The 72,089-nt window shown below is 42.0% G+C and overlaps 1 protein-coding gene across 1 annotated transcript; it reads right to left on the bottom strand.

Annotated features, from left to right (window-relative positions):
• Window positions 1-14,026: 14,026 nt before the first annotated feature.
• Window positions 14,027-54,609, bottom strand: LOC139367861 (myosin heavy chain, fast skeletal muscle-like). The gene is made up of 41 exons (XM_071106200.1): window positions 54,585-54,609; window positions 53,997-54,042; window positions 53,635-53,862; window positions 51,487-51,633; window positions 51,114-51,270; window positions 45,481-45,508; window positions 45,170-45,281; window positions 44,934-45,026; window positions 44,716-44,776; window positions 44,013-44,111; window positions 42,444-42,547; window positions 41,915-42,053; window positions 41,077-41,195; window positions 40,715-40,864; window positions 40,454-40,624; window positions 39,924-40,227; window positions 37,436-37,500; window positions 37,254-37,341; window positions 37,019-37,136; window positions 36,293-36,416; window positions 35,756-35,892; window positions 35,214-35,469; window positions 34,006-34,248; window positions 33,483-33,659; window positions 33,241-33,386; window positions 32,959-33,049; window positions 30,933-31,322; window positions 30,709-30,835; window positions 30,396-30,514; window positions 28,119-28,315; window positions 24,885-25,068; window positions 24,585-24,750; window positions 24,156-24,280; window positions 23,676-23,984; window positions 23,244-23,447; window positions 22,980-23,105; window positions 16,179-16,349; window positions 15,792-15,896; window positions 15,603-15,698; window positions 14,378-14,509; window positions 14,027-14,144 (listed from the first exon to the last, which is right to left on the bottom strand). Exons 3-41 carry the CDS (start codon window positions 53,848-53,850, stop codon window positions 14,124-14,126), a joined length of 5,817 nt encoding a protein of 1,938 aa, XP_070962301.1. The 5' UTR covers window positions 53,851-53,862; window positions 53,997-54,042; window positions 54,585-54,609; the 3' UTR covers window positions 14,027-14,123.
• Window positions 54,610-72,089: the final 17,480 nt, after the last annotated feature.

The following is a 72,089-nucleotide window of genomic DNA, read 5'->3' as shown; positions in this document are numbered from 1 at the left end:
TATGGCTCCTCTTGACCCCTAGGCCTTCTAGTCTTACTTAAAATTCACCTGGTACCTCTCGGACACCCACAACCCAAACAGCACCCCAAAAGCAAAGTGTCTACTTATCCTATACAATTCCCCATTGGAATCAACGACGGAGGCCTTTCCATCACATAACAGACTACTAGACGCCTTTCCCCAAAATCCAAGCGATCTCATTGGACAAGCCACGGTCGTTTCTCTCACATGAACACCGCATGCACACCTCATGCACCAATCGGATTCTACACCTGGCAAAACCACACCCCCCTCATTTCCTATAAAACAGGAGCATCCCTCAGCCTCAGTACCATTCTGTCTGAACATCTTTTGAAGACACTTCACCTGGAGAAGACACAAGCTGGACCTCTACAAAAGAACTGCACCCAAGATGACTACTCCAACTGAAAGACCAGACCCCAGCTCCATGCTACACCATGGATACACCTCACCTGGACCAAGCCGCCAGCTGGTACTCCACACTCCCCACGAATATCCCTCTACTCCTTTTGAACAAAAGGCCCCTAAAATAGCTTCATGCTACACCCCGAATCTGGACCACTCCGAGCCGTTTTTAAATCCTTGCGATTTCTCCCCTAAAATCTAGGTACCCCTACATCAAGGAACCCATCCTCCAGAGAATCAACGCCCTTTTTGGCATTTTTACTTCAACAGACCTTCATAGACCTCCAGACCATCGAGCCTCAATTACATATACACCTACACACACACCCTATTTTCTCTGGTCCAAAATATGGCCTTTTCACCGTACTACGACCAAGTGCACCTATTTTTGCACCTTTCTTTTCTCCTCCCTGCCACCTGATGAAGCCGAGTAAGGCAGAAACGCGTCGTGGCTGGGCTGCCCCTAGATCCGTTGTGATGCTGTAAGGAAGGTAGATTCCACACGGACTTCGGGGGTATCTCCTTTTGGCTACCTATTTTCATTTGTACTTTTCTCTTACCCTTATTTTGAGTTTGACATAGGGACACACTACAACGGATGATCTACGAGACAACAAGGACCCCGGGCACTCTGATGGCAACTCAGACCCCCTACTCCACCTACAAACCGGGCCCAAAAATTTCGACGGGGCATAGATAATCACTTAGACCCTCTACACCTTTTAAGAAGAGACGCTCAAACGAATGGCACAACAGGCTCCCACCACTACAACCCCGACCACACAGGACAACCCGGCCTCACAAACCCAAGACCAACCGGAACCGAGAACAAAGAAACCCTTCTAAAAAAGCGGCCAAACCCCCACCATACCAGAGGACCCAGAGACCCGGTCATACCCTCATAAGGTTGACATAGGGAAGGGCTCCTTTTGGGCAACACAAACCCTCCTAACCTTCCCCCACATCATACCCTGACCAGTGTGATTGAGGGAACGTAACAGAGGCAGAGTGTTAAGGTGGCCTCTGATTTTTTATCTCCATCCCATACCCAGACCTGGGTGGTATGGAATGATAATCAGCAGGAACAGGTTATAACTCCACAACCATCTATCTCCACATCTTCCCAGTCAACACCATCATTCATGGGATTGCTGGACAGAACCATTGGATGACATCCCCAGCAGGCAACCAAACCCACAGCCAATCCAACATGATGGGAATCCAGGACCTTCTAGACACCTAGCCCCTCGAGAAGGACATGCCTCAAACCTACCAAACAGGTCACCTCTTCAAACAGAATACCACCACCGCTCACCACACCATAGGATGGAGAGATAGGACGTGGACACCCCAGAAGACGGTCCCCCACATAGGACCAGAGGGCACCAGTACCGGACCACCTTTATGAGCACTTAGACTCTGCAGGAAACTCAAAGAACACCAACTTCCTTCACCCCAACAGAAGTTATCCATTCTTGGACCCTGACTCCGTGCTTTGTCCCCATCCAGAAACTCCACGGACCGGATTAACCCACCCACTCCATCAAAACAGCAAACCCAGCCAAAAGGCGAAGCTCCCACCAATCCAGTGGAGAGATAGGACGTGGACACCCCAGAGGACGGTCCCCCACACAGGACCAGAGGGCCCCAAAACCAAACCACCTTTACAAACACTAAAGACGCTGCAGGAAATTCCAAAAACACCTTAAACTTCCTACAACCCAACAGAAGCTATCGATTTGTGGACCCTGACCCCATGCTCTGTCCCCCTCCAGAAACCCCACGGACTGGATCAACCCACCTGCTCCATCCAGCAGCAAAACCCAGCGAAAGGCGAAGCCCTCACCGATCCAGTACCGCAGGGTTAATACCCCCACAGGTGGTACAATACCACAGCAAAATATAAGAAACCGTTTGGAAAACCAGACCCCCACCACTACCACTCTGAAAAACACGGGACAACCTGGTCTCACCAACCCAAGATCCACAAAAACCAATGTTAAAAGAACTCTCCCAAGATAGAGGCCTAACCCCACCACACCCGATGGCCCACTTCCACCATACAACTCACCAAGCCACCGGATGGCGACCCACATCCAGAAGAGTCTACAGTCTAAACAACTACTCCCTCTTCACACACCGATCCTGGCCTCCCTAATGAATAAAAAACCTCAAGGATTCCTTGGTATACAACCACCTCTAAAGACCACAACAAAGGAACCAAAGAATCTCACCGGGACCCACGGACCAAGGATGGACCTCCCAAACCCCTCGAGGACCAACACCACTTCCCACGGGAACCAATGTCAAAAGAACTCTCCCTAGAAGCGGATCAACCCCACCATACCTGATGGCCTACCCCCACCATACAACTCACCCAGCTTCCGAGTGGCTACTCGCATCCGCCCCAAAAATGATGTCTCAAATCCCAAAATCTACTCTCTCTTCAAAGGGAACACAAAAAAAAAAAACTCAAGGATTCCTTGGTCAGCAGCCACCTCCAAAATAAAACCACAACGTAGACATCAAAGAATCCCACCGAGACTCATGGGCCAAGGACGGACCTCCCTAAAACCCCTCCAGGACCAACACCACTACCACGGGCTGGACCACCACTGAGGCTTCCAGTACAGCTGAGGAACATCTGGACATACACTGCACCCGCACCTTACACACCCCACCTCCCATATAAAAAAATAGGGGGTAATTTAGACCACAAAAATAGACCTCTAATAGCACTATAGAGTTACCGTGACCACGGACTCTCAAAAAAAATACTTACCTTTAGTTACTTTTACTTACACATTCTTAAAAAAAAAAAAAATTATATCTATAAGATTTTTTCTTTTTTCTTTTTTTTGTTTCTGGAAGTAAGTTACCATGACCATGGACCCTTGACGGAAAGAAACAATAAAATAGAACACAAATAGACCAAATTTAAACAAAAAAAACCTTCACCAACCTACCATCATTCTAAAATATTTTTTGGAAACACCCACCAGCACCCCCAACGGACGAGAACCTTTTTTCTCCAACTACTCTGGGGACCCCGACCTTGGCGACTCCCCCGCAGCGATTGGACCCTAAGTAAAAAGGCCCTTCCAAACACCAAGCAAGAAGACAGGAGGATATGGATAGACCGGACTCCTTCGGGACCTCTCGGGGTTCTGTTGGCAGACCAATCGGCTCAACCCTCCCAGCCCCATTACACACGGAGACTCACGTAACGCGCTGAACGACTATCTACCCCAGTTTAGAATTGGATTGGCAGTATGTTCAGTAGCGCGTGTTTTATCCGAGCGGGTTGGGGCAGTTAAGTCCTCGAAAAGTGGGTCTTTGGGTCGGGCGCTGCGGCTGGAGGACTCGCGTCGGCCGTGTAACCCCTGGGGTGCCCAGATAATGTCTGGCGGAGAATTGGATCCCACGGAATAATTCCCCTGGGGGGATCCCTTACCCCGCCGTACTTAGCCTGGACAACCAAACCATTTTTTTTTACCTGGACTACGAACAAATTCACTGTCTAGGGATAATATACCTCTGGAAACGTTACGATCCTGGAAGGGAGTAACTCCACTGGTCACTATTACCCAAAACCACTGAATCACCTACGACTGAGATGGTGGGGGTGGACACATGACAATGAACTTCTACTACTGCCGGACGTTTTATACGTAAGCCAGAGAAGGTTTGTCTGTTCCTAAACCCTCCATACACCCACTGAAACACAGGACGGAACTCCAAGGGTGGATGCATGACGGCAATAGAGAGGGCTCGCCTTCTGGGTTTTTGTCTGCTCAAACCACTGGTAGTTTAAAACCTGTTAAGGATATGGCAGACATACGCCCCCTTTGGAGAGATTGGGTACCCCTAGTAAACTGAAAAAAAAATCTGTCAAAAATTGCTAATATATGCAAATGGATAGAAAACACTCTAAAGATTCTAAAACCGTTGGAATTATGTCTGTAAGTATAGCAGAACTCACAGGGCAGGCATTCTTCCAAACTAGTTTTTGTGGCCATGAAAGTTGGAGCAACTTTGACGTCATGGCCCCCACCCTTCCCAACCAGTTATGATTCTGGGGACACTTTCTATCTCTTCCGCTAGATGTCCTCTTTCAGTAGAGCTTTGAATCGTTCAAATCCCGCGAGAATTGACCCTATGGGAGTGAAATTAGTGCGTGCCACGAGAGAATAGGCTGTGCGTATGGGCGCGAATTGGTCCCAGCCATTCCTTTGTTCCAGCACTCAAGAGAAGGGCAGACGATGGCCGATTGAATTGAAGTTTGTTTTGCGTGTCTAAAACATCATAAAGCTTGCTTCTGCACTTAGTTTGACCTGTTTAGTCGACATATAATATGTAATTTTGAAGTTTTGATGCGCAACTTTTCCGGACCAGAGGACGTTTTGGGTGCATTTCAGCTGATGTTATTAGCAGTAGCTAATACAAAGACGCAAGACTTGAAACCAAACGATGTATTGGGTAAGTATGAAGCTTTCCAGAACATTCTGAACGAAGACCATCGAAGGTAAGGGAATATTTATGCTTAAATCTGTGTTTCTGTTGACTCCAACATTACGTAGAAATGTAGCTTGGAACTGAGCGCCGTCTCAGCATATAGAATAGTGTGCGATTTCTGTAACGTTAAAAATAAATCTAACAAAGCGGTTGCATAAAGAAGAAGTGTATCTTTCTAATTATATGTAGAACATGTATATTTAGTCAAAGTTTATGATGTCTATTTACGTTATCTTGCCGCGCTACATAGATTTCCTGCGGGCATTTTTGAGTAATTTCTGAACGTGAACTCACTGTAAATGGACATTTATGGATATAAATGGCATATTATTGAAAAAAAAAATATGTACTGTGTAACATGTCATATTACTGTCATCTGATGAAGATTTTCAAAAGGTTAGTGAGCGATTTATTTTTTAATCCTGCGTTTGTTGATTGCATGTTTTGGCTATTCAAATGAGCTGTGTCTGGTGGTGGTTTTACATATATATGTGCTATGTTTTCGCCGTAAAACATTTTAGAAATCGGACTTGCTGGCTAGATGAACAAGGTGTTTATCTTTCATTTGAGCTATTGGACTTGTTAATGTGTGGAGGTTAAATATTTTTAAGAATATTTTTGCGTTCCATGCGCCACCGTTTCAGCTGAACGTGGGAGGGTTGATTCCCAATTGGGAACCAGTATCGTAGACAGGTTAAAGACTGACCACTTGACAGGGACACATGGCAACCGACTGAGGTCCGGACCTGAACAAGGTACGCAACTCGATGGTTTTGCCTGATCCTACGCCGAGTATACCCATACAGACCAGCTGGATTTGACTAGATGTCATGTATTGTCATGTTGTGTCTTTCTGTCCTTTCCTTTCACCCTGTCTCCCTCTGCTGGTCGTACTAGGTTACCGTTTCTGTCCCTCTTTCCCCCAGCTGTTCCTTGTCTTCTCTGACTACCTCATTCACCCCTTTTCCCACCTGTTCCCTTTTTCCCTCTGATTAGGTCCCTATATCTCTCTCTGTTTCTGCTCCTGTCTTTGTCGGATTCTTGTTTGTGTGTCTCATGCCTGAACCAGACTATCGTCGTGTTTGCTGCAACCTTGTCCTGTCCTGTCGGAATCTACCTGTCCATCTGAGCCCACGTGTGTTCATCATTAAAGAAACTCTGTTTGTTAATTCGCTTTTGGGTCCTCATTCACGCACCTGACAGAAGAATCCGACCAAGAATGGACCCAGCGACTTCGGATCCTCTCCACTCAGCCGTCGAGATCCAGGGAGCGATGCTAGGCAGACACGAGCAGGAATTGTCTGCTGCTCGACATGCCGTTGAGACCCTGGCCACCCAAGTCTCCAACCTCACAGAACAGGTTCACCATCTCCGCCTCGATCCACCGGCCACTTCCAGGGCTTTCGAATCTCCGGAGCCCAGAATCAATAACCCGCCGTGTTACTCTGGGGAGCCCACTGAATGCCGCTCGTTCCTCACCCAGTGTGATATTGTGTTTTCTCTCCAGCCCAACACTTACGCCAGGAGCACTGCTCGTGTCGCCTACGTCATATCTCTCCTTACTGGACGGGCTCGTGAGTGGGGCACGGCAATCTGGGAGGCAAGGGCTGAGTGTACTAACCAGTATCAGGACTTTAAGGAGGAGATGATACGGGTTTTTGATCGATCTGTTTTTGGGGAGGAGGCTTCCAGGGCCCTGTCTTCCCTATGTCAAGGCAATCGATCCATAACAGACTACTCTATTGAGTTTCGCACTCTTGCTGCCTCCAGTGGCTGGAACGAGCCGGCTTTGCTCGCTCGTCTTCTGGAGGGTCTCCGCGCAGAGGTAAAGGATGAGATTCTCTCCCGGGAGGTTCCTTCCAGCGTGGATTCCTTGATTGAACTCGCTATTCGCATTGAGCGACGGGTTGATCTTCGTCACCGAGCTCGTGGAAAGGAGCTCGCGTTCTCCGTTGCCCCCCTCTCCGCACCACTACCATCTTCCTCTGCCGGCTCGGGAGCTGAGCCTATGCAGCTGGGAGGAATCCGCATCTCGACTAAGGAGAGGGAACGGAGAATCACCAACCGCCTCTGTCTCTATTGCGGTTCTGCTGGTCATTTTGTCACTTCATGTCCAGTAAAAGCCAGAGCTCATCAGTAAGCGGAGGGCTACTGGTGAGCGCTACTACTCCTGTCTCTCCTTCAAGATCCTGCACTACCTTGTCGGTCCATCTACGCTGGACCGGTTCGTCAGCTTCCTGCAGTGCCTTAATAGACTCTGGGGCGGAGGGCTGTTTTATGGACGAGACCTGGGCTCGGGAACATGACATTCCTCTCAGACAGTTAAGGGAGTCCACGGCCTTGTTCGCCCTGGATGGTAGTCCTCTCCCCAGGATTCAGCGTGAGACGCTACCTTTAACCCTCACTGTTTCTGGTAATCATAGCGAAACCATTTCTTTTTTAATTTTTCGTTCACCTTTTACACCTGTTGTTTTGGGCCATCCCTGGCTAGTTTGTCATAATCCTTCCATTAATTGGTCTAGTAATTCTATCCTCTCCTGGAACGTCTCTTGTCATGTGAAATGTTTAATGTCTGCTATCCCTCCTGTTTCCTCTGTCTCTTCTTCACAGGAGGAGCCTGGTGATTTGACAGGGGTGCCGGAGGAATATCACGATCTGCGCACGGTGTTCAGTCGGTCCAGGGCCACCTCTCTTCCTCCACACCGGTCGTATGATTGTAGTATTGATCTCCTTCCGGGAACCACTCCCCCCCGGGGTAGACTATACTCTCTGTCGGCTCCCGAACGTAAGGCTCTCGAGGATTATTTGTCTGTAGCTCTTGACGCCGGTACCATAGTCCCCTCCTCCTCTCCCGCCGGAGCGGGGTTTTTTTTTGTCAAGAAGAAGGACAGGTCTCTGCGCCCCTGCATAGATTATCGAGGGCTGAATGACATAACAGTGAAGAATCGTTATCCGCTTCCTCTTATGTCTTCAGCCTTCGAGATCCTGCAGGGAGCCAGGTTTTTCACTAAGTTGGACCTTCGTAACGCTTACCATCTCGTGCGCATCAGGGAGGGGGACGAGTGGAAGACGGCGTTTAACACTCCGTTAGGGCACTTTGAATACCGGGTTCTTCCTTTCGGCCTCGCTAACGCTCCAGCTGTCTTTCAGGCATTAGTCAATGATGTCCTGAGAGACATGCTGAACATCTTTGTTTTCGTTTACCTTGACGATATCCTGATTTTTTCACCGTCACTCCAGATTCATGTTCAGCACGTTCGACGTGTCCTCCAGCGCCTTTTAGAGAATTGTCTTTTTGTGAAGGCTGAGAAGTGCACTTTTCATGCCTCCTCCGTCACATTTCTCGGTTCTGTTATTTCCGCTGAAGGCATTAAGATGGATCCCGCTAAGGTCCAAGCTGTCATTGATTGGCCCGCCCCTAAGTCACGCGTCGAGCTGCAGCGCTTTCTCGGCTTCGCGAACTTCTATCGTCGTTTCATCCGTAATTTCGGTCAGGTGGCAGCTCCTCTCACAGCCCTTACTTCTGTCAAGACGTGCTTTAAGTGGTCCGTTTCCGCCCAGGGAGCTTTTGATCTCCTCAAGAATCGTTTTACATCCGCTCCTATCCTTGTTACACCTGACGTCTCTAGACAGTTCGTTGTCGAGGTTGACGCGTCAGAGGTGGGCGTGGGAGCCATTCTTTCTCAGCGCTCCCTCTCTGACGACAAGGTCCACCCATGCGCGTATTTTTCTCATCGCCTGTCGCCGTCGGAACGTAACTATGATGTGGGAAACCGCGAACTGCTCGCCATCCGGTTAGCCCTAGGCGAATGGCGACAGTGGTTGGAGGGGGCGACCGTTCCTTTTGTCGTTTGGACTGACCATAGGAACCTTGAGTACATCCGTTCTGCCAAACGACTTAATGCGCGTCAGGCGCGTTGGGCGCTGTTTTTCGCTCGTTTCGAGTTCGTGATTTCTTATCGTCCGGGCTCTAAGAACACCAAGCCTGATGCTTTATCTTGTCTCTTCAGTTCTTCAGTAGCCTCCACTGACCCCGAGGGGATTCTCCCTGAGGGGCGTGTTGTCGGGTTGACTGTCTGGGGAATTGAGAGGCAGGTAAAGCAAGCGCTCACTCACACTCCGTCGCCGCGCGCTTGTCCTAGGAACCTTCTTTTCGTTCCCGTTCCTACTCGTCTGGCCGTTCTTCAGTGGGCTCACTCTGCCAAGTTAGCCGGCCACCCTGGCGTTCGGGGTACGCTTGCTTCCATTCGCCAGCGTTTTTGGTGGCCCACCCGGGAGCATGACACGCGTCGTTTCGTGGCTGCTTGTTCGGTCTGCGCGCAGACTAAGTCCGGTAACTCCCCTCCTGCCGGCCGTCTCAGGCCGCTTCCCATTCCCTCTCGACCGTGGTCACCAGTACCTCGTAGATTGGGAGGGGTACGGTCCTGAGGAGAGGAGTTGGGTTCCCTCTCGGGACGTGCTGGACCGTGCGCTGATCGAGGATTTCCTCCGTTGCCGCCAGGTTTCCTCCTCGAGTGCGCCAGGAGGCGCTCGGTGAGTGGGGGGGTACTGTCATGTATTGTCATGTTGTGTCTTTCTGTCCTTTCCTTTCACCCTGTCTCCCTCTGCTGGTCGTACTAGGTTACCGTTTCTGTCCCTCTTTCCCCCAGCTGTTCCTTGTCTTCTCTGACTACCTCATTCACCCCTTTTCCCACCTGTTCCCTTTTTCCCTCTGATTAGGTCCCTATATCTCTCTCTGTTTCTGCTCCTGTCTTTGTCGGATTCTTGTTTGTGTGTCTCATGCCTGAACCAGACTATCGTCGTGTTTGCTGCAACCTTGTCCTGTCCTGTCGGAATCTACCTGTCCATCTGAGCCCACGTGTGTTCATCATTAAAGAAACTCTGTTTGTTAATTCGCTTTTGGGTCCTCATTCACGCACCTGACACTAGACATGGGTTAATTTGGAATTAGGATCCTGGAAGGGAATAACTCCTAATTACACACATGATTGAAAACATCCAGGACCAAAGACTGACGAACACGGTAGTAAATACATAGACAACGTGGAGCTAAAAAAGAAGGATCCGACAGAGAGTAAACTCCTAGGTTGCACTATGCTTTCCACTTCCGTTGACATAGCGGACCTAGACATCATGACCATACCACTCGACATGGACACATGGCAACCAACCGAGGACCGGACCTGCATAAGGTACGCATCTCAAGGGTTTTGCCTGATCCTAAGTTGAGTTGACAGACCTACCTAACCTTAACCATTCTGAAAAACTATACCTAACCCTAAACCTAACCCTAACCTTAACCACTCTAAAAAACCCTTACCTAAACCTAACATTAACCTCTCTAAAAAAAAACTATTCCTTACCCTAACCTTAAACCTAACCTTAACCACTCTAAAAACTATACCTAAACCTAAAACCTACTGACAGACAGTCTTTTAACCCAACCAACGGGTTAATCTACAAGTGGGCAACCATGGGGCCTACTACTTTGGCCGGCCGCGCCTGGACCCCTCCGGACCACGCGTATATGATGTGGAGTGCACACCCCTCCTTCCCCCCCTTCGGCTTCCACGTGTCAGAGATGGAAGTGGATCAACCGACTCAAAACTAGACAAACTAACCCTAACCCCAACCCCAACCCTAACCCCTAACCCTAACCCCAACCCTAACCCTAACCCCTAACCCTAACCCCTAACCCCTAACCCTAACCCCTAACCCTAACCCTAACCCCTAACCCTAACCCCTAACCCTAAACCTTAACCCCTAACCCTAACCCCTAACCCTCACGCCTAACCTTAACCCCTCCCCAAACCTCACGCCTAACCTTAACCTTTCCCTTAACCCCACACCTAACCTTAACCTTTCCCCAAACCCCATGCCTAATCTTAACCTTTCCCCAAACCCCACGCCTAATCTTAACCTTTTCTCAAACCTCACGCCTAACCCTAATGTGTACCATTACCCTAACCAGGGTTCTCATCCTATCCTGACTCCCCTATGGAAAGTGATCTGTACCAATCACTAAACCGAAACACTTCCTCTGTCTCTTCTCCCTTGCCATCAATGCTCAATCAACAGACAATTATCATCCCCCTAGTAACCACATTTTCACATAGAATTAGACCCCTACATCGATCAATCAAACACAACTTCTCTACAGTTCAGCACACTTACATACCACTCAAACCATACAGAATCATTTCAGCATTTAGAAAGAACAAAAATTTAAAGGACCTCCTCACCAAAGCAAGATTCAGTAGTAAGCCACCACAAGACCTCAAACCTCATAATTTCCATTTTCGACAGATAAAGTTCATTACAAATATACACAGCCACACATCAGCACCAGTACAATAATCCTATTCATTGAACACACATAACACCATTTATATGATTACATGTACACTTTGCAATAAACAATACATTGGAGAAACCAAACACACCATAGAAACCAGACTCAAACAACACCTGTATAACATTAAAAGGGCACACCTACAAACGGAACTCATAACCCACTTCCAGGAGCACCCCATCACTCACCTTACCATATCAGGGTTACAGTCACATATAGGCTGGACCTGTGGGCAGCGAAAGAGGGTAGAACGGGAGTGGATCCAGCACCTACAGACAATAACGCCAAATGGCCTGAACGAGAGGTTTTAGAAAATGGGTTTTAACAGACAGGAAAATGGATGGAGAAGAACATGGTTTTATTCATAATTTATTTTTTCTCTTTATATTTATGGTTTGTTTGGTTTTAGTTTGGCACTTCCTCTTTTAGGTTTTTCCTTTCCTTTAACAAAACAATAAAACCATTTAAATGCACAATATGGCGTTTATGTTCATATTTAACAACTCTATGGTTGAATGAATCTCTCACCACATCGACTTCTGCACTGCCACCCAGAAAAAGAGGTAACTTGGAGCTTACCTCAGTTTAATTTATGATCCTAGGAGGACATCTACGGGCCTTTTTAAGTACTACACATAATATATCAGATCATCAGAAATGGGAGGGATAAACAGGAGATAGGCCTGTGCACCGTAAAACGAACTAGTTGAAACGAAACACAATTATATTCAAAACCTAACCCTAACCCCCGTAACCCTAACCCTAACCCTAACCCCCGTAACCCTAACCCTAACCCCCCCCTAACCCTAACCCTAACCCTAAACCTAACCCTAACCCTAACCCCCCCCCTAACCCTAACCCCCCCCCCCCCCAACCCTAACCCTAACCCTAAACCCTAACCCTAACCCTATACCTAACCCTAAACCTAACCTTAACCACTCTAAAAAACCCTAACCTAACCCTAACCCTAACCCTTTTCCCTAACTGATTTGAAGAATACTGCAGAGCAAGTCTCATTATTCTCTACAAACTCACAATGTGCACGCCGCAGGAAAGCACGGCCCTTCGCTCATGTACCTCAATAAGCTGAGCCTTGAGGATGGTAGCACACAATGTCCATTGAAGTAGCGAGGTTGCCAGCCTCGTACTCGAGATCGAGAAAATGTTGAAGCTGCAGAGATACCGTGATGAGATCCTGAGTCCCACTTTCCTGCCATTCATCCGCCGCCATACATCCGCCGCCATCACCTCATGTTTCAGCATGATAATGCACTGCCCTGTATCGCGAGGAGCTGTACACAATTCCTGGAAGCTGAACGTGTCCCAGTTCTTCCATTGCCTACGTACTCACCATACATGTCACACATTGAGCATGTTTGGGTTGCTCTGAATCGATGTGCGTGACAGCAGGTTCTAGTTCCCGCCAATACTCAGAAACTTTGCACATCCATTGCAGAGGAGTGGGACAACATTCCACAGGCCACAATCAACAGCCGGATTAACTCTATGCGAAGATGATGTGTCACTGCATGAGGCAAATGGTGGCCACACCAGATACGGGCTGGTTTTCTGATCCACGTCCCTACTCTTTATTTAAGGTATCTGTGACCAGCAGATGCATATCTATATTCTTAGTCATGTGAAATCCATAGATTAGGGCCTAATGAATTGTATTTCAATTGACTGATTTCCTTATGTGAACTGTAACTCAATAAAATGTTTGAAATTGTTGCATGTTGTGTTTATTTTTGTTCAGTATATTTTAATGTGCAAAGATCTTGCATGATATACGATCTGCGTTTTTGTATTTGAGGGACATGTTTCTCTAAACTCCAAACTTATTCTGGGGGGGATTGATATTCTGATAACTGCCAGATTGTCGTTAAGCAGTTGAGTAAACTGTTACTATAAAACCTTCATTGCACATTTTTGACGTATTTTGGCAGGGTCTTGGGAGGATTTGACAACAACACTTGATCCAATACATCTTATGGGTGCATCGGTTCATCCAGATCTTTTTTATCCAGGTCACATATCTTGCTTTTGCTCAATTACGCAGGCAAATGTTAGCAATGTGAAGACATCCTGGTTGACTAATAATGTCAAAATCGGTATCAGAAGAACCTGGGTTTCGGAAATACGCGGCGGTGCCAAATGCTAAAATAGAACTGGGTTCCATTTGAGATGATTGACACGCAGCAAGTCCCATCTCTTCCATCTCCTCATTGGGTTTTCATTAGCCTATAAACCCATGTGGATGCTTGAAAGATGAATGAGGAGAGATTAATCAAGGATGCATGTCAAGTAAAATAACAACCCAATGTCATTCTCCCAGGACAAACTGGCTAGAAACAGCTAGCTAGCTATGGGGTTGTTTTTGGTACCTGGTTTTTATTTTGGGTACCTGTTTGGTGTTGTTGGGGGTTGTTTGGGGTGATTAGTAGGACCCTTCTGACTGAAAGTTAATGCTCTGGCATTGACATGAGCAAAGGGCAGCTCCACTGACATTTCTCCAGCCTCATCCCTCAGCTGTTAACCCAAAAACATGGCTGCTGTAACGAGAGTGGATTCGGGAGATAACCACTTCCGTGGTGCCCCAGGTTATTAATGGTTGAATTGAGGCATGGTTTAATTCAATCACGTGATCAATTAAATGTTAGGTAATCAATTTGATAAAATAGCATGTCATATCATTTAATAATAGTAAGACACGACAACAGTCCAAAAAAAGTATATGTTGGCCAACATGTTTTTAATCAATGCTCACAATTTCACCATGAAAATCATATTTTATGCAACACAGTAAAATGTTAAGAGACTTTGATCTTGTTTATTCAGAAGCTTCTTTGCCCTGTAAGAAGGAAGAAAGAAAATAATGGATCAGTATGAAATAATGAACATGCAAAATTAATGAACATCAAAATAATATAATCAATCAAGCATTTAAGGCTCAGTAATAAGCTTGGATTTTTTATTTTGAATTTCAAAGTTACATTTTAGTTTGAATTATACTGAAGCATAGGTGGAGTTGATGTGGCCATATGTGAACATGAGTCGGGTGTAGGTTTAGCAGCAGCTCTTTACCTTTCCACCGTCACGGGTCTTGGCTCTGAGCTTGTTGACTTGAGTCTCAGCAATGTCAGCACGCTCCTCAGCCTCTTCCAGCTCATGCTGCACCTTCCTGAACTTAGACATGTGCTGGTTGGCTGCTTCCTCCTGAGAGGGAGAGCATAACATTAGTATATTGTTTGAAGATTCAGGAAGCAAATTCATATTTTTTAAAAATACGTTTTTTAAATGTGTTTTTTATCTTCAGATAGCAATGTGCTGTAAATAGGGAGCTAGATGATACAGCAGAGAAAGTGTGAACGGGGATCAAACCACTGCCTGCAGGGTGAACGGGGATCAAACCACTGCCTGCAGGGTGAACGGGGATCAAACCACTGCCTGAAGGGTGAACGGGGATCAAACCACTGCCTGCAGGGTGAACAGGGATCAAACCACTGCTTGCAGGGTGAACGGGGATCAAACCACTGCCTGCAGGGTGAACGGGGATCAAACCACTGCCTGCAGGGTGAACGGGGATCAAACCACTGCCTGCAGGGTGAACGGGGATCAAACCACTGCCTGCAGGGTGAACGGGGATCAAACCACTGCCTGCAGGGTGAACGGGGATCAAACCACTGCCTGCAAGGACATATCTGATCCAGGGGCACTGGCACTACCAGTAGACCAGCCACCAGGACAGCAAATGAATACTAACCCTGTACTATGCACTGAGAAATGTGCATAATATCTTCAGCAATTACTTGCCATATCAATTGAGTCAATATTGACTAATGTGCAGAAGCACTTTAAGGTTGGAGTCCGTTAATACCACAACAACAAAGATGTTATTACAACAAAGATGCTGTTACAACAACAAAGATGTTTCTCAAAACAACAAACACTTTTGTTTTCTTTCACATCATTGACTTAAATGATCTATAATTTTCTTATTGTTTATTTTTCGTGTTAGGGTTATATATTTCTTTACCTTTTATTAGTTATACTATTATTGACTACTGCACTGTTGGGTAGGGGTGTCAAGTTTCACTAACTTGCACACAGAATAGATTTTATTTTACCACAACACTTTTTTTGATAAACAAAACAAAAACAATAACAAATGCGCCTGGGGCGACCAGTGTTTCAACTTTTGTTAATCTCAGCTGTAACTAAACTGTATTTACATGAAGGTAACGAAGGAAAAATATGTTTTAGAAAGCATGCTTTCAGAGTATTTGACTAAGTACAGCAGGTGACTTACTGCTTCCTCAGCCTGCCTCTTGTAGGCCTTCACTTTCATCTGCAGCTTATCTACCAGGTCCTGAAGCCTTCCAACGTTCTTCTTATCCTCGTCAGTCTGTGGGACAAAATCAAAGATTCACTGCCTCAGTTTTATACTCAAACCTGTTTGTGTTAGTGTAGATTTTGTGAAAAAGGCACTTCCTGTTACCTGGTAGGTGAGCTCCTTGACTCGGCGCTCATACTTGCGGACTCCCTTGACCGCCTCTACACCTCTTTTCTGCTCTGATTCCAACTCAGTCTCTAGCTCACGCACCTTTGTAGAAGAAATTAACATAGGCATTTGTTTGAGGTGGTGAAATCATACATAACAAATCTTTGTAAAACAGAGGTTTAGTCTTCTACTCAGTCAAGGACGTACAGTAGCTGTCTGTTCATATACTTTTACAATTTTAATTGAAGGGATCTGTAATGTTAACAGCAGCTTTTCATTATCTAGGTGGGTTATTGAGAGAAAAAGTCATTACACAATGCCCAAGAAACAATGTCCAGAAATCTGATTTTCAATCCACTCTAATCCACCCTGTTGTTAACTCACCCTGGACTCCAGTTTCTGGAGCTGCTTCTTGCCTCCCTTCATTGCCAGGTTCTCAGCCTCATCCAGGCGGTGCTGCAGGTCCTTGACTGTGACCTCCAGGTTCTTCTTCATCCTCTCCAGGTGAGAGCTGGTGTCCTGCTCCTTCTTCAGCTCCTCAGCCATCATGGCGGCCTGGAATGGTAGTTTGTTTAATGTATGTCTCTCTAGACCAGGGTTCTCCAACCCTTCTGTAGGTTTTTGCTCCAACCTCAGTTATAATTAACTGTATGCAGAATATCAACCAGCTCATTATTAGAATTTTCAACATTTTAGTACCACTATCGTTTTCACTATATATCCTAACTCTTGGTGATGTCATTTGAAACCACAATTTCAACTCTCATGTGGACGACATGCAGCTGTACATTTTGACAAAACATGGGGAAGCTCCAAAATGGTCTACCCTGGAAGCCTGTGTTTCAGACATAAGGAAGTGGACAGCGGCAAACATTTTACTTTGAATCTCAGACAAAACAGAGATGCTAGTTCTAGGCCCCAAGAAACAAAGAGATATGCTGTTTGATCTGACAAACAATATTGATGGTTGTACAGTCACCTCAAATAAAACTGAAGGACCTTGGCATTACTCTGGACCCTGATCTCTCACTTGATGAACATATCAAGAATATTTCAAGGGCAGCTTTTTTTTTAATAACATTGCAAAAATCTAAAACTTATGCAAAAATTATGATGAAAATCTCATCCATATTTTTGTCACTTCTAGATTAGACTACTGCAATGCTCTACTCTCCGGCTACCCGGATAAAACATAAAATAAACTTCAGTTAGTTCCGGAGTTCTGGCGACGGAGAAGAAATTCACGGAGAAGAAGGCAGACGTTTTATGCGCCCCCAACCGATTGTGCTTTTTTTGTTAGTTTATTTGCAACGTATGTTTTTACTTATTTTGTACATATTGTTGCCACAACAGTCTCTCATGACGGAAAATAACTTCTGGACATCAGGACTGCGATTACTCACCACGGACTGGCAGAATCCTTTTTTCCTTTGACGAGTCTGATGAGGCCGACGCGAAAAAATACTTCTTTCTCAGGAACAGGCCCAGATCCCAGTGATTTACGTGAAGAGGAGGCGGAGAAAAAGGGTCCGGAAGGCGGGCTGCCTTCTGAGAATTCGTAAGCGATCGAAAAAAAAACACTTCCATCCATTCTGCAAGCAAACTTGAAATCCTTGGACAATAAAATAGATGACCTACGTGGAAGATTAAACTACTAACGGGACATTCAAAACTGTAATATCTTATGCTTCACAGAGTCGTGGCTGAATGACGACACTATCAACATACAGCTGGCTGGTTATATGCTGCACCGGCAGGATAGAACAGCGGCGTCTGGTAAGACAAGGGGCGGAGGGGCTATTTATTTACCTTTATTTAACCAGGTAGGCAAGTTGAGAACAAGTTCTCATTTACAATTGCGACCTGGCCAAGATAAAGCAAGGCAGTTCGACAGATACAACGACACAGAGTTACACATGGAGTAAAACAAACATACAGTCAATAATACAGTATAAACAAGTCTATATACAATGTGAGCAAATGAGGTGAGAAGGGAGGTAAAGGCAAAAAAGGCCATGGTGGCAAGGTAAATACAATATAGCAAGTAAAACACTGGAATGGTAGTTTTGCAATGGAAGAATGTGCAAAGTAGAAATAAAAATAATGGGGTGCAAAGGAGCAAAATAAATAAATAAATTGGGAAAGAGGTAGTTGTTTGGGCTAAATTATAGGTGGGCTATGTACAGGTGCAGTAATCTGTGAGCTGCTCTGACAGTTGGTGCTTAAAGCTAGTGAGGGAGATAAGTGTTTCCAGTTTCAGAGATTTTTGTAGTTCGTTCCAGTCATTGGCAGCAGAGAACTGGAAAGAGAGGCGGCCAAAGAAAGAATTGGTTTTGGGGGTGACTAGAGAGATATACCTGCTGGAGCGTGTGCTACAGGTGGGAGATGCTATGGTGACCAGCGAGCTGAGATAAGGGGGGACTTTACCTAGCAGGGTCTTGTAGATGACATGGAGCCAGTGGGTTTGGCGACGAGTATGAAGCGAGGGCCAGCCAACGAGAGCGTACAGGTCGCAATGGTGGGTAGTATATGGGGCTTTGGTGACAAAACGGATTGCACTGTGATAGACTGCATCCAATTTGTTGAGTAGGGTATTGGAGGCTATTTTGTAAATGACATCGCCAAAGTCGAGGATTGGTAGGATGGTCAGTTTTACAAGGGTATGTTTGGCAGCATGAGTGAAGGATGCTTTGTTGCGAAATAGGAAGCCAATTCTAGATTTAACTTTGGATTGGAGATGTTTGATATGGGTCTGGAAGGAGAGTTTACAGTCTAACCAGACACCTAAGTATTTGTAGTTGTCCACGTATTCTAAGTCAGAGCCGTCCAGAGTAGTGATGTTGGACAGGCGGGTAGGTGCAGGTAGCGATCGGTTGAAGAGCATGCATTTAGTTTTACTTGTATTTAAGAACAATTGGAGGCCACGGAAGGAGAGTTGTATGGCATTGAAGCTTGCCTGGAGGGTTGTTAACACAGTGTCCAAAGAAGGGCCGGAAGTATACAGAATGGTGTCGTCTGCTTAGAGGTGGATCAGAGACTCACCAGCAGCAAGAGCGACCTCATTGATGTATACAGAGAAGAGAGTCGGTCCAAGAATTGAACCCTGTGGCACCCCCATAGAGACTGCCAGAGGTCCGGACAACAGACCCTCCGATTTGACACACTGAACTCTATCAGAGAAGTAGTTGGTGAACCAGGCGAGGCAATCATTTGAGAAACCAAGGCTGTTGAGTCTGCCGATGAGGATGTGGTGATTGACAGAGTCGAAAGCCTTGGCCAGATCAATGAATACGGCTGCACAGTAATGTTTCTTATCGATGGCGGTTAAGATATCGTTTAGGACCTTGAGCGTGGCTGAGGTGCACCCATGACCAGCTCTGAAACCAGATTGCATAGCAGAGAAGGTATGGTGAGATTCGAAATGGTCGGTAATCTGTTTGTTGACTTGGCTTTCGAAGACCTTAGAAAGGCATGGTAGGATAGATATAGGTCTGTAGCAGTTTGGGTCAAGAGTGTCCCCCCCTTTGAAGAGGGGGATGACCGCAGCTGCTTTCCAATCTTTGGGAATCTCAGACGACACGAAAGAGTTTGTATGTATGTATTTTTGTAAATAACAGCTGGCGCACAATATCTAAGGAAGTCTCAAGCTATTGCTCGCCTGAGGTAGAGTATCTCATCATAAACTGTAGACCACACTACCTACGTAGAGAGTTTTCATCTGTATGAAAAATGAGAAAACGCTCACCTAGAGGCGGCGCTTCTAGTAGCCAGGGACTTTAATGCAAGGAAACTTAAATCAGTTTTACCTCATTTCTACCAGCATGTTAAATGTGCAACCAGAGGGAAAACAACTCTAGACCACCTTTACTCCACACACAGAGACGCATACAAAGTTCTCCTTCGCCCTGCATTTGGCAAATCTGACCATAATTATATCCTCCTGATTCCTGCTTACAAGCAAACATTTAATCAGGAAGCACCAGTGACTAGATCAATAAAAAAAGTGGTCAGATGAAGCAGATGCTAAGCTACAGGACTGTTTTGCTCGCACAGACTGGAATATGTTCCGGGATTCCTCCGATGGCATTGAGGAGTACATTACATCAGTCATTGGCTTCATCAATAAGTGCATACCCCAACCAGAAGCCATGGATTACAGGCAACATCCGCACTGAGATAAAGGCTAGAGCAGCCACTTTCAAGGAGAGGGACTCTAACCCGGAAGCTTATTAGAAATCCCGCTATGCCCTCTAACCCTAACCCTAACCCTAACCATCAAACAGGCAAAGTGTCTATACAGGACTAAGATGGAATTGTATTACACCAACTCTGATGCTCATCGGATGTGGCAGGGCTTGCAAACCATTACCGACTGCAGAGGGAAGCACAGCCAAGAACTGCCCAGTGACACAAGCCTACTAGACGAGCTAAACTACTTCTATGCTCGCTTCGAGGCAAATAACACTGAAACATACAGCTGTTCTGGAAGACTGTGTGATCACGCTCTCCGCAGCCGATGTGAGTAAGACCTTTAAACAGGTCAACATTCACAAGGCCACAGGGCCAGACAGATTACCAGGATGTGTACTGCGAGCATGCGCTGCCCTTTCCCACCTGGACAAATGTGAGAATGATATTCATTGACGACAGCTCAGCGTTCAACACCACAGTGCCCTCAAAGCTCATCAATAAGCTAAGGAGCCTGGGACAAAACACCTCCCTCTGCAACTGGATCCTGGACTTCATGACGGGCCGCCCCCAGGTGTTAAGGGTAGACCACCAACAAACTATCATGGTCCAAGCACACCAAGACAGTCGTGAAGTGGGCACAACAAAACCTATTCCCCCTGAGTAGACTGAAAAGATTTGGCATGGGTTCTCAAATCCTCAAAGGGTTCTACAGCTGCACCATTGAGAGCATGGCTGCATCACTGCCTGGTATGGCAACTGCAAGGCACTACAGAGGGTAGTGCGAACGGCTCAGTTCATCACTGGAGCCAAACTTCCTGCCATCCAGGACCTCTATTACCAGGCAGTGTAAGAGGAAGGCCCTAAAAATTGTCAAAGACTCTAGCTACCCTGGTCATAGACCGTTCTCTCTGCTACCGCACGGCAAGCGGTACTGGAGCGCGAAGTCTTGGAGGCTTCTAAACAACTTCTACCCCCAAGCCATAAGACTCCTGAACACCTAATCAAATGGCTACCTAGACTATTTGATCGCTGCTACTCTGTTTTTGTCATTTGTATATAGTCTTGATGTTGATATTTTACTGCTGCTCTTTATTTACTTGTTACTTTTATTTCTTATTCTTATCCGTATTTTTTGTAACTGCAATGTTGGTTAGGGGCTCGTAAGTAAGCATTTCACTGTAAGGTCTACTACACTTGTTGTATTCGGCGCATGTGACTAATACAATTTGATTTGATTTGAAATACGGCTGCTAAAATCTTCATCATATTACTCCAGTGCTAGCCTCTTCCTGTTAAGGCTATCGCTGATTTTCAAGGTTTTACTGCTAACCTACAAAGCATTTCATGGACTTGTTCCTACCTATCTTTCCGATTTGGTCCTGCCGTACCTACCCACAAGTACGCTCGATCACAAGACGCAGGCCTCCTTATTGTCCCTAGAATTTCTAAGCAAACAGCTGAAGGCAGGGCTTTCTCCTATAGAGCTCCATTTTTATGGAATGGTCTGCCTGTCCATGTGAGAGACGCAGACTCGGTCTCAACATTTAAGTCTTTACTGAAGACTAATCTCTTCAGTAGGTCCTATGATTGAGTGTAGTCTGGCCCAGGGGTGCGAAGGTGAATGGCAAGGCACTGGAGTGACTAACCGCCCTTGCTGTGTCTGCCTGGCTGGCTCAGCTCTCTCCACTGAGATTCTCTGCCTCTAACCATATTACTGGGGCTGTGTCACTGGCTTACTAGTGCTCTTCCATGCCGTCCCTAGGAGGGGTGCGTCACTTGAGTGTTTTGCGGCCCCCTCGGGCTCGTGCATTGGAGGAGATCTTCGTGGGCTATACTCAGCCTTGTCTCAGGGTAGTAAGTTGGTGATCTGTTGATATCCCTTTAGTAGTGAGGGGACTGTGCTTTGGCAAAGTGGGTGTGGTTATGTCCTAACTGGTTGGCCCTGTCCAGAATTATCGTCAGACGGGGCCACAGTGTCCCCGATCCCTCCCCCCTTCTCATCCTCCATTATCTAGGCTGTACTATATGTACCGGGGAGCTAGGGTCAGTCTGTGCTATCTGGTGTAATTCCCCTGTCTTATCTGGTGTCTGGTGTGAACTTAAGTATGCTCCCTCTAATTCTCCCACTGTGATTATTATTTGACCCTGCTGGTCATCTATGGAACATTTGAACACCTTAAAGAACGATCTGACCTTAATGGCCATGTACTCTTATAATCTCTGCCCAGCACGTTCAGAAGAGGACTGGCCACCTCTCAGAGCCTGGTTCCTCTCTAGATTTCTTCCTAGGTTCCTGCCTTTCTAAGAGGTTTTTCCTAGCCACCATGCTTCTACATCTGCATTGCTTGCTGTTTGAGGTTTTAGGCTGGGTTTCTGTGTAAGCACTTTGTGACATCTGTTGATGTAAAAATGGCTTTCTAAATACATTGGTTGGATAGATTTAGAGCAAAAACCTACAGGAAGGTAGCTCTAGAAGGACAGGCTGCCTCCCATGATGTACCAATGTTCCAACATACATATCTACTAAACCAACGTCAGTTTGGCAGAGAGGAATCGAGACGTTGGGAGCCATAAGCGCCCTGCAGTAAAAATGCTAACTTGATAGATCACTCCCAAAGGTGCTCCTACAAAGTATTGACTCAGGGGTGTGATACTTATGGAAATTACATCTGTATTTCATTTAACACATTTTAAAAATGTCCTAAAAACATGTTTTCACTTTGTCATTATGGGGTATTGTGTGTAGATTGTTGAGACAAAAATCTAATTAATCCATTTTGAATTCAAGCAGTAACACAACAAAATGTGGAATTAGTCAAGGGGTATGAATACTTTCTGAAGGCACTGTAGATTAAATGTATTTATTAGGCTGTTAGAATCGATGTTGCCTCAAACTGGGATGCCTCGAGGCTCAGCCAATACTAGTGTTAACCAGCCCTGTTATCATTGGGGCCAAATGAAGTTGATGTAATTCAATAGATCATAAGAACTCACATCAGTGATGGCCTTCTTGGCCTTCTCCTCTGCATTCCTGCTTTCCTGGACGATGTCCTCCACCTCTCCCTGCACCTGCACCAGGTCAGTCTCCAGCTTCTTCTTGGTGTTCAGAAGGCTGGTGTTCTGGAGGAAACAAGACAAATTGTTTGACTCTCAAGATAATTTACATGTCATAAGGCAGAAGTTACGACATATAAAAGCAAGCACTGTGTAAATGGTATGTTTGGTTGAGTTTCATAAGAAATTGATTTTGACCTGTACCTGGGAGTGCAGCAGTCCAACACGCTCGCTGGCGTCTACCAGCTCAGTCTCAGCCACTTTGCGGCCTCTCTCTGTCACCTCCAGGGCAACTCTCAGCTCCTCGATTTCAGCCACCATCAGACCGTTCCTGCGCTCCACCATGGCTGCCTGCTCCTTCATGTCCTCTGAGGCACGGACGGCGTCATCAAGGTGCAGTTGGGCATCCTGGGGTTCATAATGACAGGTTCATTAGGACTTGTGGAAGTAGAGGTGATAGGATCGGTGATAAAAAAATTATTGGTAAGAATTTCCTCAATATCCCTACATTTCTACAGTATATTAGTCCAATAGATTCAATATTTTAAATTGCATGGTTAAAGCCTGTTTTAAAGATTCACAAACAAATCCCTCCCCATTTTTAGATGTTTGAGCCTGATGTCCCATTCCCTTTACCTTTAGCTGTCCCTGGACGTTCCTCAGATGTTTCTGGGCCTCGGCCGCTTGGCGGTTGGCGTGGCTCAGCTGGATCTCCATCTCATTCAGGTCTCCCTCCATCTTCTTCTTCACCCTCAGGGCGTCATTCCTGCTCCTGACCTCAGAGTCCAGGGTGCTCTGCATGGAGTCAGTCAACCTCTGGCTGTTCCTCTTGATCTGCTCCATCTCCTCATCCTTCTCAGCAATCTTCCTGTCTACCTCACCCTTGACCTGGTTCAGCTCCAGTTGCACACGCAGAATCTTGGATTCCTCGTGCTCCAGTGTGCCCTGGACAGGGAGAAGCAGTCAGGTAATTTGTGTTCAATACATTTGGATGTGAATAACACCAGCAATTAAATATATATGACTACAATAAACACCATTACAGGCATCATTGGACTGTAGCTAGCATTGGCTCGGGTAACACTGCTTTTCCCATCAAACAGCTGTAGTTTGTACCTCAGCCTCCTCTAGAGCCGTCTGGATCTCAGACTTCTCTGTCTCCACAGTCTTCTTGGCCTTCTCTAGCTCATGGATGCTCTTGCCAGTCTCTCCGATCTGCTCAGTCAGGTCAGAGATCTCCTCTGCACACACAAACACAGGAGCAGTTTAGACTTGAGAGATAATTTTTTGTGGATATTACCAATGCACTGAAGTGCACATTGAATCATAATAACAGATAAATAATTAACAGCACTTCATATGGTCTTGCAAATATAATTGCCCTTCACTTCCTTGGGTTGTTCATAGGAACGCTGATTACGAGTACAAAAAATATAATTTTATACTCAGAGATGGTGTAATGGTAATTTAATGTAAGTTTGATGGTTAAAGCTCTCTCCATCTTTACAACACATGAGCAAAAGAGAACTGCTGTCAGATGCTCACGTTGCAGGTTCTTGTTCTCTCTCTTCAGAGTCTCCAGATGATCCAGAGCCTCCTCGTAGGAGTTCTTCATCTTGAAGAGTTCAGTGCTCATAGATCGAGCCTCCTTCTGAGCTCCTTCCAGCTCAGCCTGGCTTTCCTCATACTTCTGCTTCCACTCCGACAGAACCTAAGGAAATCCATAAGATTTTCATTATAACTCATTGATGGAGTTTTGAATCAGGAATATGGTACAATTATACTACAACTGATCAAATAGCAGACAGAAAATATTACCCTAGAGTGAGGTTTATTCATTTTCACCTTGTCAAAGTTTCTCTGCTTCTTGTCAAGGTTGGAGGCCATTGTGTTAGCTCTCTCAATGTCAATCATGATGTCCTCCACCTCTCCCTGCAGCCTCTGCTTGGTCTTCTCCAGGGAGGCGCACTTGGCGTTAACTGCCTCAATGGTCTCTTCAGCCTCCTGCAGACGCTGGGCCAGCTTCTTCCTGTTGGACGACAGAGGGTGGTTTTATTGTGAACAATTTTTTCCAAAACAAATTTGACAATACTTGACATTTTCTCAGAGCCCCCTACCACTAGTCTCTCTAGACATCTTGGTTGCCTCCCACAATGTTCTAATGTTCTGGCCTAACCCCTCTGTACATAGTAGAATGGCAGTTTGGTACTATGTCACGGCCAATATACTGTAACTACCCACTGGGCACAAACTGGTTCAATCAACATTGTTTCAACATTTGTCAATGTATTGTTACATAAAATACATTGGATTTAAAAAAAAGGTATTAACAAACTGTGGTGAAAGGTGAAAATTAAACTACAGGATTACATCAACATGGTAACATTTTCAACACTGACAAATATTGCATAAAATTTGTTGAATTTGTACCTTTGAAACTACATCAGATCTTCAACGTAATAATTTATATCAGAAGAAAATAGGCTGGACAGCACCTCCTACTGGAGAGTTGATCTATCTACAACTACCCTTTGGTCCTCCATCCAGGGTATTAACTGGGCTTCCATATTTGTCACAGGCTGTTTGTTACCTGCTGTTATCTGCTGTCGTGAGAATGGTTGTTGTGAAATCTCCACTTAATAGGTTCAGTGTTGCGTTGCTATCAAAGTCATTCCAAAAGGTAGGTTTAACAGAGCAAATTAAATGGAACCATACTTTATCAATTATATTATCAATGATGCTGTTGATGGGAAGTCATCAACAGCTATTGTTTAAATTTAACCCAGGATTAAACTAAAAACAGACAATACATATAGGCCTAGCATTTTAAGCTTTGGTAGCTTTCAAATGGAATCTACAAGTTAGTAAATTAAAATGTTGGATTGATGTCTCCATCTCAAGTCTCTGAACCTAAAATCTAAGTTGAAAAATGACTAAATCAAACCATCCTTTAAAGTTTGATTTAGACCTATTAATTCACTTTGATTTTTGGTTGAAATGGAGATGTGAATGCAACATCAATTATTAATTTGTAGACAAACTGGAATTTAAGCAAGACTCACAATTTGATATTACTTTTGTAAGACAGCCTAACATTAAGTTCATTAGATTTCCACAGAGTAATGAGTAACACATACATGGCCACATTTTGAGGTTACTGTAACAATAAATGTCTTATGTAATCATAGAAAGCATTCAGGGTTGTCAGTCTGTGGAAATCTTACCATTGCTGTAATAATCTGCACAGAATCTCGAATGGCATTGATCACTTGCACTATATACTTTAATGTCATCTCAACTAGGTGAAATCCAGGTAATTTGGTTGTGTCATTTGATCGAGCACATTGATAACATTAAGGGTTCTATTCAATCAGATCCTCTTTAAATCGACATCCACATTGCGGTTGTTTTGGTTGTGTCAAAGGTAGAACTGCGTTAGAGCTGTCAAATCCACAAGTGGCACCTGGCATACACCTAAAACTGGCACTGTCATTGGCTGCACGGAGTCACATTAAGAGAAATCCCATGCAGCCTTGCTTACAAATTTGAACACTGGAATGTGAGATGTAATCTACTCCTCCAATAGGGTGATAGATGTAATCTACAGTCGTGGCCAAAGTTTTTGAGAATGACACAAATATTAAGTCTGCTGCCTCAGTTTGTATGATGGCAATTTGCATATACTCAAGAATGTTATGAAGAGTGATCAGATGAATTGCAATTCTTGAAAAAGAAGAGTCAACAGTGCAAATATTGAGTCTTTGCATCAACTTCATGGAATTTTCAGTAAAAGCCTTTGACACTTATGAAATGCTTGTAATTATACGTCAGTATTCCATAGTAACATCTGACAAAAATATCTAAAGACACTGAGGCAGCAGACTTTTTTGTGTAATTCTCACATCTTTTGGCCACGACTGTACACCTCCATTAGGATGATAGATGTAATCTACTCCTCCATTAGGATGACAGATGTAATCTACACCTACACAGTACATTAGGATGATAGAAATCCTCATTGTTTCGTTTAATGATTTTCAATTTGAGCGTCATAATTTCTATACAGCTACAGTTTCTTTGTCTGAATTTGTTACGCAAGTGGGATAGGTGTGGCTTGATGACAATGATCAAGAGTGGCTTCTAACCGATTTGACAGTTCCAATGAAGTTACACCTTCGACATCGCCAAAATATCAGCTATGTGGGTGACGGCTATCGCCGGTTAACACATGATCTGATTGATTTTTTAAATTGTTTAATTATGGGTGAAAATGTGCTGGAATCTCATTGATCAATGTATGCCATCAGCATACCACCCTGCATACCACTGCTGGCTTGCTTCTGAAGCTAAGCAGGTCCTGGTCAGTCCCTGGATGGGAGACCAGATGCTGCTGGAAGTGGTGTTGGAGGGCCAGTAGGAGGCACTCTTTCCTCTCGTCTAAAAAAATGTCCCAATGCCCCAGGGCAGCGATTGGGGACACTGCCCTGTGTAGGGTGCCGTCTTTTGGATGGGACGTTAAACGGGTGTCCTGACTCTCTGAGGTCATTAAAGATCCCATGACACTTATTGTAAGAGTAGGGTTGTTAACCCCGGTGTCCTGGCTAAATTGCCAATCTGGCCCTCAAACCATTACGGTCACCTAATAATCCCCAGTTTACAATTGGCTCATTCATCCCCCTCCTCTCCCCTGTAACTATTCCCTAGGTTGTTGCTGCAAATGAGATTGTGTTCTCAGTCAACTTACCCCGGTTAAAATAACGGATAAATAAAACAATGGATATATCTATCAAATATGACACAAATTCTCCACGTTGAAATGACATGGTGGGTACCTTATCTGTTTGAATAAAATACAGATAGCAGCTAGCAAGATGGCAGCTACTAAGATGGGGATCACAGGTTATTTTTAAGAGGACCCACCCCACATTCTTTTTCTTATTAAAGTTGCCAAGAAAGTGTCAAAATTGAAACCAGACCACACTGCTGTTGCCTAGGGTGTGGGTTTATGAGACTACTGTACCACCACAACGTCACCAACCACACCCTATATGTGAGTTTCTGCTGTTGCGTGCGACTCACTTGGCCTCCTCCAGCTCCTCTGTGCGCTGAATGGCATCAGTTTCATACTTAGTCCTCCATTGAGCCACCTCGCTGTTGGCCTTGGACATGCCGCGTTGCAGCTCTGCCTTTGCCTCCTGCTCCTCCTCAAACTGCTCCCTCAGTAGGTCACAGTCATGGCGGGCAGACTGGACACCATGGGCCAGTGCATTTTTTGCCTGTGAGAGAGAAAGGGGAAGATAAAGAGAAATTAGAGAGATAGTAAAACAAATTACAGTAGATGGCGCTACAGTGGATAGTGGACATTTTACTCTGCTATAAAAAATGTAAATAATGTATGCTGATCTTAACTTTTTGGTATGCAATGTCTCCACTATCATTTCCTTTGACCCAAAAACATCTTCTGGACATCAGAAGAGCGATCACTTGCCTCAATTTGGATGAAGATTTCTATCTCAACGAATCGGCAGCTCTGGGCATTCTGCTTACTCCGGACCAGGCCCTAATCCCTGGTACTCGAAAGAGGAAGTGGCGGCCAAAAAGAGGCAGGTGAGGCAGCCTCCTAATGAGATTACGTCAGCAAACAAATAAACCACCTTTTCCCTTTGTTCTATTGGCTAGCGTACAATCACTGGAGAACAAACTGGACAAACTCCTATCAACGGGACCTGAAGAACTGTAATATTCTGTTTCTCTGAATCTTGGCTGAACAAGGAGACACCCTGGACCCACTCCAACTCGCATACCTTCCCAACAGATCCAAGGATGACGCAATCTCTATTGCACTCCGCCAATGCCCTCTCCCACCTGGACAAGAGGAACACCTATGTGAGAATGCTGTTCATTGACTACAGCTAAGTATTTGGTATTTTATTAGGAACCCCATTGGCTGTTGCAAAAGCAACAACACATCTGCCACACTGACCCTCAAAACAGGGGCCCCTCGGGTGCATGCTTAGTCCGCACCTGTACTCCTTGTTCGCCCCCACATCAGCAAGACAAAGGAGCTGATCGTGGATTACAGGAAACGGAGAGTCGAACATGCCCACATCCACTTCGACACAGCTGTAGTGGAGCGAGTCGAGAGCTTCAAGGTCCTCTGTGACCACAAGTAATTAACATGGTCTTCACACACACCAACACAGTCATGAAGAAGGCACGACAATGCCTCTTCCTCAGGAAGCTGAAAAGATTTGGCATGGGCCCTCAGATCCTCAAAAAGTTCTACAGCTGCACCATCGAGAGCATCTTAACCGGCTGCATCCTGCATCATCGCTTGGCAACTTCTTGGCATCTAACCACAAGGTGCTACAGAGGGTAGTGCGTACGGAGCAGTACATCACTGGGGCCGAGCTCTCTGCCACCCAGAACTTCTGTTCTAGGCGATGTCAGAGAAAGGCCTTAAAAATTGTCAAAGACTCCAGCCACCCAAGTCATAGACTGTTCACTCTGCTTCCGCATGGCAAACTGTACCGACTGTAAAAAACAGGACCCTGAACAGCTTCTACCCCCAAGCCATAAGAATGCTAAATAGTTAACCAAATAGCTACCCAGACTATCTGCATTGACCATCCTTTTTGCACCAACTCTTTTGACTCATCCCATTTGCTGCTGCTACTTCTTATTATCTATCCTGTTGCCTAGTTACTTTACCCCTACCTTTATGTACATATCTACCTCAATTACCTCGTTCCCCTGCACATCGACTCAGTACTGGTACCCCATGTATATAGCTAAGTTATCATTACTCAGTACTGGTACCCTGTGTATATAGCCTAGTTATCATTACTCAGTACTGGTACCCTGTGTATATAGCTAAGTTATCATTACTCAGTACTGGTACCCCATGTATATAGCTAAGTTATCATTACTCAGTACTGGTACCCTGTGTATATAGCCTAGTTATCATTACTCAGTACTGGTACCCCATGTATATAGCTAAGTTATCATTACTCAGTACTGGTACCCCATGTATATAGCTAAGTTATCATTACTCAGTACTGGTACCCCATGTATATAGCTAAGTTATCATTACTCAGTACTGGTATCCTGTGTATATAGCCAAGTTATCATTACTCATTGTGTATTTATTCCTCCTGTTATTATTTTTCTATTATTTCTCTATGTTTCTCTCTGCATTGTTGGGAAGGGCCCATAAGTAAGCATTTCACTGTTAATCCACACCTGTTGTTTACCAAGCACGTGACAATTTGATTTGAAGTCTCTGAGGGTGGCGTAGTCACATGTAGATATTTCTCTACACTCTGTGGTTGGTGGAGTCCAGATTGGGTCCCTTACCTTGACCTCCTCCTCAATCTGCCTCTTCAGCTCCTCCACCTGCTGGGTGAAGGCCTGTTTGCCTCTGGTCAGCTGAGACACCAGTGCTTCCTTCTCTTCCAGCTGGCGGCCAAACTCACCTGCAGAGATAGAGGGACATCTTGTTAATGGGGTCTCTGTTCTCTATGATTGAAAATGTGTTGTAGGGCAATGTTAGATGGTGAATAGTAATTTCTCCAAATATTTGAATGTGGACTGGACTTCAAGCCCTCAACACATTTTATTGTGTACCACTTAAGGAAAGCATTGGTTTGTTGTTCATTGTTGATGGTACCATTTTCTGTCAGAAGTCTGGCCCTCTGTCCACTGATGTCAGTGACCTGGCGAAGATTCTCATCATTCTTCGTCTTGATCTCACTTAGCTGGTCCTCTAGAGTACGGCACATCTTCTCCAGATTGCCCTGTTAGTGAAACATGTACCATTATTACTTCAGTTCACATAAATGGAAATGTAGTTGACCCTCCTCAACACCGCTTGACCAAAACATCACTAATCACCTTAGCCTTGGCAATGGAGTCCATGTTGCTGGAGAGGTCATCAATCTCCATCTTGTACTCACTCTTCTCCTTCTCCAGCTTCTGTTTGACACGCTGCAGGTTGTCGATCTGCTCCCCGAGCTCAGCCACACTGTCGGCCTGCTTCTTGCGCAGAGCGGCGGCTGTGGCTTCATGCTGAAGGGTGGACTCTTCAAGATCACGACGCAGCTTCTGGAACTCAGCCTCACGCTTCTTGTTCATCTCAATCTGAGCAGCAGTGGCACCTCCGGCCTCCTCCAGCCTCTCGCTGATCTCTTCAAGTTCCCTGGAGAGATCAGCCCTCTGCTTCTCAACTTTGGCCCTGGCAGCACGCTCAGCCTCAATTTCTTCTTCCAGCTCCTCAATACGGGCCTAAAGTAGGGGGCAGGAGCAGCGGGGAATAACAATAAAGTTGAAACATTGGAACCTCACAAAATAATAAAAGGATGTATATTTTACATTCTGAAGAATTTTATCATCCCAAGGGTCCCATAGATAACATGAAGAGTCGTTTTGTTAGATAAAATCCTTTTTCATATCCTAAAAAAGGTCCATATAGCATGCACGATCGATTTAGAATTTCCACTCGTTCAATTTACAAAGAAAGGATTCTGTGAAAATTTAACCCTAAACGTTGTTTCAACCAGTCAAATTACATTTGTATTTATTCCTCAGAGATTCTAGAACATAACAAAACTTCACTATATCATTAGAGCTGTAGTACATCCTGTAGGACACCAAATTTGGTCAGAGAGCGAAGCTTTCATGGCATGCCAATGACACGGGTGGCCTTCACTTGATTGACTAACTTTGTTAAATAAGCACCAATCGGGGGCAAACAAAACTAGCTAGATAACCAATGAGCTGGGCTTTACGGGAGTATCTGTCACACAATTTTTCTGCTAACATTGTGCGACAACAAGCCTTTTCCTTTTGGACAAAAATGGCAAGAACATGGAGAGTTATGAAGTTATGAAAACTGGGTGTTTCACAAATGTTGAACTTACAATATGGCTACTAATACTGGAAAAGCTAAATCAAAGTCAAAGTATACAGATTTGATGATATTCTTGCAGAGAAATGTAATGTAAATGTGTCCTTCACAATTTGTCCAAATGTACCTGGGTGACTTCACACTAAATGTCTTGTGGCTTGCCCATACTTCAAGTTATCAGTCTGAAACTTTGACATGCACTGCTGCCCTCTTGTAGACACTATCGGAATTACAACCAGAGTCATGGCTAGACTTGGGACCTTTCTGTTGCATTTCAAAGATGGTGGTAGAAAAAAACTTTACATTTTGTTCTACCAGATCTATTGTGTTATTCTCCTACATTCAATTCACTTTTCCACAAACTTTAAAGTGTTTCCTTTCAAATGGTACCAAGAATATTCATATGTTGAAACAAAGCCAGTTACACTAATATATTCAATAGACAGTGTCCCATGCAGGAACCAAACCCAAATCAGTAAAATCCACCCATAAAGTTAGATAGAGGTCTCTAGATGGATTAAACCATTTTAGCATGGACATTGCCATTGAGAGCTTCCACCATTTTAAAGTAGTTAACTGGGCCAATGATTAGAGCATTGTCTTCTTCAAATTGTGTTGCCTATGGTTAGAAAATGGCTTTAAGCAATAACACCGGCATCTAGTCATGGCAATAAATAAATGACACGATTTTGATATGGCTCACCAATATATTAGATTTACATTTGTTTCCAGCACAAAATAAGAAGACAATTGACTGTATTAAAATGGAGCTGTCCATGCTATCACACAGGCCATAATGTCACCGATAAAGTATTTGTCCTCTATCTAACTCTATGAAAGCACCATCTTAACAACATCAGCAACATCAGCAAGAAAAAATATGTTCCAACCTACTGAGCCATCAGAAGCCACCAGTAAAAATGTGTGCTACCAGAAGAAATATGTCACAGTTTTTGTCAGGAAATTATTCAGGTGTTTGCTTTCCTGTACAGGAGCTTAGATCCTGTACTGTACCTGGAGTTCCTTGATCTTCTTCTGCAGCTGAGCTCCCAGAGACTGCTCATCCTCAACCTTGCTGAGGAGCTGGGTGGCCTCAAAGTCCTTCCTAACAAACACAAACACAATGATTGCATAGTTGGTTTTGGTTCGATAGTTTAAAGACAGAGAATTATACCATTCACATAGTTTTTAAAAATCACATGCAAATGCTAATTCATAATTACAATAATTAGTCAAGAACAACCATTGTGTTGATCAACATAGTAGGTAATATTGTAGCCATTTGATTGTGTTTACTTCTTGATTTTCTCATCAGACTGCTGCTTGTCATTCTCCAGGTCCATTATGGATTCCTGGGCCAGTTTCAGATCTCCCTCCAGCTTTCTCTTGGATCTCTCAAGGTCCATACGAAGCTTTTTCTCTTGTTCCAGAGAACCCTCAAGCTACAACATAAAAATACATATATTGTTGAACTCTAAACAACTGAAGATAATGTCATCTTGCATACTATCATGGCCAAAATGACAAACTCCACTCACGTCGTCCACTTGCTGTTCCAGCTTGGTCTTGGCCTTGGTCAGAGTGTTGACTTTGTCCTCCTCTGCCTGCAGGTCGTCCAGTGTCTGCTGGTGGGCCTCTTGGAGGGCTTTCTTCTCCTTGGTCAGCTTGGCAACACTCTCATCCATAGACGACATCTCCTCTGTCAGATTTTTAACCTGAAAATGGTCACAACAAAATTTGTCTTTGGTCACTACAAAGATTTAGTTTGACATGTATTGCATTAATTTCATTCAGATTTGAAATGTATCAACAAGTAATGTCTTATTGATTTAACACTAGATTTTTTACAATTTTACACCATTTTTACGCCAGTGTACAGAATGGAAGTCATAAACAAAGGGGGAGCTGAACATTCAATGAATGTGAGGAGTACCCCGCAACTTAAATTCCACAATTTTTCCTGCACCCAGAATACGGCTTGAATTCCATTTCAGCTATGTTTTGAGTTGATTATTGTTTGGATTATTGTTTGGTTAGACTGTCTATGGTAAGGCATGATACCTTGTTTTCAGTGGCGTGCTTCTCCTTCTCCACTTTGGCCAGGGTGAGTTCCAGGTCATCAATGTCCTTCTTCAGCTCAGAGCACTCGTCCTCCAGCTTCCTCTTCTTGGCAGTCAACTCAGAATTCATCTCCTCTTCATCCTCCAGCCTCTCAGTCGTCTCTTTGAGTTTGGCCTCCAGCTGGATCTTGCTCTTGATGAGCCCCTCACACCTTTCCTCAGCATCGTTCAGATTTTCTGATTCCTGTTTTCAGAACAGGATAAAAAATCTGTGTCCTCACTTTCTGTATGAAAATATAGACTAACATTTGTCAAAGATGTCAAAACAAATCAACATAACTTCAATATATACCATAATAATAATAATAACAATACCAGTAGAAAGTTTGGACACACCTACTCATTCCAGGGTTTTTCTTTATTTTGACTATTTTCTACATTGTAGAATAATAGTGAAGACATCAAAACTATGAAATCACACATATGGAATCATGTAGTAACAAAAGTGTTAAGCAAATCAAAATATATTTTATATTTATGATTCTTCAAAGTAGTGTAGATGTGCATGCCTGATTAATCAATATTTATAAGGAGTCGTATGTCGGAGTTCGGAGTGTGGAACTAAACGAGCATTTCCGCACTAGGATAGGAATTACATCGAAGTCGTGGCGGAAACTTCCTCTGGGGGGGGTCCTTTATTTTGGCAGTTACTACTACTTCACAGTGTATGCGTGTGTTCATCGAATCAAATGTTATTTGTCATAAACGCCGAATGCAACAGGTGTAGACTTTACAGTGAAATGCTAACTTACGAGCCCTTTCCCAACAATGCACAGTTTTAAAAAATTGCTAAGAAAAATAGGAAATAGTAACACAATAAATAACAATAACAAGGCTATATACAGGGAGTACCAGTAACGAGTCAATGTGCAGGGGTACCAGGTAGTTGAGGTAATACATCATGCAACGTACATGTAGGTAGGGGTAAAAGTGACAAGGCAAACAGGAAAGATAATAAACAGCGTAGCAGCAGTGTATGTGGAGAGTATGAAAATGTGTGTATGTGTGTGAATGTGTGTGTGCCTGTCTGTCTGTCTGTCTGCATGTGTGTGTGTTTATGTATTCATGTGTGTGTGTATTCATGTGTGTAATCATGTGTGTGTATTAATGTGTGTAAATGTACCCTTACGAGGGTAGTGGCTCACTCACAGATGCGTTTTGGAGTGCCAGGTCATTCTTCTCCTGCAGCAGGGTCACCATCTTCTCCTCCAACTCTTTCTTCTTCGCCAGAGCCTTGGCCAAGTCTGCTGTCATCTTCTCATAGTTCTCCTTCATGTTGGCCATCTCCTTCTCAGTCTCAGCGCTCTTCAGCAGGGGCTTGATCTTGAAGTACACCTTCATCCATGGCCAGGTTTTCACATTCATGAATGAACGGATGTTGTACTGGATGGAGTAGACGGCATCTCTGGTCAACAGAAAGGAAGGAGGCAAGGGGAAGGTAACCCCTCTTTAATTAATTGACAGCGCTCTAAGCTCATGAGGCATTTTATATTCTTCCAGAATCAATAGGTAAATACAACACATTAAAAGTACAATTGAACAGCTTTCCAAATCCTAAACTGCAGCTTTAAAAGAACATTATAAGGCGTACTTTCTCATTCTGAACAACTCGCAGCGTATACAGTATGGAATCATACTTCCTTACATTAAGGTGGTTCATAGGAAGTGCGAAGATGTCTACTATTCCTCACCTCCTCTCCATCATCTTGGTGAACTCTCTCCTCATGAGGAATCCACGGCTGAGAGCCTGGACCATGCCGACCAGAGAGGCCAGCTTCTCATCTCTCATCTCCTCCAGTACCCCCAGCAGACCGGCTTTGAAGAACACCTGGGCCACAGGTAAACATGGTCAATGGAACCACAGTCAGATGGTAACAGATCGAAAGGGTTGGATCAACAGAGGGGAAATCACCACAGACCATGGGATAGTGTGTTCAGAAGTTGAAAGGTTTTGTACAGTTGTAGATGAATAATGTAAAGTGATACAGATAACTGCAGCCATACCACTGTAACACAATGCACAGGTTAATAAATGGAGTTTATCTTCTTTACCTGGGATGTATGACTGAAAATAACAGTAGAATGTTTCTCCACCTTTTTTATATTAGCTTAATGAAGAAGAAAGTATAACAGGGTGGTTGATCAACTGGAGAGATTTTGAATGGTAAGGGTTTAAAATTTCATTTAAGTTGTGTTTTGTCAGCTTTTGTTGGGGGTATTTGACTGACCTTGGTGTGTCCAAACTTGTAGTCCTCGTGATTCACATCAATGGACCCCAGCAGCTTCTCAGAAGCCTTCTTGTTGTCCATGAACTGGCCTTCAGGGATGACACTGGCATTCAGTACTTTATACCTGAATGAGGAGACATGCTTAACATATGTCAAGTTGCAATAGGTTGGTTATATTACGTAAAAGGTAACATATTCTGACCCTTAGAGTTGATATTTTCCATTGTTTTGTGTGTGCATGTGGGGGGACCAGTACGAAAAAGTATACATTTTTCACCAGGTAAGTTGACTGAGAACACATTCTCATCAACAACCTGGAGAACAGATGGAGCCAATTGGAAGATGGGGATGATTTGGTGGCCATGACAGTATGAGTGCCAGATCAGACATTTAGCCAGGAGACCAGTTAATAACACCCTTACATTATACTCCATGGGATTTTTAATGACCTCAAAGAGTCAGGACATCTGTTTAACTGCCCTGGCACATTGGGATCACCTTAAATCAGAGGAAAGAGTGCCACCTACTGGCCCTCCAACACCACTTCCAGCAGCATCTGATCTCCCATCCAGGGACCAACCAGGACCAACCCTGCTTAGCTTCAGAGACAAGCCAGCAGTGGGATGCAGGGTGGTATGCTGCTGGATAACACCATCTGCTAAATGACTCAAATGTACATGTAATGTGTATGTATGTATGTGTGCATTTGTGTTTGTGTGCGTGAACCTCTGCTTGAAGTCTGCATAGATGATTCTGCTGGGGAATCCCTTTCTGCAGATCCTGATACCCTCCAGAACACCGTTACACCTGAGCTGGTGGATAACCAGGAAGTTCTCCATCAGACCTGGAAACACAAACCAAGTCTCTTTTAATACTCATAAACAGGTTAAAGATTGGGTTCGTTGATATTACTGATACTTTACTGATTACATAAAAATATATCACTCAATAGTTCTTGTACCTGGAGTCTTTGACTCATTGGGGATCAGGCAGCGCACAAAGTGAGGATGAGTGCTCCTCAAGTTGGTCATCAGTTTGCCCAAGTTTTCCTGTAAGAGGATTACAAACCAATTTTTAAATAAATAATTTGGGATAATCAATGCACCTTTTGAAGGACTGAATAAACACATTTCAAAAGATCACCCTGAACTGCGAGGACACAGTCTGCATGGAACCACCCTTCTTCTTGCCTCCTTTCTTGCTTGTATCTGTTAAAATGGGCAAAAGTAAGATATCCTTATAAACAAGACAATCTCGGGTTAACTTCACATTTATCTTAATGCAAATGTTGTTTGAGTAAATTAACCCAGGGAACAACCCTGGGAAATGTGATACATTCAAAGACTTTAAATAAAAAATGTAGGTCGGAGGTCTAACTACCCACTGGGCACAAACAGTTTCAATCAATGTTGTTTCAAAGTCATTTGTCAATGTACTGTGACTTGGAATCTATGTGGAAAATACACTGGATTTGAAAAAAGTAATCAACAGTTGTTTTGAAGGTGAAATTTCAATTTCACAGCATTATGTCATCATTATAACCAATTTCAACATAGAAAAACATTGTATAAAATATGTTGAATTAATATATTTGAAACAACGTGATATCCTCTATCAGAAAAAAACAGTAGGCTGGGCAACATGTCCTACTGGAGAGTTGATCTATCTACAGCTAACCTTTGGTCCCTGATCCAGGGTTTTAACCAAGCCCAGCCCTGCTTGGCTTTCATATTTGTCACTGACTGTTACCAATGTGCTATCAGGAGAATGAGGATTGAGCTATCTCTCAAAAACTGTTGCTATCAAAAATCATTCGAAATGGTAGGTTTAACAGAGCAAATGAAATGTAACAATACTTTGTGAGTCGTGTATCATCAATGATGCTACTTAGGCCTACATAGCATTAGGGAAGTCATCTACCCAGGCTTCAAATTCTACCCAGGGTTCTGCCCCGGGTTCAACTAAAAATAGACAATAAATAAAGGCCAAGGGTTTCAAGTTTTGGTGGATTTCAAATTTTATCTTCAAGTTAATTATTAAGATGTTGGATTCACGTCTCCATCTCAACCAAACATTGAAGTTAAATATTGTGACTAAACCAAATCAAACTTGATTTAAAGTGCATTTAGAGGTTAATTAGATTAGATTTAGACCTATTCTTTAACATAGATTTTTTATTGAGCTGGAGACGTGAAATCAACATATCAATTATTAATTTGTAGACAAACTGCATATTGAATTGTGCTTGGTTGTCAGCGCAACCAAATGTCAAAATTTGAAGGAGATGTTCTGCTTAGTTCCATCTGTGATTTCTTCTCCTTTGACTCCAGTTCGTCTTCCAATTAAAAATTGATATGGTGGATTGACGTCTCCATCCAAACCAAAAATCGAATCAAGCTTTAAATGCACTTTAAATAAAGTTAGATTTGATTTAGTCCTATTCTTTAACTTTGATTCTTGGTTGCGATTGAGATGTCAATCCAACATATTACATTTGCTTTGTTTTTTAATTACATTTTATTTCACCTTTTATTTAACCAGGTAGGTCAGTTGAGAACAAGTTCTCATTTAGAACTGCAACCTGGCCAAGATAAAGCAAAGCAGTGTGACATAAACAATACAGAGTTACACATGGAATAAACAAACTGGAATTAAAGCCAGACTAAGTCAGTGGCACAAAACATAAATCTCCTTCAAATGTTGATATTTGGTTGCGTTGACAACCAAACAATTCAATATGCAGTTTGTCTACAGAACAAGTTCTCATTTACAACTGTGACCTGGCTAAGATTCAATGCAGTAAATAGCCTATTCACTTGTTGAAAAGTTAAACTAATGATATGTTTGATTCATGTCTCCAACTAAACCAAAAACAAAAGTTAAAGAATACGATTAAGCCAGTGGTTCAGATGAAACTATCTGCATAAGATATCCTTTATATGTTGATATTTGGTTGAGTTGTCAAACAAACAATTCAATAAGACTTTTGCAATACAGTAAATTGCCTAAAGTTAAGGCTATCTTACAAACTAATGTAACAGTATTTATTCAACCTTAAAATGAGTAACACATCCATGGCCACATGTTCTGGTTAGCCTATTGTAACTATCAATGTCTTCTTATGTAATCATAGAAAGCTCACATGTTCAAAATAGCAAAGGTCGGAGGTCTGTGAAGATCTTCACGTTTGCTTTAATGAGCAGAATATTGAACAGTATTGATCAATGTACTTTTAATGTAATCTCAACTGCAGTCCAGATAATTTGGTTCTGCTATTAGATAGTGATAACACATTAAGTTGTTTAATTAATACAAAATATCTGACATTGTATTCCCATTGGAACTTTGTTTTTGAACTTTGCTTTTAAGTGGTTGAAAGCGCAGTGAAAGCACATTTAGATGAGAACTAACCCAAAAATCTGACATTTGTTTTTCCATTGGAATTTGGTTGTGCTTTAATATGGTTGAAAGCATATTGATAACACATTAGGATATCAATACAATTCTGGCTGTCTTTTTGAGTTGGTGAATAAAGGTTGGAATTTGGTTGATCAATGCGTCACGATGAAATGACGTGGTGTGCTCAGTGGGTATTGCTCAGTTAAATCTTTTGATGTGATGCTAGTCTTACCCTCAGGTGGGGCAGCAACATACAGGGTAGCCAACAGTTTCACTGAGGACTTCCCGTACAGCTGAAGAACAGAGTCGTTCAGGGGGTCCTTGTTTTTGTCCAGCCAGCCAGTAATGTTGTAGTCCACAGTGCCGGCATAGTGCACCAGGGAGAAGTGGGCCTCTGCCTTGCCTTTGGCAGGCTTAGGCTTCTCAAACGCCTGGTTTTTGCCAAGATGCTGGTCATAAAGCTTGTTCTTGAAGGTAGTGTCTGAAGACTTGGGGAACATGCACTCCTCTTCAAGGATGGAGAAGATGCCCATTGGCTTCACGAAAAGAGATGTATATTAAATTATTGAAATGTACAATTAGGACCACATTTATTCCTTTACAAAACATGCTATTTTAGGATTATATTAATTTATGGGCATATCATAGGAAACATACTGAGTTCTCAAAAGTCAGATTCCTCGTACCACTGTGATAATCTCACACAGCGCTCCCAATGAGCTATGTTATTGCGGTCCATTTTAATTCTCACAGACAGCTTACCTTCTCAATCAGCTCAATGCAGGCAGCCAAGTCCATGCCGAAGTCGATGAAGGCCCAGACGATTCCCTCTTTCTTGTACTCCTCTTGTTCCAGGACGAACATGGTGTGGTTGAAAAACTGTTGCAGTTTCTCATTGGTGAAGTTGATGCACAGCTGCTCCATGCTGTTGTACTGTTGAAGGGATTTCAGAATCATTTCATCATACAAGGCTGTAATCCCTCTCAATCAAAACTAATTGTCTTGCTCTGGTCTCACACTCACATCAAAAATCTCAAACCCGGCAATGTCGAGCACACCAATATAGTACTTCCTTGGATTCTTGGTGTCCAACATCTGGTTAATACGGATAACCATCCACAAGAACATCCTCTCGTAGATGGACTTGGCCAGGGCCGAGACTGAGTTATTGACCTGCAATAATAACAGCTCAAATGAATACATGAGATGTTGACCATGTCTAGTAATAAGATAATAAAAGCTTGGGGGAAAACACATTACTATTCGCTTCTGGGGAGTTGCAGCGATGAGACAAGATAGTAATTGAAATTGGGAGAAAAGGGGGTAATGCACTCATCCCCAAAATAATTCCTGTGCTCCTAAGATGCTGTGATTTACAACCTTACCTGAGGCACAGTCTGTCCCTTGGTCACATACTCATTGCCGACCTTCACTCTGGGGTAGCAGAGAGCCTTTAACATCTCAGCTGAGTTCAGGCCCAGTAGGTAGCCGATTTTATCAGCCACTGGAGAGATAACCAACAACAACAGACTCAGACTTGTTTCCCATTGTTTCCCAATGTTCTGTACTCTCAGTGGACAGTCAGATGTTTTCCTGTAGGTTAGGTTTTGATTTTCTACCACATCTACCATTTCAAATCATTTCTGGGGGTAGGAATTTGGTCTCCTGCCTGACTTTCATCTGGCACTGTCTGTCTTAAGTGTTTTATTTCTATGTTTGGAAATTGGACTAATCCTTTCCATATTGTATATCAATGAATGGGTCTAATGCTTTCCATATTGTATATCAATGAATGGGACTAATGCTCTCCATATTGTATATCAATGAATGGGACTAATGCTTTCCATATTGTATATCAATGAATGGGACTAATGCTTTCCATATTTTATATCAATGAATGGGTCTAATGCTTTCCATATTGTATATCAATGAATGGGTCTAATGCTTTCCATATTTTATATCAATGAATGGGACTAATGCTTTCCATATTGTATATCAATGAATGGGACTAATGCTTTACATATTGTATATCAATGAATGGGACTAATGCTTTCCATATTGTATATCAATGAATGGGACTAATGCTTTCCATATTTTATATCAATGAATGGGACTAATGCTTTCCATATTGTATATCAATGAATGGGTCTAATGCTTTCCATATTTTATATCAATGAATGGGACTAATGCTTTACATATTGTAAATCAATGAGTGGGACTCACCTTCTGTGCCATCTGGCTCAGCCTGCTCCTCGCGTTGCTTCTGCTTGAAGTGCAAGTTTCCATGGTGCAGTACAGCTCCTGTCAGCTTGTAGATGCCCATTTTCTCCTCATTAGTGAAGCCTAGGATTCCAATGGCATCCTGGCATTGGAGAGGACGTATAACAGGGATTAACTGATGGTCATTTGTTCAGTTACAGCACGATACAGTGCTCAGTCCAGAACAAATTGTATGAATGGAATTGACTGGCTTCTCTGTTCCACATGATTACTTATTACGCTAGTAGATGGGAGTTTTAACACAGTTCCACAGGGCACTTAGCGGCACTCTCTTGTGGATGTTTTAAAAGCATGTGCCCCAAGGTGAAGTGTGAAGTCACATGCCTAACTAACACAAGGCATTTAGAATCAAACTAAAAACATATGACAATTCCCAGCTGCTACCAAGTTGAAATTGCTCAGTGCATTCAGTGTGTATGGTGGTTCTACCCATTCCCTATCTATAGTTTGATTAACCCTTTGTATGACTCACATCTGTGGCATCCAGCTCTTCCTTGTCATTGATGCTGGCCACAGTAATCTGACCCTGGCTGCACATGGGGAAGTCGTAGGGGTTGGTGGTGATGAGCGACATTTCTGTGAACAGCAGAGGATGGCTTGTCAGTTAAATCTTAGAATTCTGCTGTCCTACCTTTACAGTATCTCTCCCTCCTTTACTCAATAGATGGACTCAAGAATACATGTAGTGTATAATAATGTTATGACTTTCCCTCCTGGGTGAGGATCAAAGGGAGCCCCCCCCCCCCCCTCTCTCTCTCCCACCAGAGGAAGGGGGGAGAAGTGGGGCCGGTCCTAGGACTTTAACGACCGGTTGTAAACCTCCGCTCTCTCTGCACTGCAATATGGAGAAGTCAAAAATACTTTGTGTGTAGATAGAGACTCCGCCCAAAACTTTAACATCAAAAGGTTGGACATTGAAACAATATTTCTAACGTAAATAATGAGGGAAGTGGTCGTGACTTAAAGAACAATCATACTATGAAATATAAGAGTTTATTTTGATTTTAGAGTACCTGAGGATTAAATAGAAATGTCGTTTGACTTGTTTTAACTAAGTTTAGCGGTAGCTTTTTGGACTCCTTTGTCTGCATGTTGAACGAGTGGATTACTAAAATCAATGGCGCTAACTAAACAGACTTTTGGGGAATTAAAGAATAATTTGATCTAACAAAACAACCATTTATGTTGTAGCTGGGACCCTTGGGATTGCAAACAGAGGAAGATCTTCAAAAGTTGAAAAATATGTTCATGTGGGGCGTCGTCCTCAAACAATCGCATGGTATGCTTTCTCCGTAAAGCATATTGTAAATCGGACAATGCAGTTATATTAACAAGAATTTAAGCTTTTAAATAATATAATATACTTGTATGTTCATGAATGTTTAATATTACAATTATTTATTTGAATTGCACGCCCTCCAATTTCACCGGATGTTGTCGGCTGGTGTCCCGCTAGCGAGACACCCGCTAACAATCAGTGTATAATTTATCCTGTGTGTGTGTGTTTATGTAATTCTGTGTGATTATTTAGTTAGTTAGTGAATAAATAATTCAGCCAATTTGTGTATTGCTGACTCATCATGGAGACTAGGGTTCGTGCAGATTTATAGGATATTAATATGTTCAGAATGAGACTGAAATAGGAGCAAATGATTGATGCATGACGGATAGTATATCGAGATATTCTGATATTCTTGAGTTAAGTCGGGAAACAGTAACTCATTAAATTATCTTTTCCTGTGGTGCCGCAGATTACTACTTAATGAATTGTTATATGATTCATTTAATTGCGTAATAATTGAAAGTGGTATGTAATTATTCAATGAATAGCTGTCATCGCATTAATGGTAGTCACGTCACAACAATAAATAGCATCAAAAGAGGGGACTGAGACACATGGACTAGTGCTTCACAGTTCATTCCTTGGTACCTTGAATGTACCCATTTTAATAGTATTAATAGTGTGGACCATTAACTATTTTTTATAAGTTCCACAGATAGGGGTGGGAATAATGTTCTCTGAACCTCTACATTTCCATACCAACTATCTCAGGTTTGTGGCCTGTCATCATTTGGAAGAAGATATGGTAGCCTCTCTCATCAGGCAGCTGGAATGACACTCTGGACTTCTCCAGCAGGTCTAAGAGAGAGAGAGATACAGAGAGAGAGAGATACAGAGAGAGAGAGAGAGATACAGAGAGAAAGAGAGATACAGAGAGGGAGAGAGATACAGAGAGAAAGAGAGATACAGAGAGAAAGAGATACAGAGAGAGAGATACAGAGAGAAAGAGAGAGAGAGAAAGAGAGAGAGAGAAAGAGAGAGAGAGAGAGAGAGATACATAGAGAGAGATACAGAGAGAAAGAGAGATACAGAGAGAGAGAGAGAGAGAGAGATACAGAGAGAGAGAGAGAGAGAGAGAGATAAAGAGAGAGAGAGAGAGATACAGAGAGAGATAAAGAGAGAGAGAGAGAGATACAGAGAGAGAGAGAGAGAGATACAGAGAGAGAGAGAGAGAGATACAGAGAGAGAGAGATACAGCGAGAGAGAGAGATACAGAGAGAGAGATACAGAGAGAGAGAGATACAGAGAGAGAGAGATACAGAGAGAGAGAGATACATATATATATATATATATATATATATAGAGAGAGAGAGAGAGAGAGAGAGAGATTACAAAAAATATCTAAAAAAAAGTGTCTGTGTAAATTTAGGAAAGCATTGAGAAACAGTCAAAACCAACTCACAGGTCTCAATGTCAGCTTTAGCCAGTTTGCCTCCTTGGAAATGAATCCTAATGAATTTACCCTGTAGTGGAGCATGGGGGTTAGAAATAGGTCAACTATTTGATAGACCCCTTTAAATGTTACAGTTTGTAGGACATATATTGATAAAACAATAGGGAACTACTAAAATAAATGTTTCCAATGCAAGGTAACTTCCACAGTATTCCCTTCATACTTACAAAGCGAGACGAGTTGTCGTTCCTCACTGTCTTGGCATTACCGTAAGCCTCCAGCAGAGGGTTAGCTGCAATGATTTGATCCTCAAGAGACCCCTGATTGAGACAAACACAAGTAGCTCGGAAACTGATAAAGAGGTCAACGCTTTTCTTGAAACAGGATTCACCGCTGGAAAAAATAGTTTACACAGCCCATCAGACTGAAATGTGTGAAAAAGGCAAACACAAACACAACCTACCTGCATTTTGCCGGGCTCGTCCTTTTTCTTTTCACCACCAGACACTGCAATCGTGGCGAAGTACTGGATGACACGCTTGGTGTTGACAGTTTTTCCTGCACCGGATTCTCCGCTGGTTTATATGACAGGGAAATAGGGGTTTCAGTCACATGTTTGAGTATCAGATTGGGATTCACTAAAATAGCATTGAGAATACAACAAATATTCACAGTAATCGACTTACACGTAGCCTAATCCAATCATAATGTTGTGTATTTTCATCACACCCAAGTTATAATAGAAAAACTTTGAAAAGTTTGTATAGAACTTACGTAATCAGGACGGACTGGTTCTCATTATCTGGAACCAAAAACACATTGCTTATCATTTCGGGGCGACAGGTAGTCTACAGTAGTGGTTAGAGCATTGGGCAAATAACCAAAAGGTTGCTGGATCAAATCCCCGAGCTGACAAGTTAAAAATCTGTTGTTCTACCCCTGAACAAAGAATTTAACCCACTTTTCCCTGGTAGACTATCATCGTAAATAAGAATTTGTTCTTAACTCATATGCCTAGTTAAATGAAGGTTAAATAAAAAATCATACTCAAACAACATTATGGAATTCATAGCAACATGTAATTACCGATGATTGACTTAGAGAAATGTATGATAAAGAGATTGTGGGGGCTGTTTTGTTAGACTTCAGTGCAGCTTGCGTTGGACTAGTAACCGGAAGGTTGCGAGTTCAAACCCCCGAGCTGACAAGGTACAAATCTGTCGTTCTGCCCCTGAACAGGCAGTTAACCCACTGTTCCTAGGCCGTCATTGAAAATAAGAATTTGTTCTTAACTGACTTGCCTGGTTAAAAAAATTATCTGCTGCTGGAAACGCACTTGTTACGTCCTCTGCTATATTGTGGATTGAGTCATGGCTTTACGTCCTCTGCTATATTGTGGATTGAGTCATGGCTTTACGTCCTCTGCTATATTGTGGGTTGAGTCATGGCTTCACGTCCTCTGCTATATTGTGGATTGAGTCATGGCTTTACGTCCTCTGCTATATTGTGGGTTGAGAGTTACTGGTCTAACAGAACACAGCGGGTGTTCTTTAATGGATTATGGATTATGTTCTTCAACATAATCCAGGTTGTCAGGCAGCTGTTTGGGTCACTTACTTTTTTCATTCTTTACTAATGACCTGTAACTGTGAAAATGAAACTTTATTTGTAACATGCGCCGAATACAACAAGACCTTACCATGCAATGCTTACTTACAAGCCCTTAACCAACAGTGTAGACCTTACCATGCAATGCTTACTTACAAGCCCTTAACCAACAGTGTAGACCTTACCATGCAATGCTTACTTACAAGCCCTTAACCAACAGTGTAGACCTTACCATGCAATGCTTACTTACAAGCCCTTAACCAACAGTGTAGACCTTACCATGCAATGCTTACTGACAAGCCCTTAACCAACAGTGTAGACCTTACCATGCAATGCTTACTTACAAGCCCTTAACCAACAGTGTAGACCTTACCATGCAATGCTTACTTACAAGCCCTTAACCAACAGTGTAGACCTTACCATGCAATGCTTACTTACAAGCCCTTAACCAACAGTGTAGACCTTACCATGCAATGCTTACTTACAAGCCCTTAACCAACAGTGTAGACCTTACCATGCAATGCTTACTTACAAGCCCTTAACCAACAGTGTAGACCTTACCATGCAATGCTTACTTACAAGCCCTTAACCAACAGTGTAGACCTTACCATGCAATGCTTACTTACAAGCCCTTAACCAACAGTGTAGACCTTACCATGCAATGCTTACTTACAAGCCCTTAACCAACAGTGTAGACCTTACCATGCAATGCTTACTTACAAGCCCTTAACCAACAGTGTAGACCTTACCATGCAATGCTTACTTACAAGCCCTTAACCAACAGTGTAGACCTTACCATGCAATGCTTACTTACAAGCCCTTAACCAACAGTGTAGACCTTACCATGCAATGCTTACTGACAAGCCCTTAACCAACAGTGTAGACCTTACCATGCAATGCTTACTTACAAGCCCTTAACCAACAGTGTAGACCTTACCATGCAATGCTTACTTACAAGCCCTTAACCAACAGTGTAGACCTTACCATGCAATGCTTACTTACAAGCCCTTAACCAACAGTGTAGACCTTACCATGCAATGCTTACTTACAAGCCCTTAACCAACAGTGCAGACCTTACCATGCAATGCTTACTTACAAGCCCTTAACCAACAGTGTAGACCTTACCATGCAATGCTTACTTACAAGCCCTTAACCAACAGTGTAGACCTTACCATGCAATGCTTACTTACAAGCCCTTAACCAACAGTGTAGACCTTACCATGCAATGCTTACTTACAAGCCCTTAACCAACAGTGTAGACCTTACCATGCAATGCTTACTTACAAGCCCTTAACCAACAGTGTAGACCTTACCATGCAATGCTTACTTACAAGCCCTTAACCAACAGTGTAGACCTTACCATGCAATACAAGCCCTTAACCAACAGTGTAGACCTTACCATGCAATGCTTACTTACAAGCCCTTAACCAACAGTGTAGACCTTACCATGCAATGCTTACTTACAAGCCCTTAACCAACAGTGTAGACCTTACCATGCAATGCTTACTTACAAGCCCTTAACCAACAGTGTAGACCTTACCATGCAATGCTTACTTACAAGCCCTTAACCAACAGTGTAGACCTTACCATGCAATGCTTACTTACAAGCCCTTAACCAACAGTGTAGACCTTACCATGCAATGCTTACTTACAAGCCCTTAACCAACAGTGTAGACCTTACCATGCAATGCTTACTTACAAGCCCTTAACCAACAGTGTAGACCTTACCATGCAATGCTTACTTACAAGCCCTTAACCAACAGTGTAGACCTTACCATGCAATGCTTACTTACAAGCCCTTAACCAACAGTGTAGACCTTACCATGCAATGCTTACTTACAAGCCCTTAACCAACAGTGTAGACCTTACCATGCAATGCTTACTTACAAGCCCTTAACCAACAGTGTAGACCTTACCATGCAATGCTTACTTACAAGCCCTTAACCAACAGTGTAGACCTTACCATGCAATGCTTACTTACAAGCCCTTAACCAACAGTGTAGACCTTACCATGCAATGCTTACTTACAAGCCCTTAACCAACAGTGTAGACCTTACCATGCAATGCTTACTTACAAGCCCTTAACCAACAGTGTAGACCTTACCATGCAATGCTTACTTACAAGCCCTTAACCAACAGTGTAGACCTTACCATGCAATGCTTACTTACAAGCCCTTAACCAACAGTGTAGACCTTACCATGCAATGCTTACTTACAAGCCCTTAACCAACAGTGTAGACCTTACCATGCAATGCTTACTTACAAGCCCTTAACCAACAGTGTAGACCTTACCATGCAATGCTTACTTACAAGCCCTTAACCAACAGTGTAGACCTTACCATGCAATGCTTACTTACAAGCCCTTAACCAACAGTGTAGACCTTACCATGCAATGCTTACTTACAAGCCCTTAACCAACAGTGTAGACCTTACCATGCAATGCTTACTTACAAGCAACCAACAGTGTAGACCTTACCATGCAATGCTTACTTACAAGCCCTTAACCAACAGTGTAGACCTTACCATGCAATGCTTACTTACAAGCCCTTAACCAACAGTGTAGACCTTACCATGCAATGCTTACTTACAAGCCCTTAACCAACAGTGTAGACCTTACCCCCTTAACCAACAGTGTAGACCTAACCCCTTAACAACAGTGTAGACCTTACCATGCAATGCTTACTTACAAGCCCTTAACCAACAGTGTAGACCTTACCATGCAATGCTTAGCCCTTAACCAACAGTGTAGACCTTACCATGCAATGCTTACTTACAAGCCCTTAACCAACAGTGTAGACCTTACCATGCAATGCTTACTTACAAGCCCTTAACCAACAGTGTAGACCTTGCCATGCAATGCTTACTTACAAGCCCTTAACCAACAGTGTAGACCTTACCATGCAATGCTTACTTACAAGCCCTTAACCAACAGTGTAGACCTTACCATGCAATGCTTACTTACAAGCCCTTAACCAACAGTGTAGACCTTACCATGCAATGCTTACTTACAAGCCCTTAACCAACAGTGTAGACCTTACCATGCAATGCTTACTTACAAGCCCTTAACCAACAGTGTAGACCTTACCATGCAATGCTTACTTACAAGCCCTTAACCAACAGTGTAGACCTTACCATGCAATGCTTACTTACAAGCCCTTAACCAACAGTGTAGACCTTACCATGCAATGCTTACTTACAAGCCCTTAACCAACAGTGTAGACCTTACCATGCAATGCTTACTTACAAGCCCTTAACCAACAGTGTAGACCTTACCATGCAATGCTTACTTACAAGCCCTTAACCAACAGTGTAGACCTTACCATGCAATGCTTACTTACAAGCCCTTAACCAACAGTGTAGACCTTACCATGCAATGCTTACTTACAAGCCCTTAACCAACAGTGTAGACCTTACCATGCAATGCTTACTTACAAGCCCTTAACCAACAGTGTAGACCTTACCATGCAATGCTTACTTACAAGCCCTTAACCAACAGTGTAGACCTTACCATGCAATGCTTACTTACAAGCCCTTAACCAACAGTGTAGACCTTACCATGCAATGCTTACTTACAAGCCCTTAACCAACAGTGTAGACCTTACCATGCAATGCTTACTTACAAGCCCTTAACCAACAGTGTAGACCTTACCATGCAATGCTTACTTACAAGCCCTTAACCAACAGTGTAGACCTTACCATGCAATGCTTACTTACAAGCCCTTAACCAACAGTGTAGACCTTACCATGCAATGCTTACTTACAAGCCCTTAACCAACAGTGTAGACCTTACCATGCAATGCTTACTTACAAGCCCTTAACCAACAGTGTAGACCTTACCATGCAATGCTTACTTACTTACAAGCCCTTAACCAACAGTGCAGTTCAAGAAAAGTTAAGAAAATATTGACCAAATAAACTAAAGTAAAAACGTATAAAAAGTAACACAATAAAATAACAATAATGGGGTTATATACAGGAGGCACCGGTACCAAGTCAGTGTGCAGGGGTACAGGTTAGTTGAGGTAATTTGTACATGTAGGTAGGGGTGAAGGGACTATGCATAGATAATAAACAGTGAGTAGTAGCAGTGTACAAAACAAATGGAAGGGGGGGTCAATCTAATAGTCCGGTGGCCATCTGATTAATTGTTCAGCAGTCTTATGGCTTGGGGGTAGAAGCTGTTAAGGAGCCTTTTGGTCATAGACATTGTGCTCTGGTACCGCTTGTCGTGCGGTAGCAGAGAGAACAGTCTATGACTTGGGTGACTGGAGTGTGACACTGCCTGTGTGTCTATGTATGCTGATGACTCAACACTACATGTCAGCTACAACAGCAAGTGAAATCACTGCAATACTTAAAGAGCTGCAGTCAGTTTCCGAATGGGTGGCAAGAAATACATTAGTCCTAAATATTTCAAAAACTAAAAGCCTTGTATTTGGGACAAGTCATTTACTAAACCTTAAACCTCAACTCAATTTTGCAATAAATCATGTGGAAATTGAGCAATTTGAGGTTACTAAACTGCTTGGAGTAACCCTGGATTATAAACTGTTATGGTAAAACATATTGATGCAATAGTAGCTATGAAATGTGCTATGTTTTTAATTGTATGTAACTGCCTTAATGTTGCTGGACCCCAGGAAGAGTAGCTGCTGCCTTGGCATTTCCATTCAAGGCTAGTGAAATCAGATATTCCCAGCAGACTGTTCAAACCTAGACTAGAAAGCAGTAGATACCTCTCTAAAGTATATTTTAACTTCCTTCCATCCATTCAACCATCCATCCGTGAGAGTTCATACCGATCTGCATGAACTGAAAGGCGTTGTCAGAGACAGAGAAGATATGGGGTGGAGCCTCCATCCTCTTCTTCCCTCTGTAGGCGTTAACAACCTCCATGTCGTACACAGGAAGCCACTTGTAGGGGTTCACCGTGGCACAGAACAGCCCAGAGTAGGTCTGGAGGAAAGGGATTAAATTAAATTAGGGGATTAGCTAAATCTGACTGAAATTGACCTGGATTTCTGTGAGGATGTGGGTCTCTGGTATACTGATGTAGACCTGCTGTTTTGGTATGTGTTAATTTCTACCATTTATTGATGTGTAGTATTGTGTGTGTGTGTTTGTTATGTTCATGTATGTGTATGTGTGTCTGTGTTTATGCAGGCTTCTTACATAGATCATCCATGCTGCATAACGCTCTTTGAGGTTATACAACACAGAGGCTTCATTCAGGTAGGTCATCATGGCCATGTCCTCAATCTTATCGTACTTAGGGGGGTTCATCTGGAAGATGTCTGCGTCTTTGAACTCTTTTCCTTCCTGAAACAGTCAGAAATCTAGATTACATGCAGATCAAACTGGACATGACAAAACGTTTTGCTCATTAAATACAATGTTGTATTTGTATGTGCAGCCCTGTTGAATCCAACTACATTGTTATCACCCACTGACACATACATGGGGAATTTTGACTAGTCAATACAAAAAATTATGCCATTTTTAAATAGAGCTATAAAAATCATGTGTTTAAAGGTAATATTCTGTTTACAGAAAACAAAGAAATCCTTCTTGTCTTTTGTTAAAACAAAAATTAAATCCTTTTTATACATGTTTTTCTTTAAGGTTGCTTTAAGGGGGAGATCAAGCTGATCCTAACTGTTATAGGCCTATTTCTATTTTGCCCTGTTTATCAAAAGTGTTAGAAAAACTTGTCAAAAATCAACTGACTGGCTTTCTTGTCGTCTATAGTATTCTCTCGGGGATGCAATCTGGTTTCTGCTCAGGTTATGGATGTGTCACTGCAACCTTAAAGGTTCTAAAATGTCACCATTGCCCTTGATTCTAAGCAATGTTATACTGCTATTTTTATTGACTTGGCCAAGGCTTTTGATACAGTAGACCATTCCATTCTTGTGGGCCAGGCTAAGGAGTATTGGTGTCTCTGAGGGGTCTTTGGCCTGGTTTGCTAACTACCTCTCTCAAAGAGTCCAGTGAATAAAGTCAGAACATCTGCTCTCTCAACCACTGCCAGTCACCAAGGGAGTACCCCAAGGCTCGATCCTAGGCCCCACACTCTTCTCAATTTACATCAACAACATAGCTCAGGCAGTAAGAAGCTCTCTCATCCATTTATACTCAGATTATACAGTACTCAGCTGGCGCCTCCCCGGACTTTGTGTTAAAAGCTCTACAACAAAGCTTTCTTAGTGTCCAACAAGCTTTCTCTGCTATTGACCTTGTTCTGAACACCTCCAAAACAAAGGTCATGTGCTTTGGTAAGAAGAATGCCCCTCTCCCCACAGGTGTGATTACTTCCTCTGAGGGTTTAGAGCTTGAGGTAGTTACCTCATACAAGTACTTGGGTGTATGGCTAGACGGTACACTGTCCTCTCAGCACATATCAAAGCTGGAGGCTAAAGTTAAATCTAGACTTGGTTTCCTCTATCATAATCGCTCCTCTTTCACCCCAGCTGCCAAACTAACCCTGATTCAGATGACCATCCTACTCGTGCTAGATTACGGAGACATAATTTATAGATCGGCAGGTAAGGGTGCTCTCGAGCGGCTAGATGTTCTTTACCATTTGGCCATCAGATTTGCCACCAATGCTTCTTATAGGACACTGCACTCTATACTCCTCTGTAAACTGGTCATCTCTGTATACCCATCGCAAGACCCACTGGTTGATGCCTATTTATAAAACCCTCTTAGGCCTCACTCCCCCCTAACTGAGATACCTACTGCAGCCCTCATCCTCCACATACAACACCCGGTCCCCAAAGCCCACACATCCCTGGGTCACTACACTTTTCAGTTCGCTGCAGCTAGCGACTGGAACGAGCTGCAACAAACACTCAAACTGGACAAATTTATCTCAATTTCTTGACTCAATCATGGACACTTTTAATGACAGTTGTGGCTGCTTTGCGTGATGTATTGTTGTCTCTACCTTCTTGCCCTTTGTGCTGTTTTCTGTGCCCAATAATATTTGTACCATGTTGTGCTGCAGCAATGTTGTGTTGCTTCCATGTTGTTGTCATGTTGTGTTGCTACCATGATGTCTTGTCATTTGTTGCTGCCATGCTGTGTTGTTGTCTTAGGTCTCTCTTTATTGTTGTGTTGTCTCTCTTGTCGTGATGTGTGTTTTGTCCTATATTCTTTTTACATTCAAAAAAATAGATATATTTCCCAGCCCTCGTCCCCACAGGAGGTATTGTGCCTTTTGGTAGGCCGTCATTGTAAATGAGTTCTTAACTGACTTGCCTAGTTAAGGTTGAAAAAAATAGAGTAATTCCACAAACTTCAACAAATCAGGCTTACCTCCTTAGTGCCGTCAGGATTTGTGACTGTCACAGTACACTTTCCTTCGGCCCTGCCAGTAATTAAACCCTTAAGGTAAAGCTCCTTGGCATCTGACACATAGCAGGAATTCTTTGAATCAAAGGGTGCTGTTTGTGCCTCAATCCTCTCCCTCTCAGGCTTACGGAGGTATATGGCAGCCTTGCCGTAGATGGCCATCTCCGCATCCGTGCTCATGGTGACGGATCACTAGGAAAGAGATTAAATAAGAAAAAGTAACAGGATTGACTGTGGCGCTTCCTCACTAGTCAACAGAGTTAGATGAGCGATCTCTCTATAATATTTTTGTCACTTTTAATGTGAAGACTAAAACCATGTCTCACCTTCTTTCCCTCCTCCTACAGATTACTTTGTACTTCTTGGAGGACGCTGTTAAACAGTAAGGTGTCATGAATATTCACAAGTCCAAAGCCTTATCATTTAGCCCTCGAAGGGATAGAACAGTTTTTGAATGGCATCATTCAACTCAGTCATTACAGCAATTTCCAATTCAACTACAGGTGCAACTGGTGACTTTCATTTTCCTGGCAACTCACTTTACTACACATTATGTAAAGAATTCAAATATACACCCCTGGAAACTTTACTACACATTATGTAAAGAATTCAAATATACACCCCTGAAAACTCAGTTACATTCTAGACCACCCACTGAAATTCCAAACAAGTGCAGGAGCATCACTTTAGACAGTAAATGAAAGTTACAGATTTGAAGTAAAACACATTTAAAGTAATACACATTCCTTAAAGCAACATTTTAAATCAAAGTCACTTGATTGCATATTGTAACATCTTTCAATAGACACATCAAAAAAAATGCAGAACTCAATTTAAACAGTGCAGTTAGTTACTGTCGCTGACTACAAATATGAGACAAAGGTAAACATGTGAGGAGATGGAGACAGCCTTACCACAGAGGAAGAAGGTATCTGACTTGTGGATGCTGGTGCCTCAGCCTCCTTATATCTGGTTGAAAGTGCCCACCAAGCACAAGTTAATTATGGACCACTCTGGTTAAGGAAATGGATTGGAGGAGAGGCCTCTGTATTTCACTGTCTTACCAGCGTCACCACTTCCAGGAGCACCACATGTCTTTGGAATTTAATATTAGTCTCAATTTATTTTCACTGAATTTATATAAATGATAGTTGCCATTACCAAAAAATATGACATTATCAAATACCACTGGGACTCAAATACGGAGTGGATCCACTCTATTAAATACATTTTAAACACTTTAACAAATGTTTATATATTTAAGTAGACAGAAGATATTTTTTGGCCGGTTTGTAGGTGGAGAGAACATTAGCACCCTGCAGACAAAGAGTTTACGACAAGTTATTTTAAAGATATTGCATGATATGTGACCTTTGTTTTTGTATTTGAGGGACATGTTTCTCTAAGCTCCAAACTTGGTCTGGGCAGGGAGGGGGTAGAGGGGGACACTGATATACTGTTAACAAAGTTTAGGAGGGGTTGTGGGGAGGTGGAGGGGGACACTGATATCATGTTAACGAAGTTACGCCCGGGATAGTTGGATTATTCACTAGAGTTGGGTTGAAGCATTAGGTTGCAAAGAGAAGGACAAACTGAATTGCTTTCAAGGAGGACTGGCTTGAATAGTGAGTATGACCACACAATGTACTTTCATCATGAGCTAAAGATATTGGTTTTCTTCTCAAAGTTGCAAAGAAAATGTTGTGATCCATTTAATAAACACAAGAGACCACTAAATTAGATAAAAGGGTGTGGTGGCAGTAGTAGGACCAGCGGCAATTTATGATAAAGAATGCTTGTCAGACATAGAGAACTGATACTGTATACTGGTTGTTGGAGTGGGATTGGGGTGGGGTGTGAGCTTATTTTCTCAGAGATCAAATTATATTTCAACAAAATAATGTTTCAGGAGTGCTAATCATATCTGTTCATAACTACATAAATTATTTCAGCACAATCTGAGGCAATGGGTGTCAAGCCTCTTTCTTGTGCTTTTTGAGGATGGAAAGAACCATCAAACTTTATTGAAGTAGAACATGGGGAAGCCCTTGCTGAATACTGCAGTGATCCCCTGTTTCCTAAAACAATAACACATGTTGGCTATAAATAGGCTAGCCAACAAACTGTCAGGGGAAGCCCTCAATACATGTTGACTCACAGACAGTCAGGTGGAGATGTAAAGTGTGGTTATTTGACTAGGTTAACTATGGTTATTTATTATAGAGTGGCTGTGGTTATTTAACTAGGTTAACTATGGTTATTTATTATAGAGTGGCTGTGGTTATTTAACTAGGTTAACTGTGGTTATTTATTATAGAGTGGCTGTGGTTATTTGACTAGGTTAACTGTGGTTATTTAACTAGGTTAACTGTGGTTATTTATTATAGAGTGGCTGTGGTTATTTGACTAGGTTAACTATGGTTATTTATTATAGAGTGGCTGTGGTTATTTAACTAGGTTAACTATGGTTATTTATTATAGAGTGGCTGTGGTTATTTAATTAGGTTAACTATGGTTATTTAACTAGGTTAACTATGGTTATTTATTATAGAGTGGCTGTGGTTATTTAACTAGGTTAACTGTGGTTATTTAACTAGGTTAACTATGGTTATTTGACTAGGTTAACTATGGTTATTTATTATAGAGTGGCTGTGGTTATTTAACATGGGTTAACTATGGTTTTTTATTATAGAGTGGCTGTGGTTATTTAATTAGGTTAACTATGGTTATTTGACTAGGTTAACTATGGTTATTTGACTAGGTTAACTATGGTTATTTATTATAGAGTGGCTGTGGTTATTTAACTAGGTTAACTGTGGTTATTTATTATAGAGTGGCTGTGGTTATTTGACTAGGTTAACTGTGGTTATTTAACTAGGTTAACTGTGGTTATTTATTATAGAGTGGCTGTGGTTATTTAATTAGGTTAACTATGGTTATTTAACTAGGTTAACTATGGTTATTTATTACTAGAGTGGCTGTGGTTATTTAACTAGGTTAACTGTGGTTATTTAACTAGGTTAACTATGGTTATTTGACTAGGTTAACTATGGTTATTTATTATAGAGTGGCTGTGGTTATTTAACTAGGTTAACTATGGTTATTTATTATAGAGTGGCTGTGGTTATTTAATTAGGTTAACTATGGTTATTTAACTAGGTTAACTATGGTTATTTATTATAGAGTGGCTGTGGTTATTTAACTAGGTTAACTGTGGTTATTTATTATAGAGTGGCTGTGGTTATTTGACTAGGTTAACTATGGTTATTTATTATAGAGTGGCTGTGGTTATTTAACTAGGTTAACTATGGTTATTTATTATAGAGTGGCTGTGGTTATTTGACTAGGTTAACTATGGTTATTTATTATAGAGTGGCTGTGGTTATTTAACTAGGTTAACTATGGTTATTTAACTAGGTTAACTATGGTTATTTGACTAGGTTAACTATGGTTATTTATTATAGAGTGGCTGTGGTTATTTAACTAGGTTAACTATGGTTATTTATTATAGAGTGGCTGTGGTTATTTAATTAGGTTAACTATGGTTATTTAACTAGGTTAACTATGGTTATTTATTATAGAGTGGCTGTGGTTATTTAACTAGGTTAACTGTGGTTATTTATTATAGAGTGGCTGTGGTTATTTGACTAGGTTAACTATGGTTATTTATTATAGAGTGGCTGTGGTTATTTAACTAGGTTAACTATGGTTATTTATTATAGAGTGGCTGTGGTTATTTGACTAGGTTAACTATGGTTATTTATTATAGAGTGGCTGTGGTTATTTAACTAGGTTAACTATGGTTATTTAACTAGGTTAACTATGGTTATTTGACTAGGTTAACTATGGTTATTTGACTAGGTTAACTATGGTTATTTATTATAGAGTGGCTGTGGTTATTTAACTAGGTTAACTATGGTTATTTGACTAGGTTAACTATGGTTATTTATTATAGAGTGGCTGTGGTTATTTAACTAGGTTAACTATGGTTATTTATTATAGAGTGGCTGTGGTTATTTAACTAGGTTAACTATGGTTATTTGACTAGGTGGCTGTGGTTATTTAACTAGGTTAACTATGGTTATTTATTATAGAGTGGCTGTGGTTATTTAACTAGGTTAACTATGGTTATTTGACTAGGTTAACTATGGTTATTTATTATAGAGTGGCTGTGGTTATTTGACTAGGTTAACTATGGTTATTTATTATAGAGTGGCTGTGGTTATTTAACTAGGTTAACTATGGTTATTTATTATAGAGTGGCTGTGGTTATTTAACTAGGTTAACTATGGTTATTTAACTAGGTTAACTATGGTTATTTATTATAGAGTGGCTGTGGTTATTTAACTAGGTTAACTATGGTTATTTATTATAGAGTGGCTGTGGTTATTTAACTAGGTTAACTATGGTTATTTAACTAGGTTAACTATGGTTATTTAACTAGGTTAACTATGGTTATTTATTATAGAGTGGCTGTGGTTATTTAACTAGGTTAACTATGGTTATTTATTATAGAGTGGCTGTGGTTATTTAACTAGGTTAACTATGGTTATTTAACTAGGTTAACTATGGTATTTATTATAGAGTGGCTGTGGTTATTTATAGAGTGGCTGTGGTTATTTGACTAGGTTAACTATGGTTATTTATTATAGAGTGGCTGCGGTTATTTAACTAGGTTAACTATGGTTATTTAACTAGGTTAACTATGGTTATTTAACTAGGTTAACTATGGTTATTTATTATAGAGTGGCTGTGGTTATTTAACTAGGTTAACTATGGTTATTTAACTAGGTTAACTATGGTTATTTAACTAGGTTAACTATGGTTATTTAACTAGGTTAACTATGGTTATTTATTATAGAGTGGCTGTGGTTATTTAACTAGGTTAACTATGGTTATTTAACTAGGTTAACTATGGTTATTTATTATAGAGTGGCTGTGGTTATTTAACTAGGTTAACTATGGTTATTTATTACTAGGTTAACTATGGTTATTTAACTAGGTTAACTATGGTTATTTAACTAGGTTAACTATGGTTATTTATTATAGAGTGGCTGTGGTTATTTAACTAGGTTAACTATGGTTATTTATTATAGAGTTAACTATGGTTATTTAACTAGGTTAACTATGGTTATTTATTATAGAGTGGCTGTGGTTATTTGACTAGGTTAACTATGGTTATTTATTATAGAGTGGCTGTGGTTATTTAAGGTTAACTATGGTTATTTATTATAGAGTGGCTGTGGTTATTTAACTAGGTTAACTATGGTTATTTATTATAGAGTGGCTGTGGTTATTTAACTAGGTTAACTATGGTTATTTATTATAGAGTGGCTGTGGTTATTTGGTTAACTATGGTTATTTATTATAGAGTGGCTGTGGTTATTTGACTAGGTTAACTATGGTTATTTATTATAGAGTGGCTGTGGTTATTTAACTAGGTTAACTATGGTTATTTATTATAGAGTGGCTGTGGTTATTTAACTAGGTTAACTATGGTTATTTATTATAGAGTGGCTGTGGTTATTTAACTAGGTTAACTATGGTTATTTAACTAGGTTAACTATGGTTATTTATTATAGAGTGGCTGCGGTTATTTAATTAGGTTAACTATGGTTATTTATTATAGAGTGGCTGTGGTTATTTAACTAGGTTAACTATGGTTATTTGACTAGGTTAACTATGGTTATTTAACTAGGTTAACTATGGTTATTTATTATAGAGTGGCTGTGGTTTTTTGACTAGGTTAACTATGGTTATTTAATTTAACTAGGTTAACTGTGTTATTTATTATAGAGTGGCTGTGGTTATTTGACTAGGTTAACTATGGTTATTTAACTAGGTTAACTATGGTTATTTAACTAGGTTAACTATGGTTATTTATTATAGAGTGGCTGTGGTTATTTAACTAGGTTAACTATGGTTATTTGACTAGGTTAACTATGGTTATTTAACTAGGTTAACTATGGTTATTTGACTAGGTTAACTATGGTTATTTGACTAGGTTAACTATGGTTATTTATTATAGAGTGGCTGTGGTTATTTAACTAGGTTAACTATGGTTATTTAACTAGGTTAACTATGGTTATTTAACTAGGTTAACTATGGTTATTTATTATAGAGTGGCTGTGGTTATTTGACTAGGTTAACTATGGTTATTTGACTAGGTTAACTATGGTTATTTATTATAGAGTGGCTGTGGTTATTTATTATAGAGTGGCTGTGGTTATTTAACTAGGTTAACTATGGTTATTTAACTAGATTAACTATGGTTATTTAACTAGGTTAACTATGGTTATTTAACTAGGTTAACTATGGTTATTTGACTAGGTTAACTATGGTTATTTATTATAGAGTGGCTGTGGTTATTTATTATAGAGTGGCTGTGGTTATTTAACTAGGTTAACTATGGTTATTTAACTAGATTAACTATGGTTATTTAACTAGGTTAACTATGGTTATTTATTATAGAGTGGCTGTGGTTATTTGACTAGGTTAACTATGGTTATTTATTATAGAGTGGCTGTGGTTATTTAACTAGGTTAACTATGGTTATTTAACTAGATTAACTATGGTTATTTAACTAGGTTAACTATGGTTATTTAACTAGGTTAACTATGGTTATTTGACTAGGTTAACTATGGTTATTTATTATAGAGTGGCTGTGGTTATTTGACTAGGTTAACTATGGTTATTTATTATAGAGTGGCTGTGGTTATTTAACTAGGTTAACTATGGTTATTTATTATAGAGTGGCTGTGGTTATTTAACTAGGTTAACTATGGTTATTTAACTAGGTTAACTATGGTTATTTATTATAGAGTGGCTGTGGTTATTTAACTAGGTTAACTATGGTTATTTATTATAGAGTGGCTGTGGTTATTTAACTAGGTTAACTATGGTTATTTAACTAGGTTAACTATGGTTATTTAACTAGGTTAACTATGGTTATTTAACTAGGTTAACTATGGTTATTTATTATAGAGTGGCTGTGGTTATTTAACTAGGTTAACTATGGTTATTTGACTAGGTTAACTATGGTTATTTATTATAGAGTGGCTGTGGTTATTTAACTAGGTTAACTATGGTTATTTGACTAGGTTAACTATGGTTATTTATTATAGAGTGGCTGTGGTTATTTAACTAGGTTAACTATGGTTATTTAACTAGGTTAACTATGGTTATTTATTATAGAGTGGCTGTGGTTATTTAACTAGGTTAACTATGGTTATTTGACTAGGTTAACTATGGTTATTTATTATAGAGTGGCTGTGGTTATTTAACTAGGTTAACTATGGTTATTTATTATAGAGTGGCTGTGGTTATTTAACTAGGTTAACTATGGTTATTTATTATAGAGTGGCTGTGGTTATTTAACTAGGTTAACTATGGTTATTTGACTAGGTTAACTATGGTTATTTATTATAGAGTGGCTGTGGTTATTTAACTAGGTTAACTATGGTTATTTGACTAGGTTAACTATGGTTATTTATTATAGAGTGGCTGTGGTTATTTAACTAGGTTAACTATGGTTATTTGACTAGGTTAACTATGGTTATTTGACTAGGTTAACTATGGTTATTTATTATAGAGTGGCTGTGGTTATTTAACTAGGTTAATATATATGTATTTATTATGGAGTGGCTGTGGTTATTTAACTAGGTTAATATATATATATATTTATTGTGGAGTGGCTGCGGTTATCTAACTAGATTAACTGTGGTTATTGTGGTTCATTTGACTAAAATACTTCAATAGTCATATGGAAAAGTCCACAGACCCTCTCCAAAAGGCTTTCGAAGCCATCATTGGCTGAATCGGTTTTGTCCAACTCGTCTCCGAACCTACGCATTTGCCACAGTCACACCCTGGATCTAGTTTAGTTTTCTAGTAATCCTGTTCTATCGGTCCACCATCTTATTACGTTTGCAATCACAGAAAATAATCTGCTCAGACCTCAACCATTATCAAAAGCCGCACTATAAATTCTCAGACAACCCAAAGATTCCTAGATGCCCTTCCAGGTCCCGGGACCTGCTGTTTTCTACTCTCCCTCTCTGTCTCCCTCTACTGCACCTGCTGTCTCAACCTCTGAATGTTCAGGCTATGAAAAGCCAACTGACATTTACTCCTGAGGTGCTGGCCTGTTGCACCCTCTACAACCACTGTGATTATTATTAGACCCTGCTGGTCATCTATGAACAGTTGAACATATTAAAGAACAATCTGGCCTTAATGGCCATGTGCTCTTATAATTTCCACCCGGCACAGTCAGAAGAGGACTGGCCACCCCTCAGAGCATGATTCCTCTCTAGGTTTATTCCTAGGTTCCTGCCTTCATAGGAATTTTTTCCTTGCCACCGTGCTTCTACGTCTGCATTGCTCGCTGTTTGCGGTTTTAGGCTGGGTTTCTGTATGAACACTTTGTGACATCTGCTGATGTAAAAAAAGGCTTTATAAATACATTTGATTTGAAACCCTTGTTGAACATCTCATTCCAAAATCATGGGCATTAATATGGAGTTGGTCCCCCATTTGCTCCTATAACAGCCTCCACTCTTCTGGGAAGGCTATCCAATAGATGTTGGAACATTGCTGCAGGGGCTTGCGTCAACTCAGCCACAAGAGCATTAGTGAGGTCGGGCACTGATGTTGGGAGATTAGGCCTGTCTCGCAGTCGGCGTTCCAATTCATTCAAAAGGTGTTCCATGGCGTTGAGGTCAGGGCTCTGTGCAGGCCAGTCAAGTTCTTCCACACCGATCTCGACAAACCATTTCTGTATGGACCTCGCTTTGTGTATTGGGGAACTGTCATGCTGAAACAGGAAAGGTCCTCCCCCAAACTGTTGCCACAAAGTGTGAAGCAAAGAATCATCTAGAATGTCATTGTATGCTGTAGCATTAAGATTTCCCTTCACTTGAACTAAGAGGACCAAACCATGAAAAAGCCCCAGACCATCCTCCACTAAACTTTACATTTGGCACTATGCAATGGGGCAGGTAGCATTCTCCTGGAATCCGCCAAACCCATATTCATCCATCGGACTGCCAGATGGTGAAGCATGATTTATCACTCCAGAAAACACATTCCCACTGCTCCAGAGTCCAATGGCGGCGAGCTTTACACCACTCCAGCCGACGCTTGGCATAAAACATGGTGATCTTAGGCTTGAGTTTCCATGGCTGCTCGGCCATGGAAACTCATTTCATGAAGATCCTGGCAAACAGTTCTGATGTTGCTTCCAGAGGCTGTTTCGAACTCGGTAGTAAGTGTTGCAACTGAGGACAGACATTTTTTTATGCGCTACGTGATTCAGCCCTCAGCGACCCCATTCTGTGAGCTTGTGTGGCCTACCACTTCGCGGCTGAGCTGTTGTTGCTCCTAGACGTTTACACTTCACAATAACAGCACTTATAGTTGACCAGAGCTGCTCTACCAGGACAGAAATGTGACGAACTGAAGGAAAGGTGGCATCCTATGACGGTGCTACATTGAAATTCACTGAGCTCTTCAGTAAGGCCATTCTACTGCCAATGTTTGTCTACGGAGATTGCACGGCTGTGTGCTCAATTTTATACACCTGTCAGCGCTAATTTGAAGGGGTATCTACATACGTTTGTATATATAGTGTACTACTTATATATAGTGTACTTGAACTGTGTGTCTGAGAATGCTGGGAATCCACCTGCCTTCTGGAAGGTAGTGAAATCTCTGAAATGAAAATCCACCCCCTCAATACCCCAGCAGATTAGGACAACCTCTAACAGATAAGATAGTCATTTATGTTGTGTCTGTAACCACTTTGCCTCAGATGGCACCTTATTGGACAGAATAGTTGCAGAGAACGATACATTTCCAGATACACATTCCTCATTTCTCATTTCAACCATTTGATGTCTATGTACTAAGTGCCTTATTGAAGATCGATGTAAAACAATCCACTGGGCCTACAGATTGCGAGTTGAAGATAAATAATTTGACTAAGAGTATTAGTAATTAGTAATTGACTGACCCCGTCACTCCAGATCTCCTAAAAGTACTATTTCTAGGGTCAATTTTAGATCAATGCCATGCATTTTCTGCCATTCCTGAACCTAAGAGCAGAAACAGGCTACCTGAGGGCAATACTTAAATAAATGGTCTATTGATTCTGTATCCTCACAACAAAATCTGCAGTGCTTCGATGATTTCATGCCCCAAATATTCAACATTTTGTTGGTGGCAAGAATTCTATATAATAATTTTAGCTGAAAAGCACAGTCTTGAGTCTTTTGTTATTTTATATATCAACTTACACCCTGTTCCATGGAATCGGTACATCAAAAATCTCTTCCCAACTATTTTGCAATCTGTATGGCACAGTTGTCAACATCCTGGTCCTCAAATGAAACTGGTATACTTTCCTATTTATGCTATTTTTATTATTTTTGATCCTTTATATTGGGCAGACAGACCAGTTCCCTACCTCCTCCCGCTGCCACCACCAGTTTTGATCCTTTATATTGGGCAGACAGACCAGTTCCCTACCTCCTCCCGCTGCCACCACCAGTTTTGATCCTTTATATTGTGCAGACAGACCAGTTCCCTACCTCCCCCCGCTGCCACCACCAGTTTTGATCCTTTATATTGGGCAGACAGATTAGTTCCCTACCTCCTCCCGCTGCAACCACCAGTTTTGATCCTTTATATTGGGCAGACAGACCAGTTCCCTACCTCCTCCCGCTGCCACCACCAGTTTTGATCCTTTATATTGGGCAGACAGACCAGTTCCCTACCTCCTCCCGCTGCCACCCTCCTCCTCCATTTTTGAGGCAATGCTGTAATCAATTGGTTGTACTCTTGGATTGAGCAGACCATTCCGTACAATTCTGATAACTCCATGAAGGACATAACTCTACCATTCCAATTTACAATATAATTTAAGAACAAAATACATTTTTCAAAAATCTTTCCCATAAGTACAGGTATTTTATCAACCAGCCCAGTTGAGTTCAGCCATAATATTTGTTGTAATATTTGTTCTATCTTTTCAGGGGGAGGAAATTGAAATTGAAGCCAGCTCTGCTATGCTTGTTTGAAAAAGGAGAGATACTTTGAAGAAAGTATAATTTTCAATTAATCGAAAATGAGACGTGGCAATCTGCACAAAGGCAAAAAGGCCATTTTTAAAGAATGGATGATGAATTTTCTTAGTAATCTACTTGAGAACCATTTAGGGTTCAAATAAAACTTTTGAATGAGTGAAGCTTTTAGAGAGAGGTTTAGTGCTTTAATATTTATTAATCTCAACCCACCCAATTCATATTCATTACATAGATAGGCACGTTTAATTTTGTCTGGTTTATTTTTGGCTCATAGGATTTGAAAAAATAATCATCAGGAGTAGGCAGCGCCATAAGTACGTGAGAAAACTAAGATATGACTAAAGAGTTAATCAGAGCCTTTTTTCCCATAAATACATTATGTTTACCCATTTTCTAAGAGAATTACTGAATTTAAAAAAATCCAGGTATTTATAAATCAAATCCAGTCTTACTTTATCAAATGCCTTTTTAAAATTTGCTATAAAAACCTTTCCTGGCTGCTTATATGTTTCATGATGTTCTATTATTTCTAGTAGTTGTCGTATATTATCTCCAACGTATCGTCCATGTAAAAAACCTGTCTGATCAGGATGAACAATTAGTTATTTAGTTGTCTTTTTGTCTGGTGAAGGAACTGAGGAATTGAGAGACAACTAAACCACCCTGTCTCACTGCTCTTGATCATTTCAAACTGTCTGACTTGCGTCCATTGTTTATGATTTTGTTGCAGAGACCTGGTATAATACAATACCTTTCACAATTTTATGAGGGACCCGCCAAAGTTAAAGTACTGTATTTTAGACATTCATATAAGATGTCCCAGCTGATCTTATTAAATTATCTTTTATAGTGGCATGGACATTATATCTGATTTCCATAAAGAATAAGAACCCCTATTTTGTACAACCTCCCCAATCACTAACCCTTTCTTTCATTTTGAAAAAAATCTGCGTACCCAATCACTAACCCTAGACCTTTCCTCCATATTGGTAAAATACAACCTCGCCAATCACTAACCCTAGACCTTTCCTCCATATTGGTAAAATACAACCTCCCCAATCACTAACCCTAGACCTTTCCTCCATATTGGTAAAATACAACCTCGCCAATCACTAACCCTAGACCTTTCCTCCATATTGGTAAAATACAACCTCCCCAATCACTAACCCTAGACCTTTCCTCCATATTGGTAAAATACAAACTCGCCAATCACTAACCCTAGACCTTTCCTCCATGTTGGTAAAATACAACCTCGCCAATCACTAACCCTAGACCTTTCCTCCATGTTGGTAAAATACAACCTCCCCAATCACTAACCCTAGACCTTTCCTCCATATTGGTAAAATACAACCTCGCCAATCACTAACCCTAGACCTTTCCTCCATGTTGGTAAAATACAACCTCGCCAATCACTAACCCTTTCTTCATGTTGCTTCATTCTTAGCTGTAGAGTATGTCTCTAGTCAGCAAATTATATGATGCTTTTTTGTAATTTAGCAAGTTGAATACCTCTTTTCATTTAGAGTAATTTGCTAGGTCATTACTGTAGTAACTAGCAATGCCTAATCCTGACATACTCATCTAATATTCATAAAATTATATGACACAAAGACACTTAATAACAAATCAGAAAACAGCAAGTTGTCAGAGACTGTAGATCAAAAAGGTTTTGTTCAGAGTGAGGGCTGGTATAACTACTGATAATTGCCAGATGTCATTAAGCAGTTGAGTAAACTGTCACTATAAAACTGTCATGGCATATATTTGAAGTATTTTGGCAGGGACTTGGGTGGAGGATCGGATAGTAACACTTGATCCAATACATTTAAGAGTGCTTTAAATGACTCCGTCTGTGCTAGCCAAATAGTTTTATCACCACAGACAGGAGTTTATCTGACATCCAATGCCTTGGCTCATGTCAGGATTTGTTACACGATACCAATACAGCTAACAGCCAGTTAAAATCTAAAACTAAATATGAAAATGATAATTAATGTCACATGCTCTGGCATGGATCCACTCAACAGCCGAGCTCTGCTTATTTTCCAGGTCACATATCTGGCTGCAGATCTATTATAGGGGCCAATGTCAGCAATGTCAGGACATCCTGGTCGACTAATAAGGTCAAAATAATGTGCTGGCCTGCATAAGATCTCTCTGTGGTCCACAGTATAGATTTTGAGGTCCTCACTTTTCAGCGTGCAGTGTGAAGTCAATGGAGGCTAAATGTAATATTAATGTCATACATTTACAAGGATAGACACTTGCATCCAATGGGCAGCTGGTGCGTTTTTCAGCAAGCTTTGCAAATCTTTTTTTGAGAACCTTGTGGTCAACTAATAAGGTCAAGAGAATATGCTGTCCAATACCGGATCTGTGGCTTTACAGATTTCAGCAAGCTTTGCTTTGTTGGCAGGTCTGCTGCCATCTGAGCCATACACCAGAGGATATGACTAGGGCTGCAGCGGTCATGACATTTTGTCAGACAGTTATTCTCACGCAAAAGGCTGCCTGTCTCACAGTAATTAACCATTAATTAGCATAAACATGTTTAGCATCGCCAGGACTCCACACATACAAGCCTTTGGAACATCTACATTATAAAAAGTCTAATAAATAAATAAAATATACACCATCACAATAAATCCATGATGTATTTTAGGTCTAAAGAAACATTATGAAGAAAATGTATTTCAGATGAACAGAATATGAATTGGCCTACTGTATGTTATCTGGCTATGCTCCATGCCTTAGGCTGTAACTAGTTCATTTAGCAACAAGTCCTGTGCCATTATTATATATCATCTGATTTTATAGTGAGAAGAATATAATTGAACTAAAATAGTAAAATATAAAAAATATTTTCCCATTCCGGAGAGAGTGCGTATATGAAGTGGCTATGTTGAGCGTAAAAGTGATCATTTGAAATGGGTTCTATACGCTAGATTTAGAGTTATTGGGCAACTTCAGTTGTGAATGATACAAACCTTAGAATGTCTTGGAAATCAAAACTGGGAATACAGATATGCATCTGTTGGTCACAGATACCTTAAAAGAAAAAGTAGTGGTGTGGATCAGAAAACCAATCAGTATCGGGTGTCAGCAACATTTGCCTCATGCAGCGCGACACATCTCCTTCACATAGAGTTGATCCAGCTGTTGTTTGTGGACTGTAGAATGTTGTCCCAACTCCTCTTCAATGGATGTGCGAAGTTGCTGAATATTGTCGGGAACTGGAACACGCTGTCCTACACGTCGATGCAGAGCATTCCAAACATTCTCAATGGGTGACATGTCTGGTGAGTATGCAGGCCATGGAAAAACTGGCACATTTTCAGCTTCCAGGAATTGTGTACAGATCCTTGCGACACGAGGCCGTGCATTATCATGCTGAAACATGAGGTGATGGCGGAGGATGAATGGCATGACAATGGGCCTTAGGATCTCGTCATTGTATCGCTGTGCATTCAAACTTCCATCGATAAAATGCAATTGGGTTCGTTGTCCGTAGCTTATGCCTGCCCATACCATAACCTCACCACCATGGGGCACTCTGTTCACAACGTTGACATTAGTAAACTGCTCACCGACAACGCCATACGGTTGGGGTTGTTAGGCCGATTGGATGTACTGTCAAATTCTCTAAAACGATGTGGATTTAGAATAGAGAAAATAACATTACATTCAAATGACTATATATGAAACCTGATATGACCATGAAACAGATCAGTCAAATACCTGTGTTAAATGTGGAAGACACATTTCAGTAGAAGGCATTCAGTTGTACGACTGACTAGGTATACCCCTTTCCCTTTACAACTGACTAGGTATCCCCCTTCCCCTTTACAACTGACTAGGTATCCCCCTTCCCCTTTACAACTGACTAGGTATCCCCTTTCCCCTTTCCCTTTACAAATGACTAGTTAGCCCCCTTTCCCTTTACAACTGACTAGGTATCCCCCTTCCCCTTTACAACTGACTAGGTATCCCCCTTCCCCTTTACAACTGACTAGGTATCCCCCTTCACTTTCCCTTTACAACTGACTAGTTAGCCCCCTTTCCCTTTACAACTGATTAGGTATCCCCCTTTCCCTTTCCCTTTCCAACTGACTAGGTATCCCCCTTCCCCTTTCCAACTGACTAGGTATCCCCCTTTCCAACTGACTAGGTATCCCCCTTTCCAACTAACTAGATATCCCCCATTCCCTTTACAACTGACTAGGTATCTCCCCTCCCCCTTTACAACTGACTAGGTATTCCCCTTTCCAACTGACTAGATATCCCCCTTTCCAACTGACTAGGTATCCCCCTATCCCTTTCCAACTGACTAGATATCCACCAGTCCCTTTACAACTGACTAAGTATCCCCCTTCCCCTTTACAACTGACTAGGTACCCCCCTTCCCCTTTCCAACTGACTAGGTATCCTCCTTCCCCTTTCCCTTTACAACTGACTAGGTATCCCCTTTCCCCTTTCCCTTTACAACTGACTATGTATCCCCCTTCCCCTTTCCCTTTACAACTGACTATTTATCCCCCTTTCCCTTTCCAACTGACTAGGTATCCCCCTTCCCCTTTACAACTGACTAGGTACCCCCTTCCCCTTTACAACTGACTAGGTATCCCCCTTCCCTTTCCCTTTACAACTGACTAGGTACCCCCCTTCCCCTTTACAACTGACTAGGTATCCCCCTTTCCCTTTCCCTTTACAACTGACTAGGTATCCCACTTTCCAACTGACTAGATATCCCCCTTTCCAACTGACTAGATATCCCCCTTTCCAACTGACTAGATATCCCCCTTTCCATTTACAACTGACTAGGTATTCCCCTTCCCCTTTACAACTGACTATGTATCCCCCTTTCCCTTTCCCTTTACAACAAACTAGGTACCCCCCGTCCCCTTTACAACTGACTAGGTATCCCCCTTTCCCTTTCCAACTGACTAGGTATCCCACTTTCCAACTGACTAGATATCCCCCTTTCCCTTTACAACTGACTAGGAATCCCCCTTCCCCTTTACAACTGACTAGGTATCCCCCTTCCCCTTCACAACTGACTAGGTATCCCCCTTTCCAACTGACTAGGTATCCCCCTTTACAACTGACTAGGTATCCCCCTTTCCAACTGACTAGGTATCCCCCTTTCCAACTAACTAGATATCCCCCATTCCCTTTACAACTGACTAGGTATCTCCCCTCCCCCTTTACAACTGACTAGGTATTCCCCTTTCCAACTGACTAGATATCCCCCTTTCCAACTGACTAGGTATCCCCCTATCCCTTTCCAACTGACTAGATATCCACCATTCCCTTTACAACTGACTAAGTATCCCCCTTCCCCTTTACAACTGACTAGGTACCCCCCTTCCCCTTTCCAACTGACTAGGTATCCTCCTTCCCCTTTCCCTTTACAACTGACTAGGTATCCCCTTTCCCCTTTCCCTTTACAACTGACTAGATATCCCCCTTTCCCTTTACAACTGACTAGATATCCCCCTTTCCCTTTACAACTGACTATGTATCCCCCTTTCCCTTTCCCTTTACAACTGACTAGGTATCCCCCTTTACCTTTACCTTTACAACTGACTAGGTATCCCCCTTTACCTTTCCCTTTACAACTGACTAGGTATCCCCCTTTACCTTTCCCTTTACAACTGACTAGATATCCCCCTTAACAACTGACTAGATATCCCCATTTCCAATTGACTAGGTATCCCCCTTTACCTTTTCCCTTTACAACTGACTAGGTATTCCCCTTTCCCTTTCCCTTTACAACTGACTAGGTATCCCACTTTACCTTTCCCTTTACAACTGACTAAGTATCCCCCTTTACCTTTCCCTTTACAACTGACTAGGTATCCACCTTTACCTTTCCCTTTACAACTGACTAGGTATTCCCATTTCCCTTAACAACTGACTAGATATCCCCATTTCCAATTGACTAGGTATCCCCCTTTACCTTTCCCTTTACAACTGACTAGGTATTTCCCCTTTCCCTTTCCATTTACAACTGACTAGATATCCCCATTTCCAATTGACTAGGTATCCCCCTTTACCTTTCCCTTTACAACTGACTAGGTATCCCCCTTTACCTTTCCCTTTACAACTGACTAGGTATCCCCCTTTCCCTTTACAACTGACTAGGTATCCCCATTTCCCTTTCCAACTTACTAGGTATCCCCCTTTCCCTTTACAACTGACTAGGTATCCCCCTTTCCCTTTCCAACTGACTAGATATCCCCCTTTCCAACTGACTAGGTATCCCCCTTTCCCTTTCCCTTTACAACTGACTAGGTATCCCCCTTCCCCTTTCCCTTTACAACTGACTAGGTATCCCCCTTCCCCTTTCCAACTGACTATGTATCCCCCTTCCCCTTTCCCTTTACAACTGACTATGTATCCCCCTTTCCCTTTCCCTTTACAACTGACTAGGTACCCCCCTTCCCCTTTACAACTGACTAGGTATCCCCCTTCCCCTTTACAACTGACTAGGTATCCCCCTTCCCCTTTCCAACTGACTAGGTATCCCCCTTCCCCTTTCCCTTTACAACTGACTAGGTACCCCCCTTCCCCTTTCCAACTGACTAGGTATCCTCCTTCCCCTTTCCCTTTACAACTGACTAGGTATCCCCTTTACCTTTCCCTTTACAACTGACTAGGTATCCCCCTTTACCTTTCCCTTTACAACTGACTAGGTATTCCCATTTCCCTTAACAACTGACTAGATATCCCCATTTCCAATTGACTAGGTATCCCCCTTTACCTTTCCCTTTACAACTGACTAGGTATTTCCCCTTTCCCTTTCCATTTACAACTGACTAGATATCCCCATTTCCAATTGACTAGGTATCCCCCTTTACCTTTCCCTTTACAACTGACTAGGTATCCCCCTTTACCTTTCCCTTTACAACTGACTAGGTATCCCCTTTCCCTTTACAACTGACTAGGTATCCCCATTTCCCTTTCCAACTTACTAGGTATCCCCCTTTCCCTTTACAACTGACTAGGTATCCCCCTTTCCCTTTCCAACTGACTAGATATCCCCCTTTCCAACTGACTAGGTATCCCCCTTTCCCTTTCCCTTTACAACTGACTAGGTATCCCCCTTCCCCTTTCCCTTTACAACTGACTAGGTATCCCCCTTCCCCTTTCCAACTGACTATGTATCCCCCTTCCCCTTTCCCTTTACAACTGACTATGTATCCCCCTTTCCCTTTCCCTTTACAACTGACTAGGTACCCCCCTTCCCCTTTACAACTGACTAGGTATCCCCCTTCCCCTTTACAACTGACTAGGTATCCCCCTTCCCCTTTCCAACTGACTAGGTATCCCCCT

This window comes from Oncorhynchus clarkii, chromosome 16 (genome assembly GCF_045791955.1).
Source record: "Oncorhynchus clarkii lewisi isolate Uvic-CL-2024 chromosome 16, UVic_Ocla_1.0, whole genome shotgun sequence".
NCBI lineage: Eukaryota > Metazoa > Chordata > Actinopteri > Salmoniformes > Salmonidae > Oncorhynchus > Oncorhynchus clarkii.
The sequence above is the reverse complement of the archived record's forward strand: the minus strand, read 5'-3'. Positions and strand labels throughout refer to the sequence as shown.

Coding starts and splice junctions, on each gene's coding strand:
- LOC139367861 (XM_071106200.1), bottom strand. CDS start 53,850: ATGAGCACGGATGCGGAGATGGCCATCTACGGCAAGGCTGCCATATAC. Junction 45,282..45,480: donor AACCAGTCCGTCCTGATTAC/GTAAGTTCTATA, acceptor CATATAAACCAG/CGGAGAATCCGGTGCAGGAA. Junction 15,699..15,791: donor TCAAGGAGCTCACCTACCAG/GTAACAGGAAGT, acceptor TTTGTCCCACAG/ACTGACGAGGATAAGAAGAA.